The sequence below is a fragment of the Siniperca chuatsi genome, linkage group LG1 (genome assembly GCF_020085105.1).
Source record: "Siniperca chuatsi isolate FFG_IHB_CAS linkage group LG1, ASM2008510v1, whole genome shotgun sequence".
Lineage (NCBI taxonomy): Eukaryota > Metazoa > Chordata > Actinopteri > Centrarchiformes > Sinipercidae > Siniperca > Siniperca chuatsi.
In genome coordinates this window covers 25983657-26055745 of record NC_058042.1, presented here as the reverse complement: position 1 = coordinate 26055745, position 72089 = coordinate 25983657, and the positions used below count along the sequence as shown (strand labels likewise).

The following is a 72089-nucleotide window of genomic DNA, read 5'->3' as shown; positions in this document are numbered from 1 at the left end:
TTTGGTTTTCCAGCGCACAACTTAACTGTTTTAATACACTCTCAGCGCTTTTATTAGTATAATTTTAGGCCACAGCAAGAAGGTGTTTGTGTGTAAAAAACTCTAAAAGCCTACTGTACACTACCTACCCAGCACCAAACAGCATTCAGACAAAGATAGCGACTAGCTATGGCGCTGCTGCTCCATATCTGCTCAATCTGTAAATAAGCAACTGTTCACAGCTTGTTTCTGCTGCCCTGCGTGGCCAAAGAAAATCAGTTATTGCAGGTTCAAGGAGTCCAGTACATCAGAATTTCATGAGTGACATTTAAACTAGTTAAAAAGAAAGAAAGAAAACCAAAAATTGCAAACAAAAATATCACAACTGTTTTAGTAAGGTATAATTTAAAAGACAAAGGCCTGCCAAAACTTAAAGACTTAAACAGAATCAAGTCTGTAACAGCTGAGTGTGAGAAATTTTTAAAAAGGCAAATGATCCTTAGACCTTTTACCAAATATCATTTAAAGTCTTGTGTGAGGAAACATCCCAAGTCATAATGCTTGAAATGTATCATTATTGGGATAATACGTTGGATGAATTACTTTGCAAACGGCGGACGCCTGCAGGGTGACCTGTGACAATTCCATACAACACCTCTTCAGAGCTGAAGGAATTCATTTTCATCTCCCACTGGCTGTCTTAATCACCATGTTTCATTGTGACAGAGAGTTCACCGTGGCTGCTCACATTTCAAGAATGGGACTTTAAATGGGTTTCGCTGCTGTCCAGTAACATTCTTCATGAGTAGTAACAAGAATTTTAACCAAATTCAGACAGCCTTTTTGATCAAAACATCATCAATTACAGTTCACTCTCTATCTTGTCCTCTTTTGTGGACAGCCTATAATTTGCGAAGACAGGGTATTAGAGAGTACAGAGGTGACAATCAACATCACACAGAATATAACTTTTACAATATGTCATTATGAATCAATCACATCTGGATATGTGAAAGGTTGACAGGATCAGCATTTAGGACACATAATAGCAAACCATCTGTTTCAGCTCTATATCTTCTTTAATCCCCTGATCTTCAATTGACAAGTTTCATATCCACAATGAGATGTACAGATTAATTTTTTTTAAAAAACATTGCATATTATAGTCATTGTTAGACTGTATTTACAGAATAACATCAAATAAGATATCATCACTTTTATTTTGTTAAACATAATGCAAAAACAGCTTTCAACATGAACTAAAACAAAGAAAAGACCAGCTTTGTTGTTCCAGGTTGTTTAAATGACAATTGTGATGTTAGAGATGTGGATGGAAGCTGTGGGTAGCAGTAAAAGGAATAATAAAAGTGCAAGAGCAGAGATGCTGTAGAAATCAATACTCTCTCGCATTTGCATTGCTTTGATCATGTACAGCAGGACCAGGAGATTAAGTAATACAGATTCTGCCTGACAGGCTAATCATTAACACTAGTTTGCAATCTGTCTGTGCATCCACTCGTCCTGTCTAACACCTTAGGAAAGACAAGTATTCTACATAAGTGAATTTAGGAGGGCACATGTAAGACAGTGGCTATAACAGGCCGAACAGCGTGCTAGGTGAGTGTTGTCTCTGTAAATTATCGTCTGACTTCATTCACACCTAACCTAGAACCACTTAGGTAAAGAAAGAGGTGTAAGTGAGATCAAATGCTGCAATTTCCTGGAAAAATAATCATCAGATCTTTGTGGCTGAGGATGGATGGAATTTGGGTCAGCAGTGACCATGCTGGAGGTCAGCCTTTGCCCTTTGTTTTTCCAGCCAAACAGGTCTCAGTATCCCCCTGGTTCACCCTCTTCCCTCTAATCATAGTCAAGGGTCATTCTGCTTAAATGGTTTAACACACTGATCCAAGGGCATAAAGTACTATTTCATATGTCACTGATATTCACAAGGCTCTACATTTGACTTTTCTGGTCACAGTCTGCCCCCTTTTGCTTAGTCTTAACACACACGCACACATGCAATAATAATACAGAATAAATCAGGTCTCAATAAGGCCCAGTTGTGGAAATCACTGTCCCTAGTACATTACAAAGATCTAAAATATAATATGGTGGATTATGCTTTGATATCAGCTCTTACTTACTATTGTGTGTTAGGAAAAAATACCTGCCCTCTATCCCAATAGGATCAGTGGATTAATCTTGGTAAGACGTAACACACACAGATGGTCAGACAGGAAAAATTAGAAAAATATGCAATATGAATACATTTGTCTTGCGTAATATCAAATATGATTCATCTCAGAGATAAGGGCTTGATGCATTGGTGTACTTATCAAAGAGACAAAGTTAATTTCTTTATAGGGCAAATATTCCTACCAAGACCCCCCCACCCCCAATAAAAATGATTCTACAGGGAATATTATATAAATTAAATATAAGCCATCTATCTGGTTTGCATAGTAATAGCAACAGGGCTACCTTGTGCATTGATTCATTTCTAGTCACATTTCAATGCTGCAAACACAATGCACTCAGGAAGATATGTTACCGCCTGTCATGTGTCATATATTATTTTATACAGCAATAAATACACTCTGGTGGAAAATCAAACAGCGACAAGAGTACTACACTTTTTCTACTTCTTAGAAGGTATGGTAAAGTAAAAGAGCCCATTGTGCATTAGTGTCACCCATCACACATCTGACTTTGTTGTTTATTAGGATGAAGAGAGAAAGGTGATATGGTGATTTGGAGCAGCATGATCACTGCTCCCCAATGGCCAGTGGGCCTCAGCTTCCTGACAAAGGTCTTTTTCAATATCCTGCAAACAAGGACGGTGGCGGCGCGCATGCTATCCGGTATTTAAAATACAGGGGGCCTAAAGGCTGCAGACACGGCCCTACAAGACTCAGATCACAGGTAGCAGCAATAGGAGGAGGCATGGCTTCCATGGCCAGAACACTGGCTCATACATCGGCACACCTCAGCTGCTACATCACACAACAAAGCTGTTTTCTTGCAACATAGTCTAGACTCATGGTTAAACAAGCCATTACAAATGCCAGGAGTGTGAAATCAGTCATACAAACCCCATTTTAGTTAAATGGAACTTTTTTGTCAATGCAGAAAAGCAGTGTGTTTTTACAACAGCATTAAGAATTGAATTTCAGAATCTTTGTGCCTGGTAAATTGATCATGTTGCCAATCAACCCCTGCAAATATGTTATGGGTATTGTCTACTATCTGGCAGTAAAACTTGTATTTATTGTCCCCTTAAAGGAATCCATGAACCTACAATTCATCTTTCAACAGTGGAAAAAAAATACATACTGGTTGAGCTGTGTGATCAGAGGTTTATACAAGATAGTCAGTCTCGTGTGTTTCTAGGAAGCCTGTAGGGTACTTGCTGGAGAAAAAAACCCTGTAATTCAACTCTCTCTTACCAACAGGGTGACTAGGGGTCAAACAGAAAAAAGAGAAAACTTTATTGAATCATGCTCCCTCATCTTCAGAGGTGACATCGAGCTTGTTATTGACAGGGAATAGGAAATTCACTTTTGTCTGGAATTTGTGACGGTGGGCCCAAACCATAATAGTGAATGACCTATTGAGCTTTAAAGGCATTACTGTTATCTTCCAGGAAGCAGGTTCAGTGAGGTAACTGTGTGGATTTGTTTGAGCCACTTCAAATGTGACTGATGTTTGAATTTAGGAGGGGAAGAAAAAAAATTAAGTCCAGCTGTTGAAATTTGCTGTTTTTCGTAAAGTAGGCATGCCGAAAGATCAAATGAAATCAAATTCACCCTGTTAATGTGTTTGCGTGCTCTGATCAGATTAAAGCTGCTTACCTGGGTGTATTACACAGTCCCTGAATGAAGGCCTGCCAACCCTGAGGGACAAGTTGCTTTAGACCTCACCTGACTGACTGTGCAGCATTTTCACAAAACTGAGGTAACTGTTCTTGCCCGGCAAGTAAGGACACTGCATGGCAATGAAATATGTCAAAAGGAGGCAAGGCAGTTTTGAAGCTGAAGGAGCCAGGAAGGATGTTGCCAGGCCTGGCCGTCTTTTTCTTTTTAATGAGTGAAAGGAAATGATGGTGAATCTGATTTCCCGAAGGGTCTCTGTTGTTTTGAAAACACTATTCTCATTCTCTTTTAATGGACCATTACTTATCTTCTGATTGTTTTTTCATTCCTAATTACACTCCAAGGGGAAAAAAATATCACCATTAACATAAAAAAAAACTGGTGTTAATGTATGAACTATGGCTGAGGTGGGACCCTCAGATTATTAAACAAACTATTTTCAGATAAATTGTCCCAGTGAAAGAAGAACATTGGGATAAAGAAATAATTATTGTAGGTTTTACTAATTCACATGCTAAAAGCGACTAGTAGACAGACAGAAGCTTCCGAAGCCGACATGTGCAAACAACATAATAGGTAATCTGCGGCACAGCTTTTAGAACTGTCAAGAGCACCAGACAGACGGCAACATTTCAACACTCCTTTCACTCACTTGCATCATGCAGTATTTCATTTTCATCAAACAATCCAGGTAGCAATGTTCCTGACTTATCAAGGCTATCCATTCACTGTGACGGCCAAATCAGATTGCTGCTGAAAAATTCATCCCCAAGTGTCAACCTGGGCACAACACGCAAGGAGAGAGAGCCACGGCACACCAAAAATACCAATGTGAATATTTCAAAATTACTAAAAGCATTCCAAGGCAGACATTCATATTTCATCTGCATGTCCTCGTACCTCAAGATATCTTTGAGAGTAATTTGTTTTTGATGTGAGAAAGGCATCAATACTTTAATTTCTTATAAGATTGCACTAACAGGCCAATAATGTCTCCATCAGGAAACATAGCATTAACAAACAAGCTGTTCAGCTGTCCTGAGTTGTGATAACTAAAACTCACATTAAACCTAAGTGTCCTGGGGATATTTGGGAAAGGTGTGTATTTTATTGCAGAAGTTTCCTGGGTGAACAATCTCTGATAATGTAACATCACAGAGACCTTCTTTGACAGCAAACTCCCTAAGATACTTAAATATGAGTGGACATACAAGAAGCAAGGTAGGAAAAATAAGAACACAGGTCCCAGAATTAAGAATGAAGAAATTAAGAATCAAAAACAGAATTAAACAAGGTTTAAAGTGAAACAGTGATAGATTGGGAGAGGAAAAAGACAGAGAAACGTTCTGCTGAAAGAGAGCGCAAACGGTGGAGTAGCGGGGTCAGCCCTCCCTTCTCTTGCTTATTTCCATCTGCTGTTGCCAGCCTCTGCCACAGAGTGGTGCCGACACCGCTGTCTTGGAGTGAGGCAGGGCCAGCCCTTGTCCTATAAACACAACACAAATCATTTACATGCTGTACTCATCAAAGGCAACTCTTTCTCATCTCCGCCGAGATTTGCTGCTGATCTGAGCTTCCAATATTGCATCTCAGAGCGTTGCGGCTAACCTTTGCAACTGCCAAGAATGTGATTAATTTTTTAAATACAGCTGTTGACCTATTATTGAGATGGAGAGGAGCCATGAGAGACACTCATCTCCTCTCCTCTGTATAATGGAATGCATTATTGCATCAGTGTTTACAAGGCGTGCTAAAAGAGAAACAGAATGTGGGAGAAAGCATTAAATAAAGCAATTCGGCTAATGTCGCTTTGGGCCTTGTGCACACACAAAATGTCAATCAAAACTTGCAATACTTTGATTCATTGCAGTTTGCTCTGGCAGTTGCATCTGAGAGAAGAGTGGTGACACAATGTGGAACAATAATTACCCTGCAGTGTTAAAGTCCTCCAGTGTCTTGGTGCATTCATAAATAAAATATGTTCAAGATAATGGATTTATGTTCAATAATTCATCATCAGAATGTTTCAAACCGAGTGATATAATACGTGTCACAGTATTCTGTAACACAGTGCTTAGCCAAATTAAGTTATCTTGAAACAGATTTATTGACAGGGCTGTTGCTGCATTCATTTACTCAGCAACCATTGCTTAATTACTCCTGCAAAGCACATAAAACAAACAATGCCAATAGACTGATTCTAAACCACTCAGTGTCAGTATTAACTACACACCCAGGCTAACTATGTATTCAAGCCTGGACCAAACAGCACTGAACATTACACACTCTGTCCTCTCAAGCACTCTGTTGGAGTGAGAAGAGCGGATGGAGCAGCAGTGGGACTGTGATATTTGTCATTCATGACCTTGGTGCTAGCCAGCCATACAGGCAGTTTGGTTTGATGACCCATCAGAGAATCTGTCTGGATCCTTGCAAGAGCCAGAGGACCAGGGTGAGGGAAGAGGGTGACATCCAGGGCTGCGGTCTGTTCAGCTGGACTGGGGTCAATCAGTGGGCCTGAAGATCCAGAGCCAGCTGGAGCGCCATGATACAACTGGCCTTCATGTCCAGAATGTCCCATTCCCAGTCGCAAGAGGAGGCCATGCTGGCATGCTGGAAGAAGCCACTCATCCTCATAATTAATGACATGAGTTTGTATGGTGTAGGACCAGAGCAAGCATATTGCAGCATTGCATTAAACTGCATGTGTATTACATGCTTGAAAGTCATTCAAACTAAAAAGAAATTGTCCGTAATGAAAATTACACGTATGATTTATATGTTGCGGTGTAACCGCTGAAGTACAAATCAGCTCAGTGTAAAGCATTGCATAAAACCATGATTGTGTTTAAATCAGCCATCTCAGCAACAAACAAATACAAATAGAAGAGATGCAGTTGCAATCAACAGCAACAAGACACACATTTCTTTTTAAAAAGCCAACAGTATTTCATCAAAACACACACACACATTGTGAGGTGCTCCCATCTAGACGAAGCTTAAGCATTCAAAGGAGGCAAAAAAAGAAAACAATTTACATGCAAATCAAACCTTATCATCTCAATCTCTTTCTGCCACTTTCGCCTGCAAAATTGCATTCATATGCACAAAGGCACTCAATTACTGTAGCTGTGGCTCAACTTTTCACATCTCAGCATTTTCTATTTTGGAGAGGCAGGCCCATGTACATTTAATAGGTAGCCGTTCTGTTCCTGGGATCTGCGAGAGATCACTGTGACTGTGTCAGTTGGAGGAGATGGCAGCATGTATCAGTGCATGAAATAAAGCTCCTGCTCTGAAGTGACAGGCCCTGGATATTGTTGGCAAATGGATGTTAAATTCACTCTGCAACCACCAACAGCAGCCCCGGCTATGAAAAATTAACTGTACTCTGGCTAAAGGGAAGGGAAATTGCTTTGCTAGATATACCGCAAAATCCTGTTTGTGAGCTATCCATCTGTCAGATGTCTTTGCAAAAAAAGTCCTTCAGCTTTCTCTATTAAAGAGTCATACTAGATTACTCTGAAGAGCATATGAGAGCAGAAACAAAGAGATGCCAAAGAGAGTTAGAGTACATCCTAAATCTATGCTGTACAATACAAGACAGTAAAGATGACTGGCTCCAAGGGCCTCAGAACAGACAGAGAGGCTAAGCGTACGTCAGCCACCAGAGGGCAGTCATACTGATGGCTCTTTGCTGCAACCTCAACCAACTTACTCTGTACAGTTTGTCTCTAGTTCAGAAAGTGAGAGTCGCTACACAGTGACCTGAATTTCTGGCAATGATTAGGAACATTTAGACTGTGATGAGTCAGTGATCTGCAACATAGCTCCATGCAGCACATGGTAATGACTTCACAGCAGAGACCTCCCCAGAGTTAGGTACGGTACAGTAGAAAAAGCAATTAAAAAAAAAGAAAAGAAAATTAAATAAATAAACATATGTGGTTGTAACAGTACATTTAGTTATCAAGAAAGTATCTTCACGCAGGTGCCACAGCATGGAAAACATATTAACATAGTATGGCTAGTAAAATAAATATAAAATTAATATAAAATAAAAGTTTTAGGTTAGTAAATGAGAAAAAATGCTCATTGTATTTACAGTGCATTCTGGAAATGTTCCTGGAAGCCCAACTTTCAGTGCACTAGAATGATTTTGGTAACATCTGGAAATATTTCATCTGCAAATATGTATGCCCCAGCACTCTATGCCCCACACTTTTTTTTCTTTCTCATCGACAATGTGACCTTTCATTATCCAAGCTTATGTGCAGAAGTTAAGTGACAGAAATCTCCTCAGTTCAATAAATTATCTCACAAGGTTGGACATAACTTACACCTACAAGATAACCAATCCTATTTATTTCGAAATTAGATATAAATTATGGTGCAAAAAAAAAAAAGAAGAAGAAAAGAATACATCAGCGGTAACAAATGTGTGGTTTAAGTTATATGCTTCACTGGGCCATCTTGAACCTGATACTGAGTTGAGTTTTCACATCCCGCCACCAGATGTCAACATAGCACTTTAAATAACTGTTGACCTTTCTACAGCTGGGTGTCTCTGTGTTTCTCTACTGGCAAAGTAGTATACTTAGTAATGTGATATTTACATCAAGAAACAGCAGCTTTGTCTCTGTTAAATTAAATGAGTTAATTAGAATGATAGAATGATTCATGATCTTCTTGAATCATGTAGAAAAATGGAATCTGAGAGAAAGAAAATGGGTCCAGTTTGAGCAAGAATAATCGGCAACAGTTTAGGACAATATAATAAGTAACTGATGGGGGAAAAAGGTTTTCCTGATGTGGAACAAAACAAGCAAAATATATGTAGCACAAAATGGTGAAGCAGGTACAATGAAATACATAGACGTGCAGAACACTGGCAACATTCACTTCTAGCTATTATAAAGTGAAACAGTGGTGTGGAGGCATTTTCATGAATAGGGCCGAAAAAGGGGAATAGGGTGAAATCAAACAAACAAACCAAAAGCAGAAACATTACATTTTCTAAATCATGAGGGAGGGAACATTTGCATAAGACAACTTTTTTGTAATCATGCCTGTTTATTATTAATTCATATGAAGTGAATCACTGTGCACACCTCTCAGTGTGCATGTTATAGTCTACCTGTGGGCTCCAACTGCAATGTGTCCAGAATCTAAATCCAGAGAGCAACTAAAACATGCCCTTCTATCAAAACACACATAGTGCAGTAACACACAGTAACTTAACACAGTAAGAGGCAGAAAGATTGGATTTTACTGATGCCAGGTGGGACATAACTGACCCCTCTCCACCCAAACACCCCTCCACCATCACATAATCCCGTCATTGAACCCACTTGTACCACTTGGAGGTTGGCATTAAAGGATTTTGACAGGTCATCTGAACAGTATGACCAGCATTAATACAACATTAATGCAGCACCATTACTGACCAAACTAATAACATAAGCCAATAGGTAGTTTCCATAAATTGACTATCCAATCCCCACAGTCCTTTACCTCCATACTGCATCTGCAGTTAGCTGTCATTTCTGGACATTATAACTTTTATTTCCGAGCTACCCTTTTAGTCATTGGAGTTTTGTGGAAACAAGGCTGAGTGAGAAATCAAAGACATGACTAAGCATGACATTCTTCCTGTTTTTGATTGTGCGCTCCCCGGCTCCTATTTCTCAACCTGGAGACTGCGCAGAGAGTTGTCGGGAAAAAGTGCATGTGCAAGCAGAACTGAGAAAGTTCCTAGAGCCGAGGTGCAGGATGTCCCGTTAAGGAGAAAAAAAAAATCCTGCAGAGGAGCAGAGGCAACACAAGCTGACGGAGTGAAAAGACTGCAACCCAGAGCGAACGGCATTTACCACAGCTAAGATATAGTTAAACTGGGGAAAATGGGCTTTCCGACGATATTTAGCTGTCGTCGGATTGTTCTCAAAGTGTTTTTGGTTCAGTTCATCGCCTTTCAAGCAACATATGCTGCCCCTTCGCCTATTATTAGGTTTCCTGGAGACGATATTAACCCCAAAACAGACAAAGAAGTTGCTCTGGTAAGTTTATTGGTTGTTTTTCATAAAACTATGTCTAAGTGGGTGAGTCAACTGTGAAGTAACAGTTTTTACTCCTTAAGTATGAACTGTTGGGGAATAGTTTGTACATTATTTATTTGTTTATTTGTTGCAATAATTTCGTAGAAATACTTAATCCAGGAGAGTCAAACCATTTTGTCTGTCTTGGTCTCTCCTTCAGCACTATCTGAATAAGTTTTACGGATGCCCACAAGACAGATGCAACCTTATGGTGCTCAAGGACACCCTGAAGAAAATGCAGAAGTTCTTCTCTCTGCAAGAAACTGGAGAGATTGATGCCAAAACTGTGGATATCATGAAAAAGCCCCGCTGTGGCGTCCCAGATGTGGCCAATTACAACTTCTTCCACAGGAAACCCATGTGGCAGAAGAAAGACATCACTTACAGGTCAAGGAACTAACCTTACTTACACAGCATTGGATTATCCTGCATTTTAAGTGCTAAATTGTATCCTGCAAGGGGTATTTTATAATGGGAGTGGGTCCCAATTCATTCTGACTCTGAATTAGTAATACTCAAGTAATGACTCATGGACGTTTATGGCCTTTAAGAAAGGGGCCTATTATTAAAGTTATTTTAGATGCATTGCATGTACCACATCAGGACATCATATATGATGTTTGCCAATCACAGAAAGGTAAAATAACTTGACCACACCCAACTAGTGGCCATAAATCAAACCATACATATTGAGAAATACTTTGTCTGAGTCACTCAATAACACTACTACCAGTTTGAATGTAATTAAAGTAGTGTTTGAGAAGTGCACAAAACCAGAGTCTGTTTGCTTTAAAAGATGGACCACAGTATGGCCCCCCCGACCCCTCCCACCCTCCCCTCTACCTCCTGTCCACCCCACCCCCATCCACACAGTCACTGCGCGCTTGCATCTTGTATCTTGCTAACACCAGCATTCCTACACAGTATGTGTCAGGTCTTTTGTTTTCGTTCTGTTTGAGGTTTACAACAATGTGAAATTGGTTTATTTATGTCAGCGGTTTTGTGTGCCCTGATCATTCCAGCCCGTCTGCCTGTGTGTTTGTAAGGAAGACTGTAAGCCAAAGACAATAACAACTAAGAGATCTTGGACTGTTTTTAGGAAAGGACTATGTAGACAGTCATATAACAGGGTTTGTGGCTGAACACTGTTTCAGGAGTATTTACAGCAGTCATTGGCGCTGTTTGGCTGGATTCTTTTCCATGATCTTAAGTAGAGAAAAGAGATCTATGCTTTTCCAAACATGACACTCAAAGAGCCACCATGACTGTTTGTCTTCATTTTCCTTGTTTGTCTTGTTTTAGAGTGAAACTGACTCTCTGTTAACTCTGTAGAATCCTCGGATACACTCCCGATCTGGACGAGGAAGTCATAAATGATGCTTTCTTCAGAGCCTTCAAAGTATGGAGTGACGTCACCCCACTCTCATTCACCCGCCTCATGGATGGAGAGGCTGACATCATGATTAATTTTGGCCGCAATGGTATGCCATGTATATAGACAATAGACAGAATATAGATACTGTATTGATAACATATTGTACTAGCAGACAAGTGTAGTCAGTTGAATAATCGACAGGTTATCTCTGTATTGTTGGGCAGTACAGTCAGTATCTAATGAGCAGGTGAAACTCTGTTGTTTTAGAACTCTGACACCACTTAGTGGATTCGTATCACATATGTCTGCAACTCAAATTCCATCAACAAATTAGATTTATTTTATAGTAAAATGTCCCCATGTGCCCTCAAAAAACCCTGCTTACTGTAACTGTCACATTTGTCTCAATTCTGATCTCTTATCTTGGGATATGGGAAAGTAGTGTATGCTTACATACTTATTTGCCATAATGGGGCACAGGGATGGCATTGCGGGTTAAAATTCAAAGGTTATGATTATGTGAAGTTGCCTTCCACTTCCAAGAGGATAAATACAACCCAAGTTAGGAAAGAGTTGAACAGAAGTTCACTGCCTTGTTGACTAATGGTGAAGGAGCAATAACATTATTACAGTGACTCCACACCCTGCCAACCTATATTTTAGGAACAGTTTATAAAATAATGAGAATTGTGGTCTTCACACGGGTCATTCCAGTCATTCCAACTAAAACAACCATTTGATATTTAATCATAGTGTCATAATACCATTCTGTCTAGCCATAGCTGACCCTGTCGAGAAAGAATCTGGCAATTATAGTGGAACACAAACAAAAAACCAGCCACTTCAGAAGATGTGAAATTGTTGTTTCAGAAACAAAAATAGTGAGGAATATTTTGATGTTTTAATACACACGCAAATGTCACTACATGTGAGAAATATTTTGCCGACTGTTATTGTCGGCAAAATGTTGTGATTTTTAGTATTTTCTCTTCAAACTAATTTCTCTTGACACTTACTGGCTAGCTAATAGCTGCACAGCTGTACCAGTTGTGGCTGTTTAAAAAAATAAAACGACTTCTGATATTTGTCTTGAAGTGTTAATATTGAATGATGTCATCAACAGAGCACGGAGATGGTTACCCCTTCGACGGCAAAGATGGCCTCTTGGCTCATGCCTTTGCTCCAGGGCCAGGAATTGGGGGAGACTCCCATTTTGATGATGATGAGCAGTGGACGCTGGGAGACGGCCAAGGTAATGGAGAAACACTATTTACAAAACACAAAAGCGTACTGCAAAAGCTCCACTATTTTTCACTACAAGTGTTTGTGATTTGTGCAGTAACAGTATATCATTTGTATCAATTTGTCTAAAGATGGATTGAATGCCAAACAGATGGATTTTACATATCCATATCCATTATTTTATTCAAAACAAATTATAGGTACCACTGCAGGTGATGTGTATTTAATTAATTAATTAATGAATTAATTCATTAACAACATCAGTGAGATGACAGGGCAGACCTACACAAAGTTTGACATTGATAATACACTTGACTTTCAAATACTTTGTTTTGATTTTCTTAACTTTGTCTGAACTTTCTGGTACTTGATATGACAAACCTCAGCCATCTGGAAGCTGAATAAAAAAAAAAAATCTCTACTGCATGCATTTGTATTTGCACGCATTGACCCAGATAGTTGTACGTGTTTCCCATTATTCAGATCCTTTTATCTGAATTCATCATTTGTGCAGAAGAAATCTATTAACGAATTCCCCCCTGCCTCATGGCGCAAAGAAGCCTCACAACACTTAGAACTGTTTTCTTATTATATTGGTGCCTTTGCAAGTTTTATCGCATTTACTACAATGACATTTTTGAGAGCCTACTTTTTAAATGGCTTCCCATAGTGTAGGTAGCCACTTGCTTCTATTTAGCTCAAGGCAATATTAAAGTTTACTTGCAGGAACTTGAAACCTGCCACCTTTACACTGGTTTGGGAAAATGGATGGCAGTAATATATGTTTAATATATATGATTTAAGGATTTGTTGTAAAAAAAGTTATAGTAAAATGTGGAAAAGTTTCAGTGTGATCCTTAATCTTTTCAACAGTGGTGAAGGTGAAGTTTGGCAATGCTGATGGAGAGTTCTGTAAATTCCCCTTCCTGTTCATGGGCACTGAGTACAACAGCTGTACATCTCAGGGCCGTGATGATGGCTTCCTGTGGTGCTCAACCACTTACAACTTTGATGAAGACGGAAAATATGGCTTCTGCCCCCATGAATGTAAGTTTGACCTGTGGTTCTCTTTTCTTTTTGTGACATGACAATATGGCATTGCGACGTCTCGCTCTAGTGTCTGTATAGATTTGTAATTTTGGGGCCCCACTTGACCTCAGCAGCACTGGTGTCATGCCCTACTTGCAAGTGAAATTGAAGCAGTGTTTTCTATGCTGGCAAAGTAATAATTCATATCAGATTATTGCTATATTCAAAGCTGTTCTGCTGATTTTGGACAGAAAGAAAGTAGGTTGAACAGTATGCCAGGAAAGTGTTGTTTTTTGTTTGGAGTGGATTATGGAATATTTCTTTTCCAAGTCACTGCCCCACTTTAGAACACCAGGCTTTGTTAAACATTTTGTTTATCTGTGTTATGTTGCTGTCCATGGTACTAACATGATCATATGCCTATTACAACTAAGTGCCAAAGTACACATGTACTAAGTTGTTTTATATGATGAGAACACGAGTGAGGCCTGTTTGCACTGAGCCGTCTGTTCTGTTAAGCTTTTGAATTGATGTGAAAAAGTTCCATTCCAGCTATTTTCTTAATTCAGATTCCTCCTCTTCTGTGAGCACCTTTGTATCACATTATCACTCAGGGGTCAAAGGTTGAACATGTGAAAATACGCTGTGTATAATGTTGTTAGTTTCTCTATAACACTTATTTGTATTTGTTGATATTTGTTTTACAGTACTATTCACCCTGGGTGGAAACGCAGAGGGCGCTCCATGTAAATTCCCCTTCACCTTTCAGGGAGAGAAGTATGACGGATGCACCACCCAAGGCAGGGATGATGGTTACCGCTGGTGTGCCACCACTGAGGACTATGACCGTGACACATCCTACGGATTCTGCCCTGAAACTGGTAGGTGGTGTCATCTCCTGCCTTATGCTGATCACATAATAGAATGCTACCCAGTGCTTCAAGTAAAAACTTATTGTCTTATCTGTTGTGCAGACATCCTCAAATGTGCGCATACTAGTGTATACATTGTCCTCTGTTTATGTGTCCTGTTTAAGGGTTATGTGTGCGCTTAGATGCATACAGTGCATTTTGCTGGCTGTGTTTATTTTGATGTGCAGTGTATGGTGCCCTGCTGTGTGTTGGTCTACAGGAATGCTGCAGCTGGGGTTTTCGGTCTTGCTCATGGTCTGCTGAATGGCTGTGAAAGTATTTTAATGTGCAGTGGCAGGGCTTATTTTCCATTCTGTCAGTGGGACTGGTTTTAGGGTTGAGGCAGTGTAGTATGGAGGGAGAGAGACAGTGAGATAGAAAGAGAGAGGTACGACCACTTGAGCTTTCATCTGGTTCTAATTGATTAGGACTGTAGCTTTGTTGTAAAGCCTTGTGTGACAGCTTGTGCTGAATAAGAAATGATTATTATTATAATTTTTTTTAAAGCAGTACAAAAACAGTCTCGCCAGATTGAAAATGAGCTCTCTTTGAAAGAAAATCAATTTGGGCGGGTACGTTTTGGTTTTGTGCCCAGTGGATTAGTTATTGATGTCATGTGTTTTGTGCCAGTGCTTTCATGATGCTGTTTTCACCATCATCTGCACTCACTTTACAATATAATACAAACCAAACTGTTCTGAAGAAAAAAATTGGCATATGAATGAGTTAATTACACGGTGACGTGAACTAAGTTCACCACACATTTCACTTTTACAGTTTTACCTTTTGTTGCTGCTCCCTCCAGCCATGTCAACAGTGGGAGGAAACGCCGAGGGAAGCCCCTGTGTCTTCCCCTTCACCTTTTTGGGTGACACCTATGACTCCTGCACCTCATCTGGACGCAGCGATGGCAAGATGTGGTGCGCTTCCACCAAGAGCTATGATGATGACCGCAAATGGGGTTTCTGTCCTGACCAAGGTATGAATAGTATTTGTGGACAGTTCTTGCTGTAGTTCTGGGAAGTGGATTTGCCACAAATGACACAACAATGAGTGCCAGATAGTTTAGACAATTACAGAAAACTATGCATTAGTCATTTTCTTATCCTTACTTCAGGCACATTCCCAAATTAACAGGAATATAAAGCTATAGGTCAGGTTTAGGTTGTCAGTCTGAATTGTCCTGATGAGGGAAATGCAAGTCATTTGGCACTCCCAAGAAACTTCAACCCATCATCATACTCCATGAAGTACCACCAGTGGTAGACTGTAGCTAACATCTGAAAGACCTATTCATATTATCCAATTCCCATTTTCTACTGTATAGTGTCAGTATTTTATAAAAGGGTATTCACTGTTCACTTTGAAGTTTCTTCATTATGTTGTGTGTTTCCAGGCTACAGTTTGTTCCTGGTGGCAGCCCATGAGTTTGGTCATGCCCTCGGCTTGGAGCACTCTCAGGACCCCGGAGCATTGATGGCCCCCATTTACACTTACACTAAAGACTTCAGACTTTCTCAGGATGACATCAAAGGCATACAGGAGCTCTACGGTGAGATGAAATGTCATGTGTGGCTAGTTTCCTGGACAGAGATTTAGCCTCTGTCCTATTAGCCTATTGCTAGAACAACTTGTTTTTCTTATTAGAAGCTGGGAAAGATTAATGTACTGTGAGTGTGTAATTACTCCCTCAAAGATGAGATATTCCGGTAAATCTCTTATAAACAGGTGTGCCGACAGACAAGCCTTTGCCTCCAACTCAGGGTCCAGTCACTCCAATGGACATCTGTAAAGAGCCAGTTATCTTTGATGCTGTAGCACAGATCAGAGGAGAGACCTTCTTCTTCAAGGACAGGTAATCAAATCAAATCAAAAAAGAAGTCCTAATATTGTTTTGACCTGAACTAGACGTCAGCAAGTGTACATATGCTACGTTAAGAAATAAATGAGGTAGGAGCACTGACAGTGAATCCATCCAAAATCAAAGTTCTTGATCATGTTGTTTGGATATGCTAGCTGCTAGATGCTAGTCATAAATGTACTCTAATGGGAAGTCCATGTTTAATTGTCTTGAAACTTGCAAGCTCTGCCAAAGTCTGGTTAAATTTCATGTCTGTGATCTATGGGAAGAACGACGAACAAAGCCCAATAGCCTGCTTCTGGCTTTATGACTTGTGCAAGTGAAATAAGGCAGCCTGCACAAGTTGGGTTTCATAATCATTTCACTGCAGACAATGAGTGGTTTGACATGAGGTTTCTTGTTAATTATTGTTTCTCATATTGCAATCTTGAAGATTATGGTTTAGATGCTTGTTTCGTGATGTGACAATTAGTAAGAGGGAAAAACAAACTATTCCTCTACTCATACAGTGACAACCAAAATAGTCATCAGTCCTAAACACAGTCTACAGTCCGGCGCCAGTGAATCCAAAGTCTTGTAAGCTTACTGTGTCTACTGGCTGACCCTGTGTGGAAGAGGAGTTTCAAGAAGGGCTGTGGTTTCGTCAACAGTCTTTGTGAGTCAGTGTATTTTCCCGTAGGAAGGTGAACATTTTCATCACAGGAGCTGAAGTTTGTTAGACAAATTCCCCTGAGAGTCACTTTAAACAAAAACAATAATGTGGTAGGAAAGGAACTGATAGAAAATTCAAATAGCGTCCTTTAGTTATGATGTGTTAACGCTTCTAGCTGTGCTGAAACATCGACTCCTTGCAATTTTAAGGTTAACAGAGCTGTATATCTGTCATGACCATTTTGGAAATGTGTCCAAAGCAAACAGGCCAGCATACCTCCGCACCAAAGAGTGTAGTCTTTCAGTTAGCCTGGTTTTCCTCTCTGAGAACCTTGAGTTAGAAACTGCGCGAAGAAAGAAACAATCCTGCTCACAAATTTAATACAGAATTACTTTTCACCTTGCTGTGGCTCTCTTCCACACATTTGCACTGATCGGCAGAGCAGCACAGACACATGTTGGCCTGTATTTTGGAAACTTTATTCTCTGTGGCTCACCAGACACTTCAGATAGTGCTTTAGTAGTCTAAAGATTCAGACTGATAAACTATAAAACCAACAGATAAGGGTACCTGATAATCATCTGAACTGTTCTCAGAAAATCACATGGCATTGCTGTCCTAAGATCATTTATTGTAATGTACATATGTCAAAATGCCATTTAGGTGCTCGTGGGGTACTAGTAGCTATGATAGTCCTTATGTTCTATTTGAGTCAAGGGACTATATACCACTTGCTGGTTATTTGCAGCTGGGCCAATTTCAACAGATGTATAAACTATCATAATCCAGAGCAATAGTTTTCAGCCAGTGAGGAAAGTAGCTGAAATCTGTCAAGAATTGCAAAGTTGCATACAGATATATTGCATTTACTTAAGTGAACATTAGTTGTCTTATTTAAGACCTTCTTAACATCGAAAGACATGTTCGGCCATGTTCAGCAGCTCACTGTGGTTGTTGGCTCTCTTGTGTAACCATACAAAGCTTTGTGTGATGTTTTCAAGCAGTTTTTGATTTGATATCCATTTAATTTCAGTTGCTATGTGAAAATGTGCCTAAGCACCGGAAGACTAAAAACGGAGCAATCTCAAAGCACTGAAGTGAACCCACAGTACAGTATATCTCTCCAAAGTCAGAGATTAGCAAAGTTTCAGTGCCGTCCTGTTGTTCTGACTTTCACAGAGACTAAATGAGGTTTCTAAGCTGTAGAGCTCTGGTACAAGCCAAGTTTTATACTTTCAGAGAAAAAGCATTGTCCTCTGGGTTGCAGGGCTAATGCTCACTTGATTCTCCCATTGTAAAAGTGGTATCCCCTTTTTCTCCTGGCTCAGCATATTTGTGATGTAGGACAAATCTTGACATGATGCAATGAGTAATACCTGTAGCACTCCCTGAGCTCAGCATAAAACTGCGTCTCTCTGTCTGGAGGCTTAAGGAGAGGGCAATAATAAAGTCTGTCTCATAGAAACAGTTTGGTATTTAAGTTGTAATCCTTAAGATTTCAGTCCTGGTTGATTTGGCGACACCAGCGGTTACCGTGGTAACAGCAAGTGTGGTTTAATACTACAGTAAACACTCGTTGAGCAGCTACTTTGTCAGAAATACAACAGAACAACTGGTGTATCTCTATACAATGCAACCAAACAAACTGCAAGGCTCGACATTAACTTTTTGAGGCACTTGTCCTTCGTACAAGTAAATTTACCTTTCACTTGTCCAGGCACAAAAGTCACTTAAATTTATGAATTTTATTAAAGTGGCTATAGGTAACATTTTCAATTTCATTTTTAATTTCATTTAGATTGTATATAACAATAGGCATTGAAGAGTGATACCAATGCATGTTTAGATAAGTCTCTAGGTGACCTGCTTTTGCTATTTTATTTTTCTCATAACGACATTCGAAATGCCATATGGCTATGGTAGTTTTTATTTGAGCCATTTTGTAGTTCTAAAGAGCTGCCTTATCTTTAGAGCTAAGTTATGTATATATATATATACCTGACTAACTAAGGTGTTACAACTTACCCTGTAATGACAACTAAACCCATCAGATGAGGTGAGGCAGGGAAAGACAGTCAGGTCTGTCGCCAAAGAATAGGCCTACTCTATCTGCCATGTGACATTGAGCAGATACTGCAAGAATTTAAAAAACCTCAGAGAACAAAAGTAAAACTTTACAGCAGTGGTAAGCAAATAGCGGCCCGTGGGCCAAATCTGGCGAAAGCTGACGTTTTCCCTTTCATTGTTCAAAACGATTACAAAAAAAAAAGAAATTACATGATTTTCCATTAATCTACCACAGATAAGAATGTAAATACAAGGTTTATATAAATCCCAATAAATATGACCTCATACAGTAACATCTAATACTGCCCCAATGTGCAGAGCGGCAGCAGGCTTTCTGAACAGTGCATGGTGCTGAAATTAACTCTAATAAACGTACCAGATGAATTACACATAAATAATATAATTTAGCCTATTTGACCAAAACAGATTTGTGTGAACAACAGTACTTTTATCCAAACATAAATGAAGCAAGGTATCAGCAACAGCTCATTATTGTGGATTACATTCAATCTTAAAGTGATTTCAAAGTCAGTGGTGAGTTCTTTTTGTTCTTGGCATCGGTGAACCACATGAAGATGACAACAAGCAAGTGTTGACACATGCAATACATTTCTTCAAATGTATATTTTGTGGTGTAGTCTCAATTTTTAATTCTTCACTCTTTTTGTTTTACAACTTAGCCCGGTAGTGGGGCAGGTTGTATCAATGGAACCTTGTATTTGACATTAATCAATGAAATCTGTGATATAGTTGGAGAAGTTGGCACCATTGCTATTTGTAGTAGACAAATAAGGGTACTTTGTATCAAAATTTGAGAGCTCTAACACAAAAATTCAGCGAGTTATAGGTGCTTAGACAAAAAGTGTTAAAACCATTATTTTGCATCATGACAGATGGGTTGTGTTTAGGTAACGTCCAACTTGCCTAGCAAGCTACCTCTCCCCCCTCTCCAGTTAGCTATGTTTGTAGCTTAGCTAATCTCAAAATGTATTTTTGGGTCAATGCGACTGATTCAGTGAGAGCAAGTCACAATTCTCTAGGTTGGTGAATAGCTTAACATTATCGTTCTTCTTGGTGCTTCAATACTTTATTGATCCCCGAGGAGAAACTCTTTCGTTGCAGCTGCTCACTATCACGTCAATGTGAATTATGTTAATGTGAACTAGCAGCAGGTGGAAATGTTCCGTTCGTATTAGCAGTAACTTATCACAGCTCTGACGGTGTAAAGACAGTGAACAGTAAACAGTGAGGCTCTTATCAATGAGATAAAATTGTGCTGGATTACAGCAGTAATGTGAATCCCTCATGCTAGGTAGACAATATGAATCCAGCGGGGGGAATGGCGGACTCTCTATATCCTGTTAGTCTGTCCTCTTACCAGCCACTTAGGCAGATAATTTATCTATTTTTTTGTTTTTATTAAATAGAGACAGGAATAAAAAAACAGAAAAGTCCTCTGGATATTGTTAGTACACCGCATGAACTTAACAAATTGAAAACTGCTAAAATAATGCAATTTATAGATGGTTATTTCAGATTGAAACAAGTCTCCTTTTTCATTCTGACAAATGTATACAATATGTATGCATGTTATAGTTATAGTTAAGTTATATTCTCATCTTCATTTGATAATTATTGCAACTCATTTTTGCAATTGGCAGATCTTTTTCTTTTTAAAAAATAGGTCAGTGGAAAACAGTTTGGGAAGCTGCCGTTGTTGTGCAGCTGTATATTGGAAATCCGGGCAAGATAGGTCTTGTTCCGCTGGCGTCGGCAGCCTTACTCCTAACGAGAACCAGATGCTCATGAATCAGGCCATTGTGGCTGAGCACTTGCACTAAAACCTCCTCTTAGGCACACACACACACACACACACACACACACACACACACACACACAAACTTCCCCCACCTCTTCATCACCCCCCTCTGCCCCCCTTTCACTCTCATTTCATCCCCAGCTCATCAACCTTACGATCGCTCACCCACTCATTCTCTTTCTGCCAGGTTCCTGTTCAGGTCAGTCAACTTCAGAAGCAAGCCCAACGGCCCTATGCTAGTGGCCACCTACTGGCCAGACCTGCCTGTCAAGATTGATGCTGCCTATGAAAACCCAGTGGAGGAAAAAACAGTGTTCTTCTCAGGTATGCTGGAGAAAACAAGAAACTTTGAAGAAATGGCCAATTTAGATCTTGCTGAATGTTGAGTCATATTACATGAACTGTGCACCCTGTTCAAACTCTCCCTGTACTTCTATGGAGATCAGACAAACAGACGGTTCCATGAGTAATGAAGAGGTGTCTTCACTCTTTTACCATTTGGATGCCTTTCCCTTAACGGTCAGTCGTTTCTACGAATTGAAACATTAGGAGCAGCAGGAATGTTGGCTGAGCACTCTTGTGTGCAGTGTGCACTCTCAGGACACTTGAGATATTCCACCATAGTTATTAGTGGTTTATGATACATTCTTTGCATTTTACTAATATGACAACCTTCCTGAATACTGGTGAAATTTACATAATATATTTGTTAGCTCTGAAGACATTAACCACAGAGCTGGTTTGGCTATTGGGGTTAATAGATGTGTTGGAATATGGGATAATACCTTGATCAGACAGTTCTGTGTTAAAATAATTACCTTGCATCAAAAAAAACATATGTCTGCAGTGTTATTTGAGCCATGGTTCTATTTTTTTACTTACTTGTCCCTCCCAGGCAACGAGATGTGGGTCTACAAAGCAGATGAGTTGGAGAAAGGCTATCCCAAGAGGCTCTCCAGCCTTGAGCTCCCCACTGACCTGCAGCAAATCGATGCTGCCTTCAACTTTAGGAAGAACAGGAAGACTTACCTGTTTTCTGGGGACAAATTCTGGAGGTGAGGAGGAGCAAAGCTTATGCAACCATTTGTGAGCCTAAAACCCTTGTGTGACACGCCCTAGCTCATGCTGTTGATGTCATCACCTCTTATTGCAGCACTGGGCTATGTCTGGATCTAGTTAGCATTTGGTGTGACCTATGCTGCAATGTAAACCACAACAGCTCTGTTAGCCCTTGCACAACATGAGGATTCATAGTGTTGATCACTAACTGTTTTATCTCCATTGAAAAGTATGAGTGGTGTGTGTGTGTGTGTGTGTGAGGGAACTGTGAAGCACCCATTAAAGGATTATACAAATGCACTTTTACTATGTGTACAGATACGATGAAGATAAGAAGAAAATGGACCCTGGCTTCCCCAAACTTATTGCTGATTCCTGGAACGGCATCCCAGATGGCATAGACTCTGCCTTCAGTCTTAATGGCATTGGTAAAAAATCTTTCTTTTTCCACATAATTTGTGAATTTAGAAGAAGTTATGAGTTATGACTGAATGCATGAACTAAACCTGTTAGAAAATTAAAGGACCACAATGGAGTTTTTGCAGCGTGGTCCTTTGCCACAAATTATATATACTTAATATTACTGGAAACCATTTCAGTGTTAGGAGTTAGTCAGTTAGTTGCATCTCTAGACCCATGTCGGTCGCTAGCATGGCTAAAAATGATCCAGTGACCACATCTTTTTGTGAAAAAATACTACAACCTAAACCAATCTTTTACAACATGAAATAAATGCCACACCAATGTACCAATCACTCTCGGAAGGGCTATAGAAATTGTGAAGAAATAAACCAGCAATGGTCACTATATTGGTTGTAAATCAAGGAATAGAGACAAAATAGCAAAAGGCATCCTCGGCCAACAACTTTGTTTGTGTCTTTAAGGAGACCTAAGGGAAAAAAGATTTTGTGGTGGTTGTGGTGTTTCGATCATAGCTGGATTAGAGCTGGAGCTCTGTGTTAGTTTTCTGTCTTCAGACTGGGATTCCTTTGGTTAGATTGCAGGCAAATCCAGTCAGCTCTATCTGCGATCTTGGCACTGTGCCTCTGTCAATAAACCTCCTCATATACAACAACCCAGCACGCAATGACGCCATTTAGCCAGAAATGAAGAGTTTAGAGGAACTGACTGTTCAGAGAAAATGAGAAAGTAGAACAGGCCAAAGGGAGTAGTTCTGAAGTTAGAGAGTCATCTGTGGTCTGATGTTGATAGAAGACAGTCAGTGGGAGAGCAGTTGCTTAGTATCTCTCATGCTTTAATGTGCCTTGAGTGATGATGGCTTATGTTAGCGTTACTCATTGGTGAGTAGGGCATTGCAACTAGAGTGCAAGAAACACTGTATATGGTGGTGAGTTTTGGCCATGACACCACCGGTAAACTTCCGTATCCTTGAGGTTAGAGGTAGTATGCAAATTTTTGTCTATGGCAAGCAACCAGGGATTTTTCCATTACTGCTCCCCTAACATACACACATTACTGTAAGCATCACATAGCCCCTTCCCCACACAGTGAACACACATATTTATATAAAGCAAGTCTGTCCCCCTCTACAGAGGTGCCTCTGTATGCTTCCTGATTAGCATGATTCAGAGAGAGAGGCTTAACAGTGGCTTCTGCAGAGCCTGACTGGATGGTTAGTCTTTATGCTTATACAGTATAGACATTTGATTATTTCAGTGTTATTACATGGTAGTTTTTCACTTGTTTTACACAAGCAATTTAAAATGGAAAGTATAACTTCAGCAAATATTTTAAACACAGTGTACATTGTGCTTGTCTTCACAGATTACAGCTACTTCTTCAAAGGTAACCACTATTTCAAACTGGAAGACAGCAGCTTGAAGATTGTTAAGTTGGGTGAAATCACAAAGGACTGGCTTGGTTGTTGAGCATTTACAAAATGTCTCGAAACTGGCTAATTCCTGCAATGACACCTGGCCTCATGAGAACATTGCCATAGTATCGCACACAACTTGCGGTCGCCGCAGTGCACACTGTTTTAAGTTTTTACCCTGGCAACTCTGCACACTTCTGTGGGAGACATGTCCCTTCCAGCCTATATAACCAGCCTCCAGCTTTGTAGAAAGGCACCTCTGGACCTTATACACTGGCTGAACATAGGCAACTGGATATTTGCTATAATACTGTGTGATATTGACATTTTATTTGTTATGCTGATGCCGATTTATTACAATATGTACCCCCAGTTTTATTGTTTTATAGTTTTTTTGTTTGTTTTTTAAAAACTCAGACATCAGGTATGTCCACATTGCATTGAACGCAGTGCAATACTGTGCTTTGAGATATTGCCGTTTTATGCAAATTTAATTCTGAAAGGCTGTTTTACACCATATGAGGAATTCATGTTGGCTTAGAATTACTTCTATGTCCAGTGTACTAAGTGCAGTTTTATAAATGTATCACTTTTAATTTAGTAATATTCTCATTGTTGTGCAATACATTTGAAAAAATGAATTTGCACAATATGTTTGACCGAAAATGGTGCTTTAGAGATTGCTTTTTGCATATATACATTTTATATTCATATCCTCTGGATGTCAGAAAGTAGTATTTGCAGGCACACATTATTCTTCCTTTGGTTAGCACTTTGTATAGGACTATACAAGGGAACTGCTCAATGTGGAGACCAAATTATTTTCATGGCAACTCCATATTGCATTTCCCTTCACTAATGGTACAGAAAGATTAAAGGCACAGGTTGCCTCTAGAGGCTGTATTGGTTTGCTGCATGATGGAATCATGACAAGAGTACCGCAGTAGTATTGTTTAATAATCTTTTTTTATATTCTCTTTTCTCTCTTGGGTTTTAACATTGTGTTTTTGTGTTGTTTTTAATGCTTGTGCACTTTGTTACTGTCATCAATAAAGATGGTCAATATAATGTGGATCAGTGATAAATACTTGCAAAAATCATTCAAATGGGTGATTGACACAATTATGGGCCTTCACCATCAAGCTTGTAAATTCAGCAACCAAATACCTAATAACAGTGGTGTTTTTCAGATCATTTACTTGAGTAGAAGTAGCAATACCACAATGTAAAAATACTCTGTAAATGTAATGTAGAATGGTTCCTGTTGGTGTTATATTTTTATACATTATTTGATTATGACATCTGATGCTTAATGTCTGGAAAACAGAGGAATGAAGCTTAGTCGCAGTAAGACAGAATACATGTGCGTCAATGAGAGGGACCCAGGTGGAACGGTGAGGTTACAGGGAGCAGAGGTGAAGAAGGTGCAGGACTTTAAGTACTTAGGGTCAACGGTTCAGAGCAATGGAGACTGTGGAAAAGAGGTGAAGAGGCGAGTGCAAGCAGCTTGGAACGGGTGGAGAAAAGTGTCAGGTGTGTTGTGTGATAAAAGAGTATCAGCAAGAATGAAAGGAAAGGTGTTCAAGACGGTGGTGAGACCAGCGATGTTGTACAGCTTAGAGACAGTGGCACTGAAGAAAAGACAAGAGGCAGAGCTGGAGGTAGCAGAGCTTAAGATGTTGAGGTTCTCTTTGGGAGTGACGAGGATGGACAGGATCAGGAATGAGTACATCAGAGGGACAGCCCATGTTAGATGTTTGGGAGATAAAGTCAGAGAGGCCAGATTGAGGTGGTTTGGACATGTTCAGAGGAGAGACTGTGAATATATTGGTAGAAGGATGCTGAGGTTGGAGCTGCCAGGCAGGAGGTCTAGAGGAAGACCAAAGAGGAGATTTATGGATGTAGTGAGAGAGGACATGAAGTTAATTGGTGTGAGTGAAGAGGATGCAGAGGACAGAGATAGATGGAGGCACATGATTCGCTGTGGCGACCCCTGAAAGGGAACAGCCGAAAGGAAAAGAAGAAGAAGGATCTGATGCTTAATGTGTAAACATCACTTTAATGTAGTAGCAGTGGCGGTGCAAGTTTTAACTTTATATATTGCTAGGTTGTTCTATAACAATGCATTATATTTTACAAGCTCATCATATGTTTTTTATGGCAAATCTGATGCTAAAGTAACTAGTAGGCTATAGCTGTAAAGTAGGCTACATGTAGTGGAGTAAAAAGTACAAAATGTAGTGAAGTATGAGGTAGCATAAAATGAAAATAGGCTACTTAGTAACGTAAAGTACAAGTACCTCAAAATTGTACTTAATTACACTTCTAGAGTGAATAGTACTTAGGCTACTTTCCACCACTGCTATATAATATATATTTGGAGAGGAGACAGGATCAAATGAGATTTGTTTTTTTATGAAACTGCGCCATCTTGTGGACATTTGTGAGAGCTTGTAAACAACTACGTTAATACGTCACATTATCCCCTTGAAATCGTTGCTCATTCCCTACTTGTGCATTACGTCTAGTATCTTTGGATTTATGTTCAGCACAGATTGACGAAATCATGGCAGAATTCTCAGTCGGTATTTTCACAGAGCACATGCATGGTCACTGACAGCACCATCTGAGCTTGTTCTTTCATCTGATTTGCAATATTTATTCGAAATAAATCTAATGGAATGATAGCATCGTGCAAACATTCATAACGAGGGTTCACGCAGATTGTGGAAACTGATGCAAACCCGCATACATGCATCAAAAATGCACCGATCGGACTCGAGCGCCGCTGCGACCACGTTGGAGGTGGAGCTTGACACGCCAGTCCGGTTCCCCTGCGGTTGCCTGTGTCTGCGGTAGCCAGTATGATCGTCTGATATGGAGAGAAATGAGAGAGCAGGGTCACCGTTGAGGAAGTGAGATGATAACATAACGGCGCCTCGACTAAAACATTTGCCTGTTTCCTCGTTCACCGGACTGCAATGCCGCCACAGCGAGTATTCGCCCTGCCGAGGCAACAATCTCTGCTCCTTCCTGCGGTCATCAACCCGTTTGTTCAAGACACCAAACTAACCAAAGCTGATATAATAAAAGTGAGTATGGCGTATGAATTCAGTTGTCATGTAAAGGCAAGCTGTTGAAGAATATAGTCATCGCGTTTGGCAACACGGCTCACACTGTGTTTCATTTGATGGGTGAGATTACACACACACACACACACACACACACACACACACACACACAGGCTGCTGTGTAACCAGGGCCTGTAGTCTTATCCAATGAGGCTTTGACAATCGGCTTGTAAAGCCTCGTTATGTGTGGGACAAACAATGAGAGCCGTTGTGTGCTTTCTAGAAAGCTGCCCAGTGATGAGGATTTCCAGACTCGTGCGTATTTCTGCTCTGAGGAATGTCAACAGCCAGGGTGTAGTTAACTCTGACAGCAGTCTTCCTGCGTGGTATAGGCCTGTAAATTATGTGTATGTGTGTGTACCCCTCTCTATGCAGTGTGTCCTGCTGGGAATCTTCCTGGTCCCCGTTCGCGCCGTCCTTCTGTCCCTGGTTCTCATGGTGACATGGCCGGTGGCTGTCATAATAACCTTCAAGCATCCTCTGAAAGGAGCTGTGGAACCAATGACAGGATGGAGACGGTAATTAGGATACAAACACCATCCCACTGCAACACAGCCTCCCAGCATAAAATACATTTTGGACATTGTTTTTTTAACTTCTACTTCTACTACTACTTTACTTCTACTAGAGCAGTGTTGTGCAAACATTTTGACCATCATTTTGTTACCATATATTAAACTTGGCCTACAAAGAGGGAGTTGGCTGCTAACACTGTTCTTTTTGGCAGGTTGGTCATCCCATCCATTGCATGTAAACATAGCTATTGGTGAAGGAATACATTGAGATTTAACAAAAATATATTGAGTTTCACTGTACTAAAATAGTGACTAAAGCAAGAAATAGCAGAAGCAGTGTGTTTCCTGGGTTCATAAACTGCACAGTAAAACACAGTGAAGGCAGCACATTCTCAAAATAACAGTTCCTGACATGACTTGAAGAATGTGCAGCTGCTTGCACAACTGCCGAATCATGCTTCTCTAGATCCTATGTGCACCACAAGCATTAAGCTCAGTTCTCAGCAAGGAAAGAGTCAGTGGTATTAATGGGGCTTAATGAAAGGACCTGAAAAAGTGATTTATCTCTTTATAAATAGAAACCAAATTTTCATCATCTAATGGTTATTATTATTATTATTATTATTATTATGTAAATTAATTAAATGGGTCATCCAATTGGAAATATTCGACAGTGTATATCCACACGTATCCACACGGTGTGAATACAGCATGTAAATATGTTTTAAGGTACTTAGCATGTCATAATTCATATATTGACATATTAAATGTAAAATATCGACAGTAGTGGTTGGAGTGTAGTATTTTACCTCTTGGGTATCAAACAGGGTGCAGCATTTTTAACTGTTAGGTTGCGCAGATAGTAGCTGCTGCATACACAGTGCATATTTATACAGCTAACAGGAACATTCTTGTGACCACAGCTATTTATGTGATTATATGATATGATTATGATTATGACCAAACATGGTGTAGGTGACGGAAACAAGAGAGAAGCTTATCCTGTCATATTCTAAGTTCACCTATTTATTGCTTTGCTGTGAACAGACTCAGATATTCTCAGGGTGGTTAAAGCAATGAAGCTTAGGTTTTACTATGCAAGGACATGATTAAGTAATAGTGAAATTTCACAATTTTAATTAGTGTTTATTCATTAAAAACTTAAAGCTCCAATAAGTGGTGTTTGTGATGTTACCATTGAACTAAATTATTTCCAGTAATGTGAAATGGCTTTTACTACGAATCCCATTGAGAATCAACACCTGACCTTGTAGATCTATGCAGTTTTCAATCACTTTCAGTTCACTGATTTTGGTATGCCGATGCCGTATTACTTGAGTCCCAAAAGTTCTCACCAACCCCACTAAATTAAAGTGTGTAAAGCCTTGCTGAGCTCAAAATATATATCTATATCAGAATCAGAATCAGAAATACTTGGGGATCAAGCTGCTGTTACAGCTGCTCACTATCACGTCACACAGGAGAAGAAGTACTAATGGAATAGAAAAAGACATAATAACAAATAAGTCTGCAAGCAAATCGAAATATGATACACTATAATACACCTAATCAAAATAAGTACAAGTGGGTATGAAGTATAAAGCTAAGTAAGTGTACAGTACAATGTAATAATATAAGTAATAGTAGTGCAATCATGTGTAGTGTCAAGTTGAGTGTAGCAGATTTAACCAGCTTATTAGGCGGTGGATATTGCACAGCAGTAATATAGTTTAATAAATATAGATATACAGTATATTATCGATGTATATCTAGATATATAAAATATCTTAGCCATAATAACTGCTCAGCTGATAGTATATTAAGGTGTTGTTGATGCTTTGTGTTTGTGCAGGAAGCTTTCTACCCTCAAAACTGTGTTACGTTGCATTAAGCTTCCTGCCCCACTGAGCAGAAAGATTAATGTGGCTTTAAATATTCATAGGTTTGTATACTCTACAGACAAGTTTGAAAAGTTCCACATCATCATTCATCATTTTGTCACATTGTCTTAATTTATACTATGACTTCATACCCTGTCTCTAGATTATAAGGAAGTAACTGGTGAAAGTTTAAGTTAAAGTTTCTTTGCAATTTTCGGGTTACAGGAAAGTACAAAATTATGCAACTCTTCCTGTTACTGAAACTTCCATTACTTCCATTCACTCCATTTGTTAAAAAAAATATATTTTGCCCCTGTCACTTAATAGCCCTGGAGGTGATTATGAGTAATAAAGACAGTCTAACGAAACATGCTGAGAAATATCTAAAATACTTAGAATTTATGCATTTCTGATGTAGTTCATACCTTGCACCGCTGTAAGAAAACACATTTTTAACATGGCTGAGCTACACATTTATTTTTCTATTTAACAAAGTTTTTATTATAAATACCCTACTGTAAAACGTTGTGGTCATCTCCAGGGTCATGTGTCGGAGCGTGATGGCTGCCTTGGGGAGGGCCTACTACTTCTGCATGGGCTTCAGAGTGGTGGTCAAGGGCAAGCAGGTCAGCAGCAGTGAGGCCCCCATCCTGGCTGTGGCCCCCCACTCCACCTTTTTTGATGGGATTGTGTGCATTGTTGCAGGCCTGCCCTCCACTGTATCCCGTGTCGAGAACCTGGCTACACCCATCTTTGGCAGTGAGACGCTTTTCATTTGCTTTGTCAGTACAGAAAAGTAGGGGTATATGTGGGGGTTGCCTTGTTCTCTCAACCGCCAGTATGTATGAGTGAACTTGTTTATCTTTATCTGTACAATTTCACACCTTCTGTGTACATTGTTCCTAATTACAGAGGGCTTGTAAGATATGTGATGCAAAGTCCTCATTTTTTACTGCCTATAGGATATCATTCACAAATGTGCTTTGTGAAGTAAGAGTGTGCTGTGGACTTGATAAATATTAGTTATTCCATCCATCTTTTTGATAGTGGTGACACCACAGAGCTTGTTTCATTTGGTAACTGTCACATTATAGTGATATCATCAGTAATTGGCCATTTAATGAAGTGGCCCAGCCCTATTTAATGCTAATAAAGCCATGCAATTAAATGGGGCCTGGACATGAAATAATCAGTGAAAAATATGACAAAAAACAATTAGTATTTCCGTCTTCTGAGTGTGTTTGTTAATGTGTGTGTCTTGCCCTCTCTGCAGGGTTTGTGCGCTGCCTTCAGCCAGTGCTGGTGTCCAGAAAGGACCCAGACTCCAGGAAGAATACAATCCAAGAGATTGACAGCAGAGCCAAGTCAGGAGGCCACTGGCCACAGGTCTGTCACAACACAAAAAAATGGCCCTAATATTAACCTGGTATTAGCATGGAATATTATAGCTGCAGAGAAAACTTTGTGCTTGTTATCTTAGAAAAAACGCGAGCCGTAACTCAGGATGTTGGTTTGGTTTCACAAGTTTCCTTTGTCAGTTTCGGAGGACTACGCTATGTGTTTCTTTTTTTTAGAGCTATCAGAGAACTAGCCAAAGCACTAATACAAGTAATAAAGTTTATTAAGTACCATTATTTCCCAAGCATACTTTGCCTTTTGTAAGTGACAGTAGTAACATTGCAGACTTGATAAAAATTATACAGCGTGTGATTTTAACATTTACTTATGATGCTATGTTCCTCAGGTTCTGATATTTCCAGAGGGAACATGTACAAATCGTTCATGTCTTATCACTTTCAAACAAGGTAAGATATAAAATGTGAATTTAATGTAAATAGTTTTTTGTTTTGCAACAAAACATGTTAAATACGAGGAACATGATAACAGACAAAAGAAAATTTCAAAACAATAAACAACTATTTACTGACAGCACATCTTATAGCACATCTAGTATTTTCACTTAACTTAAATCTAATCCACTGAGCGGAATGGCTATACAACAGAAACAACACTTGATACTACACTGGTCAAACCATTCATTATGTGATGTGGTTTTTGCATTGACTTGTTGTCAACTGATGCCCACAAAAGAGATTTTGAGTGAGGTAGGAGAATGGGGATGTCAGTTTTGTTTAGTCATCATACATGACACAACTATTGAGCTTTCATTTCTTCATAATGAGAAATAACAGTCTCCATGATACTGTGTGTTCCCCACCTTTAGGTGCCTTTATCCCAGGGGTCCCTGTGCAGCCTGTGCTTATGAGATATCCCAACAAACTGGTGAGTGATTGTGATTGTAATGTAGCATTAATATATTTCACCTCACATCTTGAGAGCAAACTTCATAGAGGTCACACTGCACTCTACTAGTTTGCACAGAAGGTAATATATAGTGGCAGAACCAAAGATGAAATACATCCTGTTGTTGTACAGTACATACACTTACAGTATTAATAATTTGAGTTATTCAGTAAGCTGAATCTGCACATCTTTTAGGTACTGTTGACATCCTCCCATGTTGTTTGCCATTTCAGTTTTTATGAATTTGGCTTGCTGAACTGTCTTGAATGACAATCAGCCACAGAGAGAGACTATTAGCAACTCTACAAGCTTAGCTGTATCACACTACAACGTGTACATCATTTCACCTCAGTGTTAATGTTTTATGAAGCTTTATGCATTCTCTTCTATTTTTTCCTCCAGGATACAGTGTCTTGGACTTGGCAGGGTTTCAGCTCGTAAGTATGCTTTCTAGTTTTCTCATGTTTCACCTATAGTGTGCATATTTGGTGAAGGTGGTGTCTGCTGCTGCTTTTTCTTACACAATAAACATGATTATAACACAATAACAGCAACATTACTGGCTTGTATTGCAACAACTAACTGACTGTCCTGCTTGTGTTATGTGCAGGAGGACACTGCTGCTTCTAACTCTGTGCCAGCTGTACACCACTGTAGAGATAGAGGTAACGGGCATTCCCCAAGTGTGCATCCTAATATAATGGCAAAGATACTACAAACTGTTTTTGTTCTTTTAGATATTACATAATGGTTTCACAACATTAACAGAAAAATGTTTGATGTGAAGAAATGGAAACTTGGAATGGAAGCATTTTTATGTTCTATTTGATTCATCGTTATTCATGATTTTTCTCCAATGCGAAACTTGATGTGAATTCCTGTGGTTGTACACAGCATCTCATGCAGGAGACCATTTGATAACTTAGAAAATATTTCAGCTTTACTGGTAGTATCAGTGCCACTCTCTGCTATCTAGTGCAAAGGTTTAGGAGGTTACTTTCTGCTTGATCTTCCTTGTTACCGTTGTCATCTGTTTGCTCTGTTTTTCAGTTCCTGCCACCGCATATCCCCACAGAGGAGGAGAAGAAAAGCCCGGCTCTGTTTGCTAGCAGAGTGCGAGAAACTATGGCCCAGTAAGTGTTTATTGGTCTTAAATGCACATTCTATGTATTTCTCGAGCACACAGTACAACATAGTACAATAGAAAAGCAAAAGTATACAGTATGTGCTTAAAAAAGTAATAAATATATGCCAAACACATATGGAGTACATGTAAGTTGATGAGAAAATTAAATGAGGGGTGAGTGTTGGAGAATATGACGGCCACAATTTAAATTCAACCAATAATTCAGCATTTTTACTGATATTAGAACTACATTACTGTACAATGAGTTTGGTTATTGCATTTCTCTGATCTGTCTGACCTTAGCATATCTTCCTGGCCTGCTGCGTCCAGGACTTCACAAGCATCATAAGCATTTGACCTGATCACTGTATATACAAACTGTCTGCTCTCAGGGCTTTGGGAGTTCCAGTGACAGACCACACATATGAAGACTGCCGCCTGATGATCTCAGCTGGCGAGCTAACGCTACCCATGGAGGCCGGCCTGGTTGAGTTCACCAAAATTAGCCGTAAACTCAAGTAAGAACATCTCACTAGTACAATGTAGGCATCACCAGGCAGGGACATTAACAATGACAAATATGGCCTCTTGTACCCTGCTCCCTCAGTCTGAAGTGGGACAATGTGAGGAAGGAGCTGGAGGGCTTCGCAGCCATGGCCAGCTCATGTAAAGGAGGACGGATCACCATCAAGGAGTTTTCCACATTCCTGAAGCTTCCTGTCAACCAAGCCCTCGAGGAGCTGTTTGCACTGTTTGACAGAGTGAGAGACATGTGTATCAAATATTTAGTTTTTGTAAAACCAGAGCAACTTGGACCACTAAATAGTACCATTATGAATGACAATTAAATAGTGAAGTTCCCTCTGTTGAATTAGTACAGTAAAAAGAGCACACCATAAATATAATGGTTGACAACATAATGTGCAACAATCGTAATATTCAATTTACAGAATCCCGTACATATTACTGCATTTCATGTGTAGCAATGAAAGTAAAATTGGGAGGACATCATGGTGTGTTCTGGATTTATACAGCCTGGAAGAGGAAACTATAATCAAAGTAGTTTGGCCTCCTTCCCTGGTATTTCTACCAGAGGTTTGAGTGGGAACAGAGGATTAAAAGCATAAAACATACAGTTTAATGAGGATCCTTTTTTTTCCTCAGAAAATTTATGCCCTATAATTTTGTCATTTATAGAAATCAATTATGCTTTTGTCTCTTAAATTCCCTATACATTCCCAACTGTTGATGCCAGACAAAAGTCTATATTTTTTAGACCATAAAGGATAAACTACTTTCCATCATAATAACTGTGCATTGACAGACTCAAGTAGATTTATTGCTGTCTCTTTGACCCTATTCAGAACGGAGATGGCACCATAGACTTCAGAGAGTATGTTATCGGCGTGACCATCTTGTGTCGACCAGCTAACACCGAAGATGTTCTTCGAATGGCATTCCAGGTACGATAGGAATATTCTGACATTGCTGTGCCCCTACTAGGGCCTGAAAAATATGCAGTACTGTATTTTAATGTACACTGAATACGTATACACAGAAATGTGTATGGTAGTATCCACTTTATTGGGTCAACCAAGCTATTACTGCTCTTTAGTACTTCTTTTTTGTGAAAACAACCGGAATTCTTCAAAGTGTATAATCAACACTGTATCAGAAATGTTCCACATTGGTCATGCTCATTCAATTGCATCATACATTTCCTGCTGACATATTTTAGTTATGCAATTGTGGTTTTGGACAAACAATTCTGGTGTTTATGTAATGTGACTTAAAAGTTATTTTTGTCCACCTAATTTAGCAAAAACGAATTTCCCCAATTGTATGTAAGCTTTTTCTAGCTCACTCACCCATTTTCACACCTTAAATAACCTTTATTTTTCCTGAACATGCAAAAATTGGAAAGTGAAATACATTTTTCTCTGTTTCTGTCCTCTCTCATGCAGCTGTTTGATACAGATGAGGATGAGAGAATCACCCGAGAGGAGTTTACTTCTCTGCTGCGCTCAGCTCTGGGTGTGTCAGATCTAAACATGGCCAAGCTCTTCAAGGAGATTGATGCTGACGGCTCTGGTTTCATCACCTTCAGTGAGTAGACTCTGCTTTAAGACAAAGGTCTAACGCTAAGATACATTTTGGTCTTCTAACCTCCTTTTGTATTTTCACCAGGATATTATGGAATGGGAATATGTGCAGTAAATAAGTGTATTCTTTCATTATTAGTATTATTATTATTACGTTTACTTCCCTTATCCCAAGCTGCGCTGTATCCTAATGTTTTTCTCTGTGCCTGTGATTCTTCAGGCGAATTTCAAGCCTTTGCCATGACCCACCCGGAGTACGCCAAGCTCTTCACCACCTACCTGGAGCTTCAGAGATACCAAGCCATCCAGGTGGCAAGGCCAGGTGATCTGGAATTGGCCAATCAGACCAGTTCAGGGGAAAAACAAGAAGACAGCACATCTGACAAAAAAGATGACTGAGACTGAGAATGAGTCTGTATCCACTGCACTGAGATGGAGAATGCAAAAGTGTCATCTGTCCTCTGACTTTTAGCAAATTCAAGTCATTTGCCACAGCAGAGCCATATTATAGGTTGTGTGCTTGCCTTTTTATAGATGGTTTTAGAGTGCTTCTATTTTCAATTTTAGTGCCTTATAGAGATTTTAAACTTCCCCACGCCACTGCACAAGAAATGTCTTATTGCAGACTTTTGACATCCCTAAAGTTTTGTGTGTGTGTGTTTTGGTTATGTGTCCACCAGGAAAAAAAAACAACTGAAAAGATAGTTATAAGATGAAAATATGTCATAAAACTCACATGGGCACTAAACCCTGCAATATTTAGAGCTGTAATGTTAGTGTTTTATGATATACTTGAATATTTTTCCCAGATCATCATAAACTGCCTCACTGTGTTTTTGACTTGGATACATCATTCTCTGTAGCCTGAGCTTACCCTTGCTTGGACTTAGATGAACGTAGCTTTGTGTACCTTCTCCTTTGTCTTTGTGGTCCTTTGTGGTAAATGAGTGAAAAAATTGCCAAACCAACACCTTTTTAAATATAAGCAAAGAGTTCTCGTGCTTCTGTGTTGCAAGTATAATTAGTGTACAGTAAGCTTTATTAAGATCTTTCCAATCTAGCAACCCACAGATGTGCTGTATTAACGCTATGTCTATGAAGAGCATACATGCTGTGCATTACACTTTTTTCCAGCGCTCAGGGACACAGACCTTATAGGACGGATGTATAATTAGCCAGAGGTTTGCTTTGCATGTGTATCTATTTGCATTTCTACTGAAGATTGTTGTTGCTGAGACAGCAGCATGTCTACGCAGCTTTAAGTTTACTAAAGCAAATCAACCACTGAAAATAGGGCAATTTGTGAGCAAAAAGGCAACAGTGCTTCTTCACAACAGCATATCCCAGCGGGGTATGCTTTCAGATTAACTAGCTGCACTGTTATTTATTTAGCCGAGTGCATTGCAATTATGAAATTTTTTCCCCCTTTTTTGGTAACACTGCAAAGTTTGCTTTTGAAAATAAAACTAGAATACAATTTTAACTCTTGCATGTGTTTTTATATTCACCACTGTGGGAACTTGTAATGACTTTCATTGACTTTGTTTATAATGAGGCATAGGTGTGATGACGGGGCAACAGCTGTACCGCTGGTTCTCTAAACCACCACTAGGTGGCAGCAGTTACCTATTACAATTCCATTGTGTGTGTATTTTTGTTCTACTTGTGACTACCAGATTTAGTTTTAAACCTTTTGTCATTTTGGCCTGTTCTTTAAATTAATGTGAGGGCAAATAGCAATGCTACATTTTTATCATGAGTGAACTAAACAAACACTAACACTAAAACAGAAGGTAAGGCATGACATGAATGATTTCTGTTATCATCTTTCTACTTTCATACCAGCAGAAAAGTGAATCTTTAATCTTGAACATAAACATTTCATGAAATCTATCGTTTTTTTTTTAGTTCAAACCTTAGCATTATCTTAAAGAAAATAATTGCGTCATTATGACTTACGTGCTATAATTGTTGGATTGTTCCATGTCTTCATTTGTCCTTTTTATGAACCAACCTGTTTTCATTGTGAGGTGGAAAGAAGACTGGATCATGAACAGATGTGGTTGTTGTGTGCTAATGGAACATTTTATCATTAAAGAAACAATATAAAATGGGCATGCGATACTTGGAGAACAATCTACTGTATGTGTTAGGCATTTCGAAAGAGTCTGAAGGATTCTTTACCATGTGAATGTTTGTTTTTGTCGCTATATGTGCTCCTCTATTCTGTCAATATAGTTTGTGTAAATCAGTGTACAGAAAATAAACATTTTCCTCAGATAGTCCCTTTTTCTTGTAACAAATGAGTTATCCATCTGCTTATTAAAGCATTGCTTTTAAATGAATCAATTTTGGCACAATTGCTTATTCCACCTCAACTGTTGTCAGGAGAGTAGTTCATCTGTAAGGAGGCCATGATGCTAATACAAACCTAATATATGCTGTTCTCAATCCAACTGATGTGAATGTGCTCACACGTGAATGTGCACACATGCACACAAACAAACAAGAAAATGCAGTCTTCCTCCATATGCACAGAGGAGGCTGAAACGAATGATGAAGAGCGGGTCGCTTCATTAAAAGCCTGCTGTTAGACAGACTGTGATTACCAGCTGTGATTTCCACCTTCAATTTGTTTTAACCTTTTCAAACGTACAGAGGCTCATTTCATTTTAATCAAAATTGATGAGATGGCATGGAATCAATTAAGTCACATTGTTGCCGCACTTACAACAGTGTGACTCCTTCCCTACCCACAGCTCCCACTCTTCTCTTTGGTCCCACACCCCTCCATCCTCCCTCTTTCCTCTGCATGGCTGTTGTATATTGCTGTATCCATTTCAGCCCTGCCTGGGGGGTAATCCTGTCGCAGTAGATTGTGGGAGATATGTGTTGGTAATCCGATTTGGTCTCCTCAGGACCTGAGTGAGTGAGCAGCCTCTGTTTGTGGACCTAAGCTGGACACAGGACTCATACGGATGGGGGACTCTCTGTGCCAGGCTGGAAGGAAAGGTCAGAACCGACAGGCCTCGCTGTTAAATTGATGTGACACTACTGTGTGCCTCAATTTAACCATGTAGCCTGACTTTCTCAGGCAAAATGGGGATGAGTCCTGGCTGAGTTCCATTCCACGAGTTTAGACCAAGTCAGCCATTTATTTCAAAAACTTAAAAAATAGATTTTACCTATTATATAGTGTTGATGGGTTTCACTGACTGTAAATACTGTAAACAGTTTCTTAATACATTCTAACTTAAAGTAATGCTTCCATTCACTGAGAGTGCAAACACATTTTTTTTACATCTCTGTGAATATAGTCTATGCAGACTTCATCCAAGATGCAAGTTTTACCTGCATGACTACAAAAACACAATATAACAGACTGATTCATTGTCACTGCAATAGTTCAACAGACAAATTCAAAAAAAAGTGAAAAGTGACTGGGCTTCCTTAGCGCAAGTATATTTTAGGAATGTTATGTAAGAGGAAGAAATCAAAGTTATTTTGGCTTTATGTTCCTATAGAATAGACCTTCCTGCTTATAGCAACAGGATACCTGGGTGTGTGACCCCTCCTTTGTCCATGACGAACATGGATGTACAGCTTCAAACATTCAGCACAGTGTGCATTAAGATTAGCCTACAGGTTAGAGAAGTGCAGGTTAGTTGCTGGCTAGAACTACTGAATGAAAATACTTTAAACACATGTATAGGATGAGGAAATGTTAAGTACAGTTAAAGGTATTCACTCCTATACCTCACATGACTGAAACGATCATCTTGATTGATAATGTTTGAGCATCTGATGCTTACATTGAGTGAAATAGTCCAACCCAAGATGCCTTGTTCTTCATGGCTGTATCAAACATACAATGTACACATTTCCTTTTAATTCAGCATGACATACTGGGTATTTTGGAAAACTTTGGGATATCCAGTATAATTTGCAATAAAATTATCTGAATTTTGAACAACACTTGGCAGCATGACATACCTTTGTAAAGATGGACCCACTGCTTTGTCCTGCTCACAGAGCAGATATGGCTTCCATCCAGGTGCTCAGTGCAAAAAGTTTATTTAACTCTAATGGGTGTTAACTTCTATAGATGATGGCGTGATGTGGATTTTTACACATTTTTGATGCGAGTCATGCACTCACAAACCCACACCCACACATCTTGCCCTTGACTCCTGCAGGCTTGAGCCTGGCAAGCTGTCTCCTTCAGCTCTTCGGGGATTTCCTCCAAACCTCATTGTTACTTTTCCTTATCGCACCAGATTACACCTTGTTGATTTTCTCTCTCCTATTATTCTCTCAGGAAGGTGATTGTTCCTCATTTCCTGTGTGATGGTTTACAGAAACAGTGTGGGTCCTGGTGAGGGCAAGGTTTGGGGAACCTTATGAAACATCAGTGGTCCAATGCCGATATCTGCAGCCCAGGTTTGTTTTCTTGCTCAATGTTTTGGGTGTTTCACATCTCTGTGTTTGATTCTTTTCCAGATGGTTATTTGGATGACGGGCAACAACTTTTCCTGTGTAACATTCGAGGATGGGTCAGTGTAAGGTTGTGGAAAAGACATTTCTTTTACTTGTCAGCGAGAATGGCCAAATATGGCGTTGAAGTGTTTATATGTTCCAAACAAACTCAGACTCATCCCTCTACACTCTGTGAGACAAGGAAAAAACATGTTCAATCACTGTAACCTTCTCCTTTTATTTCTCGGAAACATGTGGCAGAAAGTATGATGTGTTACAGGGTTTATGACTGTTCAACGATATGTCTTACGCAACTGTTACGTTCACGAGAAAATTAGAAATGTCAGTATGTTTATTATGGGAGATGTAAATTTAGTCTGAATCTAATTTTTGGTCTGAATCGTACTGTGAGACTTGTCAATCAATCACAACCTTTTTTTTTTCTTTTTTCAAGCACTCACAGTTCAAACAGCAATCACAGCCTCCTGCTGACAAGCCTCCCTTTTTGTGCCCCCTAATTACTATCCACCATTCAAACTCAACTTGTGTGTACCCCCCATTGTGTTCTTCATTCACCAGTCGCTTGGGGATTAAAGGGGTGTGACCTATTGAAGGATAAAACTCTTTGATATATAGATGAAGGAGACCGACAAAAATCCTGGTTATTATTTTAAGCATTTTGAGGACAATGGCACCACATTCTCACAGATTTATTTTGGAGCATAGGTGTTGGCTGAAGCACGAGATGAGGTGCTGCTACGGCGCTCACTTTACTGGCCTGCACCTTTTGGTGGTAAATATACACCACATTCCCCAGATGTGCTGTGTGCTGCTGAGAAATGTTGCTCTCTGTCTGACTGGACATCTGACTCCCACTGCTATGTCTTCTCACTGAATGTATACAGCATGTAGGGCAAGACTTAACATTGCTGAGGTGCTTAAATCTTTGCAGATACTAGTAAAGCCCACAGAGAGAAGCCTAATGACACTCCTCCTTTCGTTAGACCTGGAGAGGTTTAAACCAGAGAGTTTTAATGGCATGCAGAACAAAACAAACCCAATTCAATGCTAATACCATGACCAGATTACCATGTGGTAATGACCTACTACTTTAAGTCTATGGAATGACAAAACAAGAAAAGCAAATCTTTTTTCTTTGCGAGGAAAAAGGTCCTCAATGTCAGAATATCATTTTTTCAGTATCAACGAGCACTTTCAAAAGTTTAGAATCCTGACATATATAGCACAATCTGGAAAGCCTCAGTTAAGTTGTGTCATAAAACATCTAATAAATGGGCTTTCTACGTCATTCTTATTTGTGGTATGGAGTTAAGGCGCTTTTTATCATGTAGGGTTGACATTAATGTCAGTGTTATTAGGCATTACTGAGACTGAAACTATGAGGTCACCTAAATACTCAGAAAAGGTGGGTGAAAGGTTGTGATGGTGTGTGTGTGTGTGTGTGTGGTGGGGGGGCTATAGTTTATTAGATAATGTAAAGAGTAGCAGTGCATGTTTGCACAGGTTAGTACAGAGGCAAAATGACAGAAAGGAACAGAAGTAAAGATATTTGCTGTGACCCTCACCAAATGCACAGGTTAATCCAGAGGGTCATACTGTGACTGCTGAGAGGCTGCGTCTTGTTTCATTAGCTTCTCATCTTCAGGTCAACATGGGAGAGCCTGAACCTTAAGAAAGATAAGGGAGGGCTCAAGAATTGTACGCAGCCAGAAGCAGGGATCCAGGATGATCAAGGTAAAAGGTGATGGGTGATATCATTTTGCCTTAAGCAGTCCTGTACACCTCCACGGGTACAGTATGATGGTCAAGGTTACAGGTTCAATTCCTACTTGTTATTGTCTATTCTCAACATGTCACCTACGAAATGCACCTGCTTTACATCTGTAAGTCTTTCAGGGTAAGTTTCCATCAAACCATGCTATTGTACATTACTTTGAAACTACATATTTAGAAATACACTCCCCATCATACACTATCATGATGTTAACACAAAACATTTGGTCATTCTTGGCTAGAGATACCTCACAATACAAAACAAAGTACAAAAGAATAGAACTAATTCAGGAGAAAACAACAGTAATAACACATTATCCTCCCTTGTTACCTGTTCCTTTGCTTTACCATTGCTGCAGTTATTCAATCTTCACAAACAAAATGCCCAAAACCAGCCCTATTAGGGTTTTATAAAACAAGCACTGGAGAGCAAAGAGGACATTCATTGACTTTAATGGGATGAACTGATCAACCATATCTAATAGAAATCATTGCCACTGGCAAAAGCTGCTGTAGAATTGAATTACACATGGAACACAATGCTTTTATGGCTTCTTAGAAAACTGTAATTCAATCTGTTTAGTGCAGAGAAGAAACAGATAAAGTCAAAATTAAAACATTAAAAAAGTTTTGTTGTATGTGAAATTCAAGTACTAATATGAAGCTAAAGGTAAAGTGATCGTATGTCTTTGTGAAATGTTAAGCGCCAGTTTGAAAAGCGAAGACATGATCTGTCTTTTTACCCTGCTCTTGACATGGAAATCAAATAAATAAACCCGCCCATAGCTTATAAAGTTCACATCTGTTTTCAGAACAGAATATTTGATTGATAGAAAAGGTAAGGCGTCATATAATGTTCCACTCAACATGGATTAATCTTAAAACCACTCTGCTCCCGACTGATTGTTGCACTGACAAGTCAGAAGCAGATGCACAAGTTTATGGGAACTTGTGCTCAGACAAAAAAACGATGATGCCAAGTCGACATCAAACTGGAGAGAAAGTGTTCAATTATAAAATATCACGTGGAAGAGAGAGAGGAATCCGATTTAAAAGCTCGCATTTTATATCGTCCCTGCTGGAGAAGGCGAGTCTTATAGTTCCTTCAGAATGGGCAGTCTTCACTCAGATGCATCTGGACAACAGCAGCATCGGGTCATGGAGAGGTGTCCCTAACTTTACCAAGTACGGAGGAAACCCATTCAGTTGCAGACCTTTAAATTGCTTTAATAACGGTGGCATATTCAAACAACCATTTATCTTGCTCATTGTCCTTATGAGTAATGTTTTTAGTGAAGCGCGCAATGTGCACAGTGCGCGCGGTGACGGAGAGAGGAATTCGCTGTCAAGTATCTTTCACTTGACGCCTGCTATTGCTATGCATCAGACTACAGATACAATGTTTTATCTTAATGTTGTACTGGTATTAGTAGCACACAGACATTGGGTATGTCTGCTATAGAAGGAATAATGTCACCTATTCCCTCTCGACAGTCTTAATCTGTATTTCTCCCTGTGCGTAACTGTACTGAAACTTTACGCACAAACACCAAAACTCTCCAAACTCTCTGTTTCTCTTCCCTCCTATCCAGCCCATGTAGGCGGAGGTGTCAGCTGTAATTTCGGTGGAGAACGCTCCCTTATCCGGTTTTTGACAGCGGGATTGCCGTCCTTACCTTGAGCGCACCGACTCAGACCATCTGCTCCGCCAGAACCCGCAGGGGGCCGTGAGAGCACCGGGCCAGCGTGGGCTGTGTAAGCACCGCAGAGAAGATGAATATCCAGGTTCTTCCAGAACACAAGCTCTCCTCGGTGGCCCCGCTGAAACAGTGCAATGTGGAAAAAAAAGAGGTAGAACTGATACTGGTGAAGGACCAGAATGGCGTCCAGTACACCAGTTCCTCCATCATTCCCACCCCTGGCCATCTCGCAGGTCCTCCCGGATCCGAGGACGATCGGGAAACTTGGGGCAAGAAAATAGACTTTCTCCTGTCGGTCATTGGCTTCGCTGTGGACCTGGCCAATGTTTGGAGATTTCCTTATTTGTGCTACAAAAATGGAGGAGGTGAGTAAACCATGTATTTCTGATCGTTTAATGCGCGTACACACATGCTTAAAACATTTAGAAAAGGTCACAAAACTTACCATGGCGAGCCGCCATAGATGCTTGTTGAAACATAATATAAAATGTAAGGCGTGACTGGGTCCGCCAGGTACACTGCAAGTTATATATAGTAAGAACCCACAGTAAAATTATAGTAGTTTTTTCTTCAGTGATGTTCTGTGTCTTCTTTTATTTAGGGGTCAGGTGCCAAATTTTTTCTTAAATGTTTCAAAAATGTGTTGAAACCGTCTAACAAAGCAAATACTACAGTATTGTTACTTTAGATTAGATTTGAGTTATTTTGCTATGTTGTTGTTCCAATTTTAGTTCCTTTAATCTCCTTTAATTGACTTTTTAATAGTCCCAGGTGTATTACTGGGAAGTGCATGTAGCTTTCATGATGAAGGAAATACCTCATTTCATCAAAGCATGCACATGGAAAAGGATCCTGTATAAAACTTCTACAAACTAACTGTAAGGTGTGAGACTGTCAGGTAGTTAATGAAAAGTGACAATGTCTCCTGCCAAATTCATGAGTAACTTTATTAGAAGCTGTTGAATATACAGTTTAAATATCCTGTAAGATTTATCTGAAATACAAACACTGGAAATACAAGTGTCTCGGCTCCTGGTTACTCAGCAAGTCTGGATGCAAAATAACCATCCTTAAAACTACTGATAACTGAATGTGCACTGAAGTGAGAGGATAAAAAGTAGATTGTGTGTAGCTGAGTCACTAACAACAGGTTGTTGTAATTAAACATGGTTTTACCTTCAATATATTTCTGTTTTCCTTTGAAATGTTTCAAAAAAGGGTAAAAACGGTCTTAATAAGCTATGTACATTGTTATCTTGAAATTGCTTTAATATTGTGCCACTTTCAGTTCTTTAAATCCATTAATAGTTAATGAGAAAGTGTTTTAGCTTACATGATGAATGACATGTTTTGGCATCTACTTGCAAATGAGAAGGCTATCTGCTTTATCCAGTTAAAAAATAAACTTCAAGGTTTATTTGCCTGGCCTAACTACAAATTTGAAAACAAATGTCTGAGCTCAGGTTCACTCAGTAAGTCTGAATACAAGAGTGACATATTGTCAACTGTTTTCAAAACCATTGAACACTGAAGCTGCACTGTAGTGAGAGAAGAAAAGTACAGTGTGTGTGGTTGAATCAAGTTGTTTTACTTTCAACACTCATGATAACAGAGTGCTCACTAGAAGGTGTGGCCTGTCCTCTGTTTGCCTCTGTGTCTATTCACGTGGTGAAAATTGAAATCAAAATCAACATGTTGTGCTCAGTGCCCCCGCAGGGTCAACTCCACTACTGGCCTGTCAATCATATTGGCCCTCAGCAAAACATAGTCATTACTGTAGATAATGTATAATTTGTGATGGACAATGTCAAGAACAATTCAGTTATGATAGGTAATTTCCTTGTTGGTGGATGTGCTATTGATACACAGCATGAAAATATCTGTGAGCCTTCCTGCTTGTATGTTATGGTGTGTTGCTTTTCCAACAATGTCAAGACACCCAACCACCACTTTTTTTCCCCTTTTCTTTTTTGGTATTTTGCTTTGTCTAGCACTTATTTCCACAATGAGCACCTACAGTATCCTTTTACTGTAAGCAAAACATAAGTAACGCCAGCAGGGAATTAGCCGAAAAATTCTGAAAAATGTATACCATGAAATGTAATTATGTCTCTTTCCAGGTGCGTTTTTGATCCCCTACATTCTTTTCTTGGTCATTGCGGGGATGCCATTGTTCTACATGGAACTTGCCTTGGGCCAGTACAATAGGGAAGGGGCAGCTACAGTTTGGAAAATATGCCCTGTCTTTAAAGGTGAGCTTTACACACACACACACACACACACACACACACACACACACACACACACACACACACACACACACACACATATGCACAGGTATGCACACATGTGAACCTGCATGTCTGTTTACTTCAGCCTTAAACTGGGCTATATGCAGCTCAGTCAGGCTCTTTTTTTGCTTGTCTTCAGTGTCTTGCCCTTTCATTTTATCCCTTTGTTCTTGTCCTTTCCCCCTTATAGGTTCATAAGTGTCACTTGTAACTATGTAAGTCTGTCACATCACCTCTTTCTCTGTTTCACCTCACCAGTATTTTTTGATCTCTCTCCGCTTGTAGTTGCCACCAAATACCCATGTATATGTTTTTACAAATGTTGATTTCAAATGAGTGAAGCAAAACCAAACCAGGCTAGTGTCCATGGCATGCTGAGGAACACAGTTTGGGTCAATTTAATTGCAAGTCAATCAATTAAATTAATCAGAAACACAACCTAATCTATCATGTACTATTATTATAGAGAATGTTTTTAGCACATTATATAAAACTGACTGACATATTTATGTTGTGTAAACTTTAAACTAAAGCTTCCATACAGTTAATTCTAGCAACTGGGTATTGACAATATGATTTTTTCCCCCCTGTGACATGGCCTTTATTGTAAAGCCAAACTTTCAAAAAGCTGTTAAACTGTCCTGACTGGCATTAACTTGCTTGTGTAGATCAGTGAGAAAAGGAGATCTAACAACATGCATAGGTAATGCTTTAGATTACGGCCTGCAACGTACTGTGTAATTCTCACAATGTCATTTTGTATACATTACAGTTTATCAGTATGGTACATACTGATACATACATGTAGGTACAAGGGAACAAGATGTGAAGTTAGGGAATCTGGGAACTTAAAAATCATTTTTACTGTAGGTATTTTTACTGTAGGTATTTTTAACGGGGGGTACAAATGTTAACAAAAAGAGGCAAACTACATAGTTCTTAAATACCTACGTATTTAAGAACCAAAGAACTGAACAAACAAACTGTAGGCCTTTAGCCTGTGTGTTACTGTATATGTTGCACAGTGGGCCTTATTGGGTACAACATTGTACTTACAGGGGACTTTAGAAGCCTGATGTGGTTTAAGTTTATGTGGATTGACCCTGTTGTTACACAGTGTGCTGTTCATTGTTGTTTCAGAGTACAGGAAGTAGAAAAGGCTATTTTATGATGAGGCAGTTGTAGAAGATGATCAATTTGATGTTGTATCACAGTATAAATGTCAGTAAGGGACATGATCACTACAGTGATTGAAAAACGTTATTGACAGTCATTGCACAATATCAAAATTAAAATATGATATGACGAGCTATGGGTCATTTCATAACTTTCGAACTCAGCATGTCTCCTCTAAAGGTAAACTAACTTCAAACTACAGTATTTCAACTTGCATCCAAAACTGAGCAGATCTAATGCCCAAACCACGGGCAAAAGCTATACAAAACATCTCTACAGCATCCCTTAAAAAACCGCTCCATGGAAGACAGTCTCTGCTGCCACTCACTCCCAAGGATGGTCAGGCTCATATTAGAATGGGTACAGAGTAGTTAAAAATACTTATGCTATCTCCATAGCTTTAAATTCCTCCCAAACGCCAGATTGTTGCTCAGTAGGTCATGGTGAACCCTGTAATAATAAAATAGGTACCCAGTAGTTAAAAATACCAACAGTATAAATTATTATTATGTTCTCAGATTGTTACCCCTAACTTCACATCTTGTTCCCTTGTACCTAAATGTATGTATCAGTATGTTCTGTACTTGTACATCGTTAGTACAAACAATTACACTGTAAATTGGGAAGAATTACGCTGTATGTTGCTGGCCGTAATCTAAAGTGTTACACATACATCTGGAAAACTGTAGCTGCATATAAATCCTGACTTCATCTTACTTTGAAGTCCCTTATTCAACAGACTATTTGATGCAGAATGTTTCAAATACTGTCAGATAAGTACCTCCATCTACACTATTGAATCAGCACCAGTCATTGCTTTTGTTGGCTTCAGTGCTGAGGAGACTTTTTTTTTCCTGCCTAGAATGAGTGGGTGATGGGTTTATGGCTTATCTGTTTTCTTGTAAGGACATCACATTCCAGTGGGAAAAAAACAACTCCCAAAATCCCAAAATTGACCAAATAAAAGTGCAAAATGATGGAAAGTAAGCCTTAACGCACAGTGGATGTGTGTAAACACTATTTCAGATTTGGAGAGATTTGACAAATGATGATGTGAATGTACCCTCCACTACCCCGCTGAGGGAAAGATATGTGTGCCTCATGGTGATGATAAGATGGTGAAGGGGACTGAAAATAAGCTGCAAGGTGCACAAGGCCTCAGATATGAGTTTAAAATGACGGTTTACCAAATCAACAATTTGCAAAATTGCACAGAACTTTACTAAAGGTGACTTTTTATCTAAAAAGGTATATAACACAGCTAACGGTCCTTAGAGATCTGGCGTCTGTTGATGACTGTTGATTAATATCATTAATGCTTCGACCTTGCAGTCTGTAACTGCCATCCATTATTTGTTAGTTTGGGGTTATGAGAGTTCCTAAAACAAATATATTTATTCAGTGTTATCAGACATAATAAAGCAAATATCACCTGCTTTTTTAAGTGTATATGTATGCATCATCAATATTGGAATGCAGTATGTATTGATTCAAATTATCTGGAAACAGTTCACATTGTGAAACTGATGTTAACAGCAGAAAATAAATAAAATATGGCTGTCTCTAAAGACAGTGTGTATTAAGTGAATTTGCGCTGGGCTGATGTTCCTCTACAACACTGAAAAGAAACTAGTGGCATGTAACATACAAAACCTTTTGATTAACAATGATTAGCACAGTGTGAGAGTAAATCAGTTGATTCTTCCTCACTAATAACCCTGTGTTCCTCAGGTGTGGGCTACACAGTGATCCTCATAGCCCTGTATGTTGGCTTCTACTACAATGTCATCATTGCCTGGTCCCTCTACTACCTGTTCTCCTCCATGACCACTGAGCTGCCATGGCTCAAATGTGGCAACAGTTGGAACAGTCAGAACTGCACCGACCCCAAATCCATCAACGGATCCCTTCTCGGCAATGGGACGTCTTACGCCAAGTACAAGATCACCCCGGCAGCAGAGTACTATGAGTGAGTCATTTCTGAAATTCAGAGTAATTCATTTATCAGATAGTGACCTGTGTAGATCATTGCCTGATTTACATTACATGAGACATAAAAATGTAACAGAACCACTTTATGGCAACCTGACTTTTTCAAGTTTTAACAGCAACATAATATCCTGTAAATCAAAGCTTTTCATGTGTCAGACCCAATTAAACTCCCTTACAACACATTTTGCCAATCCAATAGCAACAAAACACATCAGATCAAGTAACCCACAGTCACACTGCTATGTAATTTCTGTTGCTCTCATGCAACTCTCTCTGGCAATGCTGTTATTAAGACATGAAGGCTGAATCCATACTGAGATCACTTAAAAAATCTAAAGTCAAGCTCTTTGGTAAATGTCAAAATGGTGTGATCTTAATCACTGGATGGATAAATGCTACTATTTAAACATTTTTGATTACAGTATTTGCAAAAACATCAAAGCATGTAAATGTAGCCACTGTCTTCACAAGGCCATCTATGTTTGCATGTTTTGTTCATATTTGTGGATGTTTGTTTCATTTGGACACTTAACTAACTGATACAATTTCCCTGAGTCAGTATACTGACTATAGTCCAATCAACAACAAACAGCGTCACGTGGATGTGATGCTTTCTTGTTTTGGGACTGTTGTCTGAATAGTACTAGTACAGTATGTATGTACACATGAAACAAGTGAACCACTATCTATGTGAATGGGGTGACCAGTCACTGAAACATGAGCAGATGTCTCCAAAATTAACCTGCCATAAATGTTTGCACTATAAAAGGTGTATACATAAAAAGTTCAAATGCACTCTTTGAAGTGCATGAAAAAAGCTCCATCTGTTTATACTTCAAAGACAGCCAGTTCTTCCCCAGCTTTTGTGAAGACTGACTGTGCAGCTCAGAGGAAGTCTGTGAAGTGACTTGGACAGTACAAGGGACACATGCTAAGCGTGACGCACAGAATACATTGAGCATGCATCCCGGCAAATGGTCGAAATTGTTCCACCACTGGGCTGCACTGTCTAATACAGTATGTTTATTTAATCAGTATCCCTGGATATCTTTCAACTTCCAGGAACCTTCAAACTTGATATATTATCTATAAGTAGTAAACACTTAACATGAGGAAGTCAGCATTCACATGAAAGCTCCAGGCTTGTGAATTACTACAGACTTTCTAAAAAGTGATGCAATATCACTCAACGAGTAGACGTGGTCCATTAAATCATAAAGCAGACTATATATTCCAGATGGACTATTACAATTATTAAAAAATCAGTAGCTGTGCACAGACAAACTGACAACAATAGGAAAACTTCAAGACAGATCTTGCAAGGATTTAAACTCTGTAGGGGACAATAAATCCTCCTGCTTACAGCTAGCTTTGAGCACAGGAGCAATGCCAAGGCACAGCATGAGAGAGTGAGGCCAACTGAGTCAACAATTCTCTTGCTTAACCTCTTACACTCTTCTACATCCTCAAACCCTCTTGAGCCTATTGTCTTCAACTATCATGGGCATAGTTTTCAGCACAGTTCAACAATAAAATCAACAATTTGGAAAATGGAGCATTCTTTGAGATTTAGTTTACACCTGAGCAGGTGTGCTTTGCTGGTGGTGGAGTTTAGGCTCACTAACCAAGGTGCTTAATACAGTATACCATATTACTATGAAGCTCATATCAGCATGAAGCTCATATTTTAGCTGATTTGTTACCTAAGACTTACAGTACAGTAGGTTATTCATGATCACACACAACCGTACTGTGTGTGATCATAGTGTATGTCATTTGGTTCATACAAATTCATTGATTTGCAGATAATAGTATTGTGCAGGAAGACAATCATTGCATAGCAAACAGTTGCTTATTTACACATCCAGCAGACATGTAGCAACATTAGCAGTAATTTGAAGTTGTATTTCTGGCCACCTGGTGAATGAAGGTCCAATATTCACTTTCCTATAAGCTCTATTTTCAGCCTCCACCAACTCCTGAGAGAAAGAACTGTCTCTTTAGCTGCTATGTTCGCCAGGTACTTGCTTCCATTTTGAGTTTCTTCCATTTGGAGCTGGGCAGTTAATGTAAAGTAGTTTTTTCAGAGTTTTTTCGCTGAAAACAGCTCCCTGCTACATGTAAGAGAGTAAACCAAACAGTAAATTTGAGGGCCATAAAACCAAATCAATGAGCTAAAAGATGCTAAAATACTCTGTAGAGCGGAGGGGAATGGCAGAGTCGCGCGATAATTCTCTGTAGGTTTATCACTACAGCGACACACATACATGTAGTCATTTGATCCATTTGCATCCATAACTAAACACAAATCATAATAAAAACATACAACACTTAACATACAGGATCATAAAAGTGTTTCCATATTTTTTCTTTTCCTTTTATGTCTTCAGGATATGCATAATTCCTGATTTGAGAATGTAGTTGTCCCAGCAATTAGAGAACACCCAAGAGGACGATCATTCGAGTCTTATACCATCTACAGTAATATTAAGTTTTTAACTTTCCTGTAACTCATCATATACTGTAACTCACTATCATCATATTTCTTCATAAGCTGTCCTTGTGAGTAACTCTTGGGTAGTTCATCAACTAGAATATCAGCTAAATGGTAATACATACTGACATCACTCGAATGTATCAACACTGTATCACCAAACCTTATGAAGACAGGGTACTCTCTAGTATTTATAAATAAGCTACATCATCACCAAATATCATATGACAAACAGCTAACTAAAGCAATATACAAATATTAAAATGGAGTCTATCAACTTAGCTGATCAAAAAATTCCACAACATCTTACTGTAACTTCCGCAGAGGTTTTCATAAGATTTAATCATAACCTGGTTTCACCCTCCATTTTATTCTCTAAAAGTTATCTAATACAAGTTAATACCATGCTGCTATATATAGCACAATTAAAAGAATTGTAGTTGAGAAGAACAAGATGGTGTGACTTTAACATCACATGTAGGAATTTAACAATAATATACTGTAAACCTCCTTATGACTTGACGTGATGTGGGTGATATGAAACTGAATTTGAAATCATGTGGAAGATGTGGAATGGAAGGGACTGTGTGAGGAAAGCCAAAAACATGGCTGCTGCCAAAAGACTGACCTGGAAACAAGAGATCTAGGCATTTCTCTGTGATTAATTTGATAACTTGGGCAGCCTCAAGAGATCAAAGAAACCTCCCAGATGTTAAATTCCAAAATCACAGCATCATGTCTATTAACTCTACAGAATAAAGCTGTCTCAATGCTTTCTCATTGCTTAAAGGCATACAAGTCATGACGCAGTTGTGATGGGCTTTCGTTCTTAAGCTGCCAGCATGCTTCATCAGAAGTGCAGAAGAAGTGGTCAAACAGCCCCCACCTTTCCGACATCGGAATTGGTAGGGGTTGCATTTGACAATTTATGTAACTTTCAAAATCAACAATCTGACATTCACATTCACTTATTTTTCAGGCTCTCTTTTATCATTGTTTACACAACAATTTCTGTCACTTCTGATGTGTACAACTGAGTGCAACACTGTGAATGAAACTAGTTCTTTTTGAGCATAACTTGGTCCTTAAGGTCAGGGGCAAAAGTCAAAATTCAGTCCCAATTCCATAATACATTCTAACTGGGCTTTAAGTATGCAATGTGTTTACACTGGAAAAGTAATACAATTAAACCTGCTTGATTTTTGAATGTGATGTTCATGGGCGCTCTTGTCCCACAGTACAAAGTAAAGTGTTACATCTTTGGACAAACACTGGGCTTTCTGTGTAAGTGTCCCTGCTTGCAGGCATACTCAGTCAAGTAGACATAATATATGTCAGATTCTGTTACAAAATGTTAACTTTTAAAAAATAGAAAACAAGTCCAGTGTATACAGTTTTACTTATTAAAACGTCTTTTATGATCCAAAGCATAAAAGTTGGACAAATTTCAGACTAAAAAATACATTTTTAAAAATGACAAAGATGACAACGCCAACTTGTTTCATTAGCACGCACCCATATCCTTTTCTTTACATCTAGCCTGGGGCAACCACATCTGATTTCATGTCAAGGATAACTAGACTTGATAAATAGCCCTCATTTAAACAAAAAGATCTAATTACATAGACACTTGAGAAGACTGCTGTTACTTCAATCTCACACGCAATTTAACATATTTGTTGAAAGAATTACTTTTAAAATAATGACACAATCATTTGTAATTAATTAAATAAATAAGGTTAAAATTAGATAGAACCCCTCAGCTGTGTTTTGATACTCAGGTATGCAGTCCTTTTTATGTATGTATTTTTTGCATGCCCTGTTTCTTGCTCTGTAACCAAAATTTAGATCAGGCTGCATGCAATAGTGTGCCAGCCTCAAGTATACAGAGACCAGCTAGTGGCAACACTGAGTGTTAGGATAGCAGCATAACCAGCTCGCTGAGTGACGATAAGAGTAAATGTGTTTAGAGTAACTGGGCCAAAGGGACCTGGACTGATGTTATAGTGAGCATTTACTGGCATTGCACTATCAATGCTATCAGATGGACAAGGAGGTCTTGAGGCATTACAACACAACACCAACACGAGGCCCCCGGGTCAGAGCATAGACTCTAAATTTCCCTCCCCAAATAAACTGATGTCTTCACACTGCTATCTGCCTCCCCAAAGACCTTATAGCTTTGAATTTATTATCAGCCCAAGATAAAAATGCTGAAAATGTTGAAGAGGAGTTTCACAGATCCTTTGGTCCCTACGGACTGTATGTCTTAACATACTTCATCTTGCGTGTTCCTGGGGTTTTTTGTGTTGGGCTGTTGTGTAAGCAACCTGAATATCAGATCCAAATCCAGTTCCGCTGTTTATCAACTCATAATAACTTAATTGAATCTTTCTTGAAGGAAGTTTTAGGACAAATGTGAAGGGACCAAAAGCTTTTAAATGTTTTACTGCAGGAAATTGATATCTAAATAAAACACCAGCTATGATGAAGAAATTACTGTTCACAGTCTTCTCCAACAACACTGTCCAGGGCTATATTCCGGTTTCGGCAGAACATGTGCAATAAACATGTGTAATGGTATCTGGAAAGACACAACAAAAATAATAAATTAATATTATGTAATAAGGAAATATTAAAACAGTAAGGTTCAGGTCTCTCCACATCAGCATACTGTAGAATGGATAGAGTGGTGAATACATATATCATTATCTGCCCTTTATTGACATACATATTTACATATTGGTGCAGGATAAAAATGTAAAAATGGTAAAATACTGACGCAATAATCACAATTTGGTGCAAAAGGCAACCTTGAACAAATAATAACCTAGATATGAACAACAAATACTGAATATTTACAACACAAATTCGTCCAGTAGTTAAGAAAAATTTGCAAAATAACATAACCACACACAGACTGAGAAATGCACCGTGCTAGTGCTAGCTCAAAATATTGCTAACTGTTAGCTAGATTAACCTTATTAAGTGTTTTAGCAATAATTGCAATGTTTGGGACATAACCATACAACCATTTAACCACATTAACAACAATGACAACAACTTACAGTTCCATGCACACATATACATTTTTCCTACAAAAAAAAGAACCACCACCCAGTCCATAATCAGTTCAACACTGTGGATATGACTGGACCATGGCCTTACAGACCAGGTGCAAGATGGTTCAGTACACTACTCCCACTGCTAGGGTGATGTGGAATAGTACAAGTCGCGGCAGAAACAGAGGGTTTTATACACTGATGCTGCTGAGCTTTTGGAGAGACACCTGTGTTTGCCCATTATGAGTCCTCATCTGGACAGACAGATCTTTCTACCTGCTAAGGCCTTATGAATACAGTGTTTTACAGTGCCATTTCACAAATTTTATTCCTTGGAACAGCCTTACCCAGTACTGGTGAACACTAATAACAAAAAGAAAGATTTTAAACTGTTATACCAATTTTAAATGGAAACCAGGAGCTGCTGATCACAACCAATAATGGCTAATCATGTCCAGTGTTGGTCACTTTTACTTAAAACAAATGAACAATGAAGTAACATAAAGTATAATATTCATAACAGTTTCAAAGATGTATTGTCTTCAACTATAAATTACACTCTATACTGAACTTTTCAGCAACAATTGTTATTTTTCCTAAGTGATACCAATATCACTTAATATAACAAACAAACACTCTTTTCTCTAATTTCATGTGATGGAAGAAACATAATGTGGTACTTTTTGACGACAGGGACTTGCAATATGAAACGTGTTTAGGATTTTTTTCTTTACCTGCATTTTGACGGCAATAACTTTTGTTCCTGGGGTGTAGTTTCTGTCCTCCCCCAAAAATTCTCTCTCAAACAGAGCCATTGGTTTTTATTGGTGTAATTTGCCTAATCGTAAGGATTCTTTAGATGCAGTGGAAGCACAAATGAGTAAAAGTAACGTCTTCAGTTTAGTTCCTGGGACTCTTAAAAGTTCATGGACCCATTAGGCTGAGAGTGAGTTGAAGAGATTGATATCAATTTTATGTCTGGGCACTGCAATTAGGATGTGTTTAACCTAGCTTAGCATAAAGACTGGAGGCACAGGAAAACTACTAGCCTGGCTCTGTCCAAATTGAAAAAAACCCCCAACACCTAACCGTTTTAAAGAGGTCTTATTGACATAATGTATCTTGCTTGTTTAACCCTACATAAACCGAAATGTAAAAATTACTGTCATTTTAGGGGGAGCTATTATTTGAGAAACAATAAGTTTATAAGTTTGTGAGCAGTATCTACATCTATACCATGGGTTGCTCAATATGATTGGTGAGAACAGGTTTTGGTTTTTGAGGACGATGGTACCAAACCTGGCAGTCTCACTGTGACAATAAGACTGCACACAGTTAAGGCAGAGATGCCGGAAAAGAACTAGTTTGTGTGTCATGTCATATGGCCATATTGGAAGGCAAAGTGTTTATAGTTGGTCCAAACAGCCACACTTAAAGGCAACATGAAAAGCCGTCTGTCATGGAGAGGGGCAAGACGCAATTAATCATTAAAATATGGGAATAACGGTACACACTTGGGACATTTCTTTCCTGGAAGGCATTCATAGTGTTGCACTTGGTTGTCTACACGAAAAGTGCCAGAAATGGTTGTTTAGAGTTTGAAAAAAAATTCTCCCATTCTGTTGCTCACCAAGAAATTATTCCAGCACCTAACTCCCCTGAAACCCAAAATTTCAGTTTGTGGGTTGAACAAACAAGATACGTGTTAATTAGTCAGGTTTAGAGTTACAGGTATGTGTATTTTTTTCACTTTGGACAGAGCAAGGCTACCCCCCTGCTTCCTGTTTTTATGCTAAGCTAAGCTAAACACATCCTGACTCTAGCTCCGTACCTTATGCACAGACAAGATTGATACTGATGTTATCTCAATCTCTGAAGAAAGCAAATTAGCATAGTTCTCAACTATTATTTTAAATATATTCTCATGTATGAAGTCCATTTTCAGTCATGGTCCACTTTAAATGAGCTGAATAACATTTCAGAAGACATATAAGTGATATCGATGGGCCCATACTGTCACCAGATGATAGGACAACATACTGACAGCAGCTTCTGTCCAAAGTGGCCACAACAATTTTATGCAATGTATCACATTAACTTTGCCCCCCCCACTATTGTAAACCGAAGTTGTGCGCTTCCTTCCCACCAACTCTGAGCAGACATTTAAAGAATGAGCTCACAGCTGGAAACAATATTTAGATAGGGATGGAAGAGATACCATTTGTCTCCCTTTGTGTCATTATGTCATGATAAAACACTTGACCCTTTGAACATTTACCTTGACAGTAGGTGTTTGACTCAAGGAGAATGGCTGACAATAGTGAAACAATATCAAAGGTCATTACTAAAAGTTTCAAAGCATTTTTGTGTGTAGCTTTACTTTAGCTTTACTAAAGTAAAGGTATCTAATCTATTAGTGTTTAAACAAATTTGAATTCATTTGTCGTAAGTCATTTAACTGACTACTTTGGCCAATGATGAACTGGGGATGACGTGACAGTATAGGTTGGAAATGCTGGTTGAAGGGTGAGTGCTGTAATGCATGCCCTAAGAGAGCCCCTCTGTCCCATACTTCATCTCCCATCTTCACCTCAGACACACAGTGTCTGTTACACTGTGGGCTGTTTTGTTTGGACTCCCCCAAGCTGTAATAGAATCTGGGTGGGCTTGTTTGACAAAAACATTTCTAAATGTTAAGATGTAGCCAAAATAAAAAATGTCATACCATAGAAAAATACAATACATTATGTGTGATGAGTAGTGATTAAAGTCGTTTTGCTTGGAAATACTTAAAACGCATCGCTGACGTGGTTATGTTCATCAACAGTGTTTATCATAGTGCCGTAAATTACCTTACTCAATGGTGTTATCTATTAACAATATAAAGCAATTTTTGATTTCTCACAGACACATTTCTGAAATACTGTTGTCAACTGAAAGCAACAGTATACAGCATATCGGAATTAGAACAATGTCTTCTGGATATTATGATACAGTATATATGTTTCTGTTGTGTGTGTGTGTCCTTCTGCAGACGAGGTGTGCTCCATCTCCATGAGAGTAGGGGTATCCAGGACCTGGGCCTGCCTCGCTGGGAACTGACCTTGTGTCTGGTTGTGGTGGTCTTCATTCTCTACTTCAGTTTGTGGAAAGGTGTCAAGTCCTCTGGGAAGGTACACGCCTGGACCACCAAACAACAACAACAACATTTGCTGCTTTTTCGATTTTTATGTCCTTTGAAAATGTTTTAACCCAAATCATTTTATGCCAACTATAATATCTCTACAAGAATGTGTAGCTGTGATTCTGTTACAGAGACATTTTGCAGACATCTTGTAAAGCAGCTCAGCATAAACTTTTGGTACTGGGTCAAAAAGGTTCAGTCAAGAGGCAGTAGTACTAGTGGATATAAAATATAAAATAAGTGTAAGTACCAAAGTGGATTTAGCAGTTGATAAGTATGTATGTTATAATACATGTAATAAGTAATAGTGCAAAAATGGGTACTGTCAAGTCAAGTGTAGCTTATTAGATGATTATGAGACAGTGGATATTGCACAATAGTAATAGAAGTATGAATAAATATCAATAAATTAAACTGAAAACAGAGTATATTGCACCAGAGTATTAAATAGAGAATATTGCACAATTATTTCAAGTATTGCAGTGATGTTAATGATCCAATGTCTAGTTTAGTGACCTAGGGTCATACAGACTGACACTTAGAGGGAGGAGTTAAAGAGTTTGATGGCCACAGGCAGGAATGACTTCCTGTGGTGCTCTGTGGTGCATTTTGGGGGATGAGTCTTTCGCTGAAGGTACTCCTTTGGTTGACCAGCACGTCATGGAGTGGGTGGGAGACACTGTCCAAGATGGCATGTAGTTTGGCCAGCATCCTCCTCTCTGACACCACCGACAGAGAGTCCAGCTCCAACCCCACAATGTCCCTGGCCTTACGGATCAGTTTGTTGAGCCTGTTAGCGTCCGCTACCCTCAACCTGCTGCCCCAGCATGCAACAGCATACAGGATAGCACTGGCCACCACAGACTCATAAAACATCCTCAGCATTGTCCGGCAGATGTTGAAGGACCTCAGCCTCCTGAGAAAATAGAGGCGACTCTGGCCCTTCTTGTAAAGAGCTTGATTGTTCTTAGCCCAGTCCAGTTTATTGTCCATGTGTACTCCCAGGTACTTGTAATGCTGTACAATGTTCACACTTACCCCCTGGATGGAAACCGAGGTCACTGGTGCCTTAGCCCTTTGTAGATCTACCACAAACTCTTTAGACTTTGTTGCATTGAGCTGCAGATGGTTCCGCTCACACCATGAGACAAAGTTACCCATACATCCCACCACAGCAGAGTCATCAGAAAACTTCTGAAGGTGGCAGGACTCTGTGTGGTAGCTGAAGTCTGTGGTGTAGATGGTGAAGAGGAAGGGAGAGAGGACAGTCCCCTGGGGGGCCCCAGTGTTGCTGACCACGCTGTCCGACACACAGTGCTGCAGATGCACATGCTGTGGTCTGCCAGTCAGGTAGTCAACAATCCAGGACACGAGGGGGGCATCCACCTGCATCGCTGCCAGCCTCTCACCCAGCAGGGCTGGCCAGATGGTGTTGAAAGCACTGGAGAAGTCAAAAAACATGATCCTCACCATGCTTGCAGGCTTGTCCAGGTGGGTGTAGATGCGGTTTAGCAGGAAGATGATGGTGGTGTCCTCAATTCCCAGCCAGGGCTGGTAAGCGAACTGAAGGGGGTCCAGGAAGGGTCTGACCATGGGCTGCTGCTGTTCCAGCACCAGTCTCTCCAGGGTTTTCATTATGTGGGAGGTCAGTGCCACCGGTTTGTAGTCCTTGGAGCCACTGGGACGCAGTGTCTTCAGCACAGGAACGAGGCAAGATGTCTTCCACGGAACAGAGACCCTTTGAAGACTCAGGCTCAGGTTGAAGACATGTTGACGGACTCCACATAGCTAGGGGGCCCAGGCTTTTAGCACCCCAGGGCAAATGCCATCGGGGCATGCAGCCTTGTTTGAGTGGAGTTTCATCAGCTGTCCTCTCACCTGGTCAGCAGTCAGGTACACAGCAGAGGTTACAGGCGCGGGAGGGGGGGAGTCATCAGTCTGGAGAGGGCCGTTAGCCAGTTGAAGGGGGAGTAGGACTCTCCCAGGAAGATAGAGGAGGGGGGAGCAGTGGACTCAGAGGAGTCTGAGGGCAGACAGCAGCTGAGTTAGAGGGGGGATGAGCAGGAGCCGGTGTGTCGAATCTGTTAAAGAACAGGTTAAGTTTGTTGGCCCTGTCCAAGCTGCCTTCAACTCCTCTGCTGCCAGTCGGTCTGAAGCCAGTGATGCTCTTCATGCCACTCCAGACCTCTTTCATGTTGTTCTGCTGGAGTTTCCACTCCAGCTTCCTCCTGTACTTCTCCTTGGCCTCCCTGATCTTCACCTTCAGGTCAGCCTGGATTGCCCTCACCTCCTCATTATTACCATCAGTAAAGGCCCTCCTCTTGGCATTTAGGATGTCTTTGATGCCCTTTGTTACCCACGGTTTGTTATTTGGATAACAATGGACCATCTTAGTTGGGACATTGCAGTCCACACAGAAGTTAATGTAGCCAGTGATGCACTCAGTGAGCCCATCAATGTCCTTTCCATGAGGCTCACAGAGTGCATCCCAGTTTGTCACCTCAAAAGCTAGCTCAGAGCTAAACCCTATGATTTTTAAGTTGCAATCATAGTGTTCAAGTTATCATACCCACTACATATCGTACAATACATGCTGTATAGGAATACCACATTACCTTACAACTCTTGGAGTCAGACATTAAGGGGCAGTAGGATTATTATAATTTTTGTTAATATATACTGTCTGACACATTTATTGATAGAATGGCTCGATGAAAAAGGAGCTACATGATGTATTTTGTCACCCTTTTACCAGTTTTTTATGTGTGTGTATTCAGGTGGTGTACATCACAGCTACCATGCCCTATGTGGTCCTTTTTGTTTTGCTGATCCGAGGAATAACTCTACCAGGGTCAATGGACGGCATCAGGGCCTACCTCCACATCGACTTCAAGCGGCTCAACAATCTAGAGGTTAGTGACAATGTATGTTGGTCTCAACCCATACATTGGTGTTGGAGAGATTTGAATGGGTCGCCATGGGATCACTAGTGAATAAAGAAAATTCTTGCTTTGAGAATCAAATCCCGAGTTTCAATGTTGGATAAACCTTCAATTTTGTGTTATATGTTGACCTCTGTTTTTGTGTTAATTGTGGAACTTTCAGGTCTATCCATTTATCTTAGACTTTACAAGTAACATTAACCAGTCTATGGGGATTTAGAGAGTCTTCTATCTGTGTTAATGTAATTCATTGGGTGGAGTAACTCACGCGCCGAGGGTTAAAGGCTAGATCCCCACTATAAATGAATGTACTCTTTTCAAGCATACTTGAGATATGATCTTCCACTAGCTGAACTGATGTATGTGTGTAAGGGTTGAGAAAAGGTTTAGTTGTTTTGCAGAACATTTGTGGCACTGATGTATATACTTAATTCACATGTTTTGCAATCCAGAGCCAGGTGTTCCTGGCTGATAAAAAGTGTAAGGCAAAATACATGTGTTTTCTAAAGAAAGCTACACAGCTTGGTCAAAATACAGTACTGGAAAAATGGAATAATGGAATAATGGAAATCAGCATTTACATTCCAGTCAGTCCCTATTTGTGTGGTATTCTAGCCTTGAAGCATATTTTTTTAGGAATTCAAATGCTTTCTTGTTCCTCTTTTATTTTTGTCATAGGTGTGGATTGATGCCGCCACCCAGATATTCTACTCACTAGGAGCAGGATTTGGGGTGCTCATTGCATTTGCCAGTTATAACAAATTTGACAACAACTGCTACAGGTAAGAGCTTTTGCTGTATTTAGGATTTTTGATAGTCCAAAACAAGCCCACAGCAACATAACATCCTGCTGGTTGAGCGGTTGGCCTTTTCCAGCATGTAACTGGATCACGAAGCAGCAGAAGTGATGCTAATCTGTTCAGCTGATATCAATGGCCAGGCGTTAGCAGGACAGATAAAGTACAGGCCAGGAAGGGTTGCCAGATAATAGCCAAAGGCTGTATGTTGACTGATTTGTCATAATACTGCTCTTCTTCATAAAAAGCAGGAATGAGGTTGTGAGCTTTACTAATCTTTCCCCACATTAATAGGTTGCAGTGGTGCTGTTGGAGGCAGATGCTGTTGGCAAAACAGAATAGTTGTAAATATTTTACACACAGCAGACAAAACATATTTTGCTCAAGATACACAATATCTTTACAACAGTTAATGCTGAAATGATTTTCTTGCTGCAGTACCACTATCTAAAAACAGGATGACATAATGCGAGGCGTCATCACAGAGGCTTCCAAGCTAAATCAGTGCAGTTCTATATGTTATAAGACTTAGGCCTTGCAGCACCTGTGGCTAATGTGTAATGACTTGAACAACCAGAGTGAAGAGTAGGGCTGAATAAAAACTGAAAAAGGTTCTATCACAGCCTGCACGCAATACAAAAGGAAGATAAAAATCAGAGGGAAAGTCAGTGGGAAGAAAATGCTTCAATGAGAGATTTCTGCTCCCTCAGCCCAGGAGGTGGCCAAGGTCAAGTTGACCTTGTTCAGTTTATCAGACAACTGCTGATATAGTGGCCACAGAACAGCCCACTAATTACCGATCAAACCACCAACCAGGAGCAGAGAACAAAAGCTTCTCACTAAACTGAATATCCCCTCTAAAACAGTGTTTTGCTGAAGATCAACCCATGGAAAACTTGAAAGATATCAAGTAATGCATTGCCCCATTTTGTCTTTACATGTTCAGTTCAAAAGAATGATACTGGTGTAATGTCTCTTTTAACAACAGACAGTTTGTCCCTGTTAAAAAAATAAACTTAGTGAATCTTTAGCCAAACTACAACTGAAAACACAAATGTAGAAAATTGTTGACCTTCAAGGTTGCACAGTTGAGTTTAGAAAAGAAAAATTTACTGATAAAGAAACCCTGCTTTCTTTTTAACTTGTTTTGTGTCTTCTTTCTCTAGGGATGCTCTCTTGACCAGCACTGTGAACTGTGTCACCAGTTTCTTCTCAGGGTTTGCCATCTTCTCTGTGCTTGGATACATGGCTTACAAACATGGGGTGAAAATAGAAGATGTGGCAACAGAGGGTAAGTGTTGGTGTTCAGATACAAACACTAAAAAAAACATTAGTAACACTCCTACACTACACTATCACTGATGATCTTAATACTGTTTGCTTAATCGTAACTTTTTTCTCACTTGCTTTGAAATTATTTAGTGATACAATATTTAGTCATGCATACAAATTTGCACGTTGTAAACATTGTTTATGAAAGTATTAACTTTTGTGTGTGCATGTTTGTGTCTGTGTATGTACAGGGGCAGGATTAGTGTTTATCATCTACCCTGAAGCAATTTCTACACTGCCTGGCTCAACATTTTGGGCTATTGTATTCTTTATCATGTTGCTGACTCTGGGCATTGACAGCTCGGTAAGTTCTAACGACCACTACGGCAGCTCTATAGAGCAGAATCATGTTCTTATGACCAGAAGTAGAAATATTTTTAGTTCTGCTACACACACATGGATGGATACATGAAGATGCACAAGTGGTAAATAAATAAACATTTCAGAAACTTTGCAGGAAGTACATGTATAAAAGCTCAAATACAACAATAAGATGCAAGTTGACATGCTAGCAGACTTTCTTAACTAAATTGGCCGTTGAACCTGACATTTGGTGGAAAATAATGTTCATTGCATACTCATTGTTCAAGTTAATCTCTGTGAAACTGTGTTTTTTTCCCCAAAGCACCAATTTGCTTTGCATGATGTGAGATTACCATGATTTAGCGATGAATGTAAAGAAATGGAAATGATTCAAGAGGCGCTGGATTATTTACACGACATTATCATATGTGTATTAAAATGATATCAATATTTTATTTTAAATATCACAATTATCATCAATACCGGTATATCGCGACACCCCTAATGTGAACAATTAGATGGTGTGGGCAAGTTTGAGAACTGAAGTAATAAGAGTTAAGTAATGTAGAGTAAATGGTCAGCGGCAACAAAATATTCCTTTGACGTTTCAAAAGCTAGACGTAATTTAACAATGACTCATTCAGTTTGGTTGAATATTGCTACATATACCATTTTAAAACGTTACATTAGCCCATGCCAATGTCTAAAAGACATTAGGGAATTTTTTTTAAGGATTGTACACTTTGTTTACTTTAGATGTCTCTAATGGATGTACAATATAGTGTAAAATGATGTATAGTGTTTTAGAAATGACTTTCAAAGATACATCTGAACTGTTTACTGTTATTAAATGAGTGTTCAAAACTGTTTTTTTCTAATATTTCTTGTTATTTATAATTATATAACACAGTATACATATATTATGACCATGTGTGTTCCGTTTAATATACAGTATGTATCAGCATACTTTAGCATATTTTAAAAGTGTAGCAATTATAAATGATCACAAACATGTTTGTCATGTTGAAGCCCTAAATGGATCTCACCTGGCTAAACCACTGCCAGCATACAAAACTGACTGAAATCCTGAAGTCTATTAACTGTCGATTAATTGTCCATTAGAGAACAGCTTTCTGAGTCTCATGTCTCTTTCTTTCTGTCTACCAGATGGGTGGCATGGAGGCAGTCATCACAGGCCTGACAGATGACTTTAAGATCCTTAAGAGAAACAGGAAACTCTTCACCTTCGCCACAGCCTTTGGAACCTTCCTGGTTGCTCTGCTCTGCATTACTAATGTCAGTATCAGGTTTCAAAGTTCCATAAATTTACACTAAATACTTGAATGAAGTATTTTTTAAAATAATGTTTCACTTTTTGTTTCACTCCTGAGAGGTAATTACTTCGAAAAATTGAGCTTTGCATTTTTTTCAGCCATGCTCAAATACTTCACAGAGAACAACCCACACTACAGAATTGGCTGTCTCACAGTAATAAATACTGTTGTAAAGTATCTTAATTTGGTGGTATACTTAAGTAGGAATGGCATGTGTCAAAACATGATAAAAGAAAGTGAAACTGCATGCCACAGCCAAGTACTCAAGTCTTATGATGTTACGTCTTTCAAACTCTTTCAAAGAAATGATCAAATGAGCTATTGCATCACACTCTTATAACAAATTGGAATTTAATTAAAGCTGTATCCAGGAAGCAAATGATTCATTCACATAGTTTCAGCATCAAGGAGAAATGCTTACCGATTACAGAACTACAGACTTTGGAGACAGAAAAGTATTATGTTGGTGATTCACATGATTTCTTCCCTTAATCATATCAATACAATTATTGAGGAAGTGAATGATGCCTTTCCCATGCTAGTTCCCTGGCACATGATACAGTACAGATTGTACGCCTCAGGATGCAAATCAAAGATTTAATGTGCAAAACATCTAAGACACATGGAATCCCCTCTTTGTCCATGTGAGGCTTGTCTATGCTCAAGACGTCAACTCTTCAAAGTGCACTTTAAGTAACCTCAAAGTGCAAAACCAAGAATATACAGTTGTAATTCTGAGAGACCATTGCTTATTGACTGCACACAAGGGTCCACTTATCTTCAAGAGTATACCACACTCACACTCACTCAATTTTCTCTGCCCCTTTCCCTCTCTGTAGGGTGGGATCTACGTGCTGACCCTGTTAGATAAGTATGCAGCAGGGACATCTATACTATTTGGTGTGTTGATCGAGGCAATTGGAGTGTCATGGTTTTACGGTATGAAATTCTACAGTCCTTTGGCATTAAATTATTTTTCTAAAATTACTACATGTATATTATGAACACTGTCTTATTGCAGTCCAAAATTTTAGCAAAATTACTGAAATTAGCAAGATAAAACTGAAACATCTTATCCACTCACCCATTCTCACTCTTTTGCCATAATCTCAATGTAAAAAAAAACACATTGACATCTCTACAGATCTATCTACAGGTGACAAGAATCATCAGTGGCAAAAAGCTTGGAAGTGAAAAAATGAGACAGCAGGTCAAGAAAATAGAAACCTGTTTTTAGGTTCAGCAAGGCAAAAATCAGAAATACAATCAGAAAATTAGGTTTAGTAATTATAATTTACATGGTGTACTCAGTGTGACTTTTCTGGAACAATCAAGTTGTGATCAATGCGATCTCAATTTTATATCTATGTGTACTTTCACATATGCAGTAGTGAGTAAGTGAGCAAGATCAACCACAAGACAAAATTAAGCAAAAAAAGACCCAATGAAATAAAACAAAGCACAAGTCATAAGATTGCATGCTGTAAGACATAGCAGGCCTATCTAACCTCTCAAGCCTAGTCTATCTCATCACCATCTGTAGACTATCAGGAAAGGGAAGGTGAAATTGTGGAAAAAAACTGTAGGAAAAAAATGGAAGAAACCTTGTAGGGTCCATTTCAAGATAGATCCCACAGCAGGCAAATTGTGCAACCAGAGCAAAAAACAAACTTTATTTAAAGTGGATAGCAGCATGGAAATCTTGATGAGATATGAAACAAATAAGTCAAAAACACATGAGTTATATTAGCTCAAGGTCAGCACAGGTCAGACCAGGACTACAAGGGTGAAGGCCATCATGTGTTGCGTTCCCTCCTACTGTCCAGCGAGACTGCATACTTGGCACAAAAACATTGACTAAATGTTGTAACTTTACTCTCCAGAGTAATTTTTGCTGTGTAACTGTTCACTCCAGGTGTGGACCGCTTCAGTGAAGATATCGAGCGAATGATGGGCTTCAAGCCAGGACTCTACTGGAGACTATGCTGGAAATTTGTCAGCCCAGCTTTTCTGCTGGTGAGAGAAATAAAATACACTGAAGTAGTTAAATTGGGCTGGTTTTCCTGGACAGGGATAATGGTATTCACCCACCACCACAGGGGCCCAGGTTCAGTCCACAGCAGTGGAGCTTCTGGCTTGTACCCAGAGGGAAGGTGGGATCAGAGACGAAAGTTTGAACCTCAGTGCGCCTCCTGGCGAGTTCCTCACTGGCAGGTGAAATAAGTAGTTTGCAACTCCACGTGCATTAGAGGAAGCTCATGGCTGTGTCCACTGCTGTCCAGGGGAGGGTGTAGACAGCCATGTGCTTCCTCTAATACAAATGGCTGTCTACACCCTCCCCTGGACAACAGTGGAAGTTTGCAGTAACATGGGCTGCAATGCAGGAGAACTGGTCATTTCACATTGTGAGGAAAAGGAACAAATGTAAAAATAAATTACTATTGTTTACAGATATATATTTGGTATATAGGGTACTGCCCCAATGACAAGCTTTTGTACTCTAAAAGAGTACACATCCTTGTTGAAAATTGCCTTAATGGAGTGCAGCAATTCAGAATCAGAAATACTTTATTGATCCCTGAAGGGAAACTCTTTAAATTACATGTGTCCTCTCTGTTAAGTGAGCATTTTCATCATGCACCATTGTGCTAGTAACATAGAAGATGAGTAATGTGATTCAGAAACTAATGATACAATGCCACACCCTACCAATTATATTCCACTTCAACCAACCTTTTTTCCGTAGCATCCATGGATGTGCACTTCATTTATATATATGAAAAGACTTTGAACCTTACGAGCAACACCAATGCAAATCTGTAACAGTCCTTATGTGTTTCTCTTTTTTACCTTCTTTTCTCTATCACAGTTTGTGGTAATAGCCAGTACTTTGACATCGTCAGGCCTTAAGTATGATGACTACGTCTTCCCTAACTGGTCTAATGTAGTAGGCTGGGGTGTGGCCATGTCCTCCATGCTGTTTGTCCCATTCTACGCCATATATAAATTCTGCAGCGTACAAGGAACATTCAAAGAGGTCAGTATCAAAACATGTTTGTCACACAGGGTGAAAAAGTCATTGTAAACTGCTTTATAAATGGTTTTTAGTAGATATTAAATAGTTATACATTGACTTAAATTACTGCCAGGGTGATCACTGAAGAGAAGGGAATATTTTAAAAACAATGTTGAATGGCACATGCACTTAGTGGAAACAGTTTGTATTGGCATATACAGTATACAGTAGTGCAAATAAAATAGGATTTCAAATTGACATTGCCCAACAGTAGCCAGATTTAATCCATGGTAAATGGTACAACTGCAAAGGGCATACAGTGTTAGTTCTTCTTTCAAACAAAACTTGAAAACAACAATTTGATTTAGCAGTGAATGTTCCTCTCTCAACTTGATGACACTGGCACTGTGAGAACACTTTCAGAAGAAATAATCGCTTCAAAGCATTGAGAGTTTATGTTCGTAATCATCAAAGCACCGGAGAGCTATTTTCATCCCTCAGCAGTCAACCAGTGTCAGCTTCACTCTACTGTAACAATTCCCACATTTGGGAATTCCCACAATTTCCCGTTGAAGATTCTTCTCAGGTTCTCAGGACACACGTTGTTCCTGAGAACTCTTGTCACCACCTATCAAGTTTTGGCTGTCTCCTACGCATAATAACCAAAATAAACATCTTTGAAGTTCTTGATAAGGATTGCTCACAGGTTCCAAAAAGCATTTAAAGATAAAGTCCATAATGACTATGTTTTACTAATGACTGATGTGACGATTTGGTTGCATTCCCTCTTACATCTCAAGTAGTATGTGGACTCTTTGGCTCCTCTAAGAATATGCTGAAATAAGAAATACACATTTTAAGAAGATATATTATATATATAGATATATTATATAGATAAATTAAAGTGTGGTTTACGTATGCCTTGAAGATGATACACTTGTTTTGTGAGAAGTGTTGAGAATGATGTCTTGTAATTACTTGTTTTGCAGAGGATAGCCTATTGCATCACTCCAGAACATGAACATCATTTGGTGGCTGAGGGAAATATACGGCAGTTCACAGTAAGAGCAAATGTTAATTTGAACTGACTAAATGGCTGCAATCAATCTGGATTTGAACACATTCAATTATTTGTGAATCGACTTGTGCTAAGACTATTGCTAATGTATCAAAATTAACAATTTGAAAAGTAGGCAAAAAAGACAGAGAATACTTTTGGATGTAGGTCTTTTAAAGAGTGGCTTACAGAAACAACACATGAAGATAAAACGACTACTGTAAATTACATTTTTACCAAGGAGAAAAGCAGGCATCACTGAGTAAGCAAGAAAAGAAGTTTCAACCAAAGCAGTTAGAATTGAATAAAATAAGTAAATTTGTGACATTAAGTCACAAACCATACCCAAGACTTTGTTTTCTTTTCCAGCTCAGGCACTGGTTGGCCATCTGATGACAAATACCCAGAATTCCCTCGTCCATCCTCACATCTGGTGTTTGGAGTTCCTGTGTGCCACCAGTGGTCGGACAGACAAGGAAAGCAACAGGCTCCAACCTCTCTCAGCAGCCTCCCTCTTCTCCCTGTGCATTTACTACCCAAGGCCTTTGTTGTCAACAATAGCTTCAAGCACTTTGATTTCAGAGTTATACCTGTTAACATTTTGAAACCATTCAACAGCTTGAGCTCATAAGGGACGGGTACCCCATGGGGAAAATGTACTGTTATTTGCCCATGGACATCATTACAGTTTTTATATACTATTTTAAGTAATCAAAACTTTCATTATGATTTTGTATAGTTTGTCATGTGACTAATATCTCCTGGAAGGGACAGAAAGTGAAATTAAAAGCAAAACAATCCAATTTCCCCATGTATTACTATACAGGGGACCCAAAGTTTTAAATGTTTGAAATTTTGTTAGGACTATGATTATTTATTATTACGTTAATATTGGAAGAAAGTCTATTTTTGCCATTCTGATGGCAAGAGTGGCTTATCTGTGTCAGTGCCTTATCAAGCGAGACACTCCATGTTTCTTACAGTCCGTACAGGAAGAAATGAAATAAACTGTGTTGACTCAGGAACCCACCAAATCAAACCACAGTTTGTGGATGGCAATCTCTCGATTTGACCCAGTCCTTTGACAATGAAGTCAGACAGCTGAAGGCCAACAGTGCATTCAGGCCAAGCTCCTTAAGAAAGAGAAAACAGGCCTGATGTAATGCTTTTGTGTCACATTTTGTTACAGAAAAGGGAATAATGCATGTATCACTCCAGAGCTTTAAAATAACTGAGGCAGGCTACATTTACCTCTCATGCTTTGAAAGGCCAGACTCACAACCACAGTGTTTCCCCTATATGCATTCAACAGCGGTGCAGTGCCGCTGAAAAATGATTAGCACTGCTCCTACATAAAAATCTTCCCATACGCAATAAACTCGCTATCTCTACTTTAAGCAGTCAGAGTTGGGGACGAGCGAGGATTATAAATCAAACACTCTTAGACATTGGCACCATTTAGCAGTCTGTTATTAGTCATTCAAAAACACAGTTGGCGGCAACGAAGGCTCCGCTGGTCTCGCTACATACCTATTACAACAAAGTTCAGTGAAGACTTAGAGATGACGTGGAACAGCTCGAAGGTAGGCCACTCTGCTTTATCAAAGGGGGTACCGTCTTTGTCTTTATGGAAAGTCTGTTATTTAGCTAACTCAACGGCGTGACATTCACTAGGATCTGGGGGGACATGTCTTCGAAATCCTGTTTTTGTCCTCCCCACTTTTTTTAATCCAGCAAAATGCTGTGGTAGCTCTCTAGCATCCAATGTTCTAACGTTGGGTCCCCTTGATTAGACTACTACCCCGGTGTATGTCACCGGATCACCAATGTGCTTATTTTACAATAATTTGATGGCACCGGCAAAATTGTATGCTTTTCTTTAAAAGAAAAAAAGAAAACATTAGTTGGTTGATGAAAAGGGAGTAAAAAAGGCATGTTAACTAGCTAACACATTCATTTACAGTATGTGACTTATATATAAATATATATACATATATTTTTTCATAATTTGCTACATTTCTTATATGTTGTGATTGAAGTTGCAAATGGAACATTATCTGTTGATAGTGCCAGAAATAATGTGCCACAGTCCTATTCTTCAAAGTACAGCTTATATCCCTAATTGAAAACCATGTAGAAATGCAGAAAATAATATTCAAATCCTTTTTTTTTTCTGAGGGAAGACCCCCAGACCCGTTTTATTGTGTCCCCCCGACTTTTCAAACCAATGTTACGCTCTTGAGCTAACTGCATAGTCAGAGAGAACATAGGCTATATATCAAAAGGATCAGATGTCTTAAGGACCACTAAACTATATTATCCGAAAATATTAAATTCCACACTGTGCCAACTCACACACACTGAAAGCGATGAATTCGGCATAACTTTACATCAGTTCGCTGTTAAAATGTCCCACTTGTGGGCGTATTGGGGGTGGTCCTGGGGTAGAAACGTCAGTAGCAAATATCGGATCAAATTCATGGTTCATTAATAAATGTAACGTTCTATGCCTAGATGGTGTAAGCTATGTTTTCTGTTATGTTTTGATTAGCTAAACTGAGCATTTTACTAAACGTAATCTGACATCTACAACTGTGTACAATATGTGTACACAAAACACAGCGGATGTGCTAAATATCTTCCGGCAGTGCAAAATAAAACTCACGCACTTCAGCACCGCTGCTGGAAAAAATCCTAGGGGAAACACTGCAACCAGGCCTTAATCTCAAAGAAAGGCTGCTTACTGAAGGTGAAAAATTCAGCAAAACAAATGGCATAACTGTTAGTTTTGTATTATTGTTGTGTGACTTTTCCTTAACACATTTTTGTCTGTTTAGTGCTTCTGAGGAATATCTGTGGCTTTTCCTCCAAAGAGACAGCGAGAGAAAGAGATCGTGTGTGTGTGTGTGTGTACTGGGATTTTATTTCCAACCATACAGTATGCTGTTAGTGTACAGTACATAGAGGAGTGACAATTGTCAAATGCCTCTTTCACTGCAGTGTATATTAACTATTATGTTAAATGCATGATAACAACTCATATATTTTCATTTGAACCATATCTTGTGATGTTCCACTTTTTCATCACCATAGAAGTGCCAATATGTTTCTTTAGGAATGTTTTTGATTATCTTATTCTGTTTCTCTTTTTTATTTATTGTAATGAAGTTGAATTTTAACGTTGAATCATAACAGACCCTTACTGAAAGGAATAAAGCCACAAAGAAAAAATCAAATATATGTGGAATATATATGAAGATAAATAAATATATTCTTTTGTTATATCTAATCTTGTATTTATCAAATTGTTTATAACAAAACGTGAATGTAAAGTATTTTAAGCGTAACTGTCCACAGTCATAACATGGTGTTCGATGTATAGCTAAGATGAACTATTTAGAAATATTCTTCAGTGTAACCCTGGGCTACCTTTTCACATAAGAATGTGGACAAATACACCCTGGCTTTCCTGGACTATGTTTACAAAAATACTGTCTACAATACCAATGTCCTGTTGAACGTGAGTGACAATTATCTATGAAGAAGTCTGAAGTATTCACACTATGGTAATAAAGTTAAATTTCTTCTACTCACACTTGAAGACCATGTGCTCTGATTTAATGTCAGTTGTCAATGTCAGAGACTTTCAGGTATGGGTCCCTCTTGTCTAACTCTGTTGAGTTTTACAGTGGCTGACCATGCCTTTCCACTGGCTCTCCCTTCGCTAGCCTGCTGTGCCACTGGCATACGGGCCTTCAATGTCCTTTGCTGGCTAAGCTACTATTGTTCATGATCATCTGCTGCACACATGCCAGGTTTCCACGTTCATCAATTACTCTTGAAGAAGTAGGCTACTTCCAAAAACCTTTACTGCATAATACATAATTGTAGTAATACGTGCAACACATGTGTTTTGACATAATACTATGTTTTAAACACTGGTTCTGCTTAAGTCTTGCTAGGAAGAATCTGCTGTAGCATACCAAAAGTGATACATTTTCTGATTCCAATGACTTACCCGTGTCCTAAATGTACACTCTATATCAGCAATATACAGTATAAACTAAAATCAATTAAAATCATGAAGTAAAATTGCATTAATTAAAATCATAATCACTTAATGTACACAAATAAATGTAATGCAATACTTTACTTTTTGTTCTCCAAGATATTGTCTGAGCTCACCAATGACCAATATCTTTTTTAAATTTGTCCAGCTATGAGTAGCTCCTCCATTTTTGTTGTGCATTGCATTGTGGAACAATAACATACATTGACATCAC

The 72089-nt window shown here is 39.2% G+C and overlaps 3 protein-coding genes across 5 annotated transcripts; all 3 read left to right on the top strand.

Moving 5' to 3' along the window:
• The first annotated feature begins 9584 nt into the window (after positions 1-9584).
• mmp2 (matrix metallopeptidase 2) lies at positions 9585-24870 on the top strand. The gene is made up of 13 exons (XM_044199100.1): positions 9585-9910; positions 10110-10336; positions 11282-11430; positions 12448-12576; positions 13440-13613; positions 14303-14476; positions 15312-15485; positions 15903-16058; positions 16235-16361; positions 21093-21229; positions 21801-21960; positions 22283-22392; positions 23750-24870. The coding sequence occupies exons 1-13, from the start codon at positions 9755-9757 to the stop codon at positions 23851-23853; spliced, it is 1977 nt and encodes a 658-aa protein (XP_044055035.1). The 5' UTR covers positions 9585-9754; the 3' UTR covers positions 23854-24870.
• A 1485-nt stretch (positions 24871-26355) lies between these two features.
• lpcat2 (lysophosphatidylcholine acyltransferase 2) lies at positions 26356-37141 on the top strand. The gene is made up of 14 exons (XM_044199790.1): positions 26356-26890; positions 27305-27447; positions 29866-30083; positions 30598-30710; positions 31069-31129; positions 31549-31607; positions 32031-32065; positions 32239-32293; positions 32679-32761; positions 33147-33272; positions 33362-33515; positions 34119-34217; positions 34719-34860; positions 35077-37141. The coding sequence occupies exons 1-14, from the start codon at positions 26780-26782 to the stop codon at positions 35253-35255; spliced, it is 1578 nt and encodes a 525-aa protein (XP_044055725.1). The 5' UTR covers positions 26356-26779; the 3' UTR covers positions 35256-37141.
• Positions 37142-42155: 5014 nt separating this feature from the next.
• Positions 42156-71399, top strand: slc6a2 (solute carrier family 6 member 2). 3 transcript variants are annotated; one of them, XM_044202254.1, is made up of 15 exons: positions 42156-42311; positions 42719-43191; positions 44947-45078; positions 48025-48262; positions 56876-57014; positions 59803-59937; positions 60646-60749; positions 61931-62055; positions 62288-62400; positions 63567-63695; positions 64573-64672; positions 65649-65749; positions 66603-66770; positions 67739-67810; positions 68176-71399. In XM_044202254.1, exons 2-15 carry the CDS (start codon positions 42900-42902, stop codon positions 68197-68199), a joined length of 1872 nt encoding a protein of 623 aa, XP_044058189.1. In that variant the 5' UTR covers positions 42156-42311; positions 42719-42899; the 3' UTR covers positions 68200-71399. The 3 variants fall into 3 exon arrangements, with proteins under 3 accessions (XP_044058189.1, XP_044058205.1, XP_044058197.1); XM_044202262.1 differs by lacking the exon at positions 42156-42311 and adding an exon at positions 42382-42573; XM_044202270.1 differs by lacking the exon at positions 67739-67810.
• Positions 71400-72089: the final 690 nt, after the last annotated feature.

What these genes read in the sequence shown, in the direction of transcription:
- mmp2 (XM_044199100.1), top strand. Translation starts at nt 9,755, where the DNA reads ATGGGCTTTCCGACGATATTTAGCTGTCGTCGGATTGTTCTCAAAGTG. An exon ending in ACCTTCTTCTTCAAGGACAG is followed by an intron (nt 16,362 to 21,092) that starts GTAATCAAATCA and finishes TCTTTCTGCCAG; the next exon opens with GTTCCTGTTCAGGTCAGTCA. An exon ending in CTTCAGTCTTAATGGCATTG is followed by an intron (nt 22,393 to 23,749) that starts GTAAAAAATCTT and finishes TTGTCTTCACAG; the next exon opens with ATTACAGCTACTTCTTCAAA.
- lpcat2 (XM_044199790.1), top strand. Translation starts at nt 26,780, where the DNA reads ATGCCGCCACAGCGAGTATTCGCCCTGCCGAGGCAACAATCTCTGCTC. An exon ending in ACTTGGCAGGGTTTCAGCTC is followed by an intron (nt 32,066 to 32,238) that starts GTAAGTATGCTT and finishes TGTTATGTGCAG; the next exon opens with GAGGACACTGCTGCTTCTAA. An exon ending in GTGCGAGAAACTATGGCCCA is followed by an intron (nt 32,762 to 33,146) that starts GTAAGTGTTTAT and finishes GTCTGCTCTCAG; the next exon opens with GGCTTTGGGAGTTCCAGTGA.
- slc6a2 (XM_044202254.1), top strand. Translation starts at nt 42,900, where the DNA reads ATGAATATCCAGGTTCTTCCAGAACACAAGCTCTCCTCGGTGGCCCCG. An exon ending in CTCTGCTCTGCATTACTAAT is followed by an intron (nt 63,696 to 64,572) that starts GTCAGTATCAGG and finishes CCCTCTCTGTAG; the next exon opens with GGTGGGATCTACGTGCTGAC. An exon ending in GAAATATACGGCAGTTCACA is followed by an intron (nt 67,811 to 68,175) that starts GTAAGAGCAAAT and finishes TTTCTTTTCCAG; the next exon opens with CTCAGGCACTGGTTGGCCAT.